The following is a 69,166-nucleotide window of genomic DNA, read 5'->3' on the forward strand; positions in this document are numbered from 1 at the left end:
GCTTGCAGGCTCTGGAGCTGTGCTCTCCAGCGGTCCTCCAAGGTGTATGGACTAGTGGCATCAAGAATTGGGGTAGGGAGAGCAAAATAAAGCTCTTCCCCCAAATTTTGGGGACTTCACAGCGCCATAGAGAAAGCAGGAGGAACATCAAAAAATGTGACTAATGAATTTCCCGCCAACACTGAACAGCGGGAGTCGAGCCAGACTTCTTTAATTAGGAAAATTAAAAGACGTGTGACGCTCCTTGCCCCGGAGTCAATTCCCTGGCTCCAGCGAACTCACTCCTGGTAGGCTTACTTCTCTTGACAGTGGGTTTGAGCAGGAAGAGAGGCACTGGGGATTGAGGAGGATGGAGAAAGGGGAGCCAGGGAGGAGAGGCGCTTAAGGAGCCCCTGTCGCTCGCTTGGGGCCCCCCAGCACAGGTTCGCAGAGGAAGTGACCCCTGACTCGAGCCGGCGGCCCGCGTGTCCGCCGGGAGCCGGAGCCAAACACACGCACGTGCGCCCCGCCCCCGCCGCGCGCACGCGCCCCGAGGCTCCGGCGGCGGCGACGGGCGCGCGCGCGGTGCTCGCTGCCCCCACGCTGCTCCCTCGGCTGGGATCGCGGCGTCTCCCGCTCGCCGCACTGCTCCACGCCTGGCCCGTGGGTCCGGAGGCGGCAGTCGTGCGTGGGCTCGGGCGGACGGGCGCGGCGGTCGAGGCGAGGCGGCGGCGGCGGCGGCGGCGCGGGTGGACAGCGCGGAACCCGGCAAGTTCCTCGCAGGCGATGTCGCCGGGCGCGGGCCCCTGCGTACGCCGGGCGCCGTGACAGGCCGGCCGGGGAGGCGCGGACGGGGGAGGCCGCGACGGAGCTCCCGGACTGGCCATGGGCTGAGACGCATCCTCGCAGAGCAGGTGCGGTGACCGGAGGTTCTGGGGAGGGAGCCCGCGCCACAGGCCCCGGAAACCTGCGGCCCTTCCTAGCCCGGTACCCTGTTGACCTTCCCCTCGACTCCTCGGGGAAAGGCCCTGATGACCCCGCCTCCAAACCTCGAGTGTGCAATCCCTGTGACACCCCACCACTACCGCCGCAGGTGACACGCTGTGCATACCCTCACTTTATACCCGCGACCCCAACCCACCGGGGCTTTGCGCCAATGCCTCTAATGCCCTAGGATTTTGAGCCCACAGTCTGCCTGCACTGAGCCCGGGAACTACCCGAGATTGCTTCCTCTTTCTACTCGATCAAAGGGGTGGGAGCAGGGGTGGGAGGGGAAAGTGGGAGTGGTGGTCCATCCTTCTGAGTCCTTGGTGACTACAAACCCATGCTCTTTCTCTCAAGCCTGTAGTGAAAGTGACCCTTCCATACTCCACCAGAACATGCCGGGGTGACTCCCTCCCAGATCGTCCTGTGGCCTTCCTCGCTCTCCCCAGTGACACTATGCAACCCCAGCGTGACCTGCCAGGCCTCTGGCTCCTGCTGCTCTCCTTGTTCCTGCTTCTCTTTGAGGTAGCCAAGGCCGGCCGAGCTGTGGTTAGCTGTCCCGCCAACTGCCTGTGCGCCAGCAACATCCTCAGCTGCTCCAAGCAGCAGCTGCCCAATGTGCCCCAATCTTTACCCAGCTACACAGCACTTCTGGACCTCAGCCACAACAACTTGAGCCGGCTCCGGGCCGAGTGGACCCCCACCCGTCTGATTAATCTGCACTCCCTGCTGCTGAGCCATAACCACCTGAACTTCATCTCCTCCGAGGCCTTTGTCCCAGTACCCAACCTGCGGTACCTGGACCTCTCCTCCAACCATCTTCACACGCTGGATGAGTTCCTGTTCAGCGATCTGCAGGCACTGGAAGTGCTTCTGCTCTACAATAACCACATCGTGGTGGTGGACCGCTATGCCTTCGAGGACATGGCCCAGTTGCAGAAACTCTACTTGAGCCAGAATCAGATCTCTCGCTTCCCTCTGGAACTGATCAAGGATGGCCACAAATTACCCAAACTTATGCTCTTGGATCTGTCGTCCAACAAGCTGAAGAAGTTGCCTCTGACCGACCTGCAGAAATTGCCAGCATGGGTCAAGAACGGGCTGTACCTGCACAACAACCCCCTGGAATGTGACTGCAAGCTCTACCAGCTCTTTTCGCACTGGCAGTACCGGCAGCTGAGTTCCGTGATGGACTTCCAGGAGGATCTCTACTGCGTGCATTCCAAGAAGCTGCACAACGTCTTCAATCTGGATTTCTTCAATTGCAGCGAGTACAAGGAAAGTGCCTGGGAGGCTCATCTGGGAGATACCTTGACCATCACGTGTGATACCAAACAGCAAGGGATGACCAAAGTGTGGGTGACACCGAGCAATGAACAGGTGCTAAATCAGGGGGCCAATGGCACAGTGACTGTGTCCAAGGATGGCAGTCTTCATTTTAAAAAGGTGCAGGTGGAGGATGGGGGGGTGTATACCTGCTACGCCATGGGGGAGACTTTCAATGAGACACTGTCTGTGGAGTTGAAAGTGTACAACTTCACCTTGCACGGACACCATGATACCCTGAACACAGCCTATACCACCCTGGTGGGCTGTATCCTCAGTGTGGTCCTGGTCCTCATATACTTGTACCTCACCCCTTGCCGCTGCTGGTGTCGGGGTGTGGAGAAGCCTTCCAGCCATCAAGGGGATAGCCTCAGCTCTTCCATGCTCAGTACCACACCCAACCATGATCCGATGGCTGGTGGGGACAAGGATGATGGTTTTGACCGGCGGGTGGCCTTCCTGGAACCTGCTGGACCCGGGCAGGGTCAAAATGGCAAACTCAAGCCAGGCAACACTCTGCCGGTGCCCGAGGCAACAGGCAAGGGCCAACGGAGGATGTCAGATCCGGAGTCTGTCAGCTCGGTCTTCTCTGATACACCCATTGTGGTGTGAGCAGGATAGGTTGGTGGGGAGGTTCTGCCCCAGGAGAGGTAGTGTACCCCTGAGGGATAGGAGGGGATGGAAGAGAGGGCTGGCTGCCCAAGGGAGTGGGTTCTTCCTGACCACCAGGGAATTGGTCATGGGCACAAGAGCAGGCAAGACCCCAGTGACGGTGTGGATGCTGTGAGTTTCACATACGGATATATTAATCCTCAGGCAGACGCCACACCCCTACCCAAAGCCTTGGCTATTCTCAGTGTGGTAGAGGAGGAGGGATGCGTCTGAGTTGGATGGGAATGAGGAAAGGGGTGAGGGGAAGAGCAGATTCCCTAAACTTTTTTGAGGTCATCCCTAGCTCCTTAAGAGAAAACCATTTGAAAAACAATTTTTTTCTGTCTCTGCCCACCCACACCTGTGAAGTTGTGTGTGTTGGGGGAGCCTCCACAGGAGCCATGCTGGGATGCTGCAGTATCTTCTCTGGTCAGGAAGTCACATCCAGAGCTAGAGGATCGGAAACCTTTGGAAAATGAGTCAGGGAAAGATGGAGGCCTGGCTCTATAGCACTGCCTAAAGCTGCCGTGAGACTTCTCACTAAAGCTGTCTTCTTTCCCCGGGAGTCCTGAGTAGGTGGATTTTTGCAGGAGTCTGGCCTTTTGCCTGTTAGTTATGGCAGCAATATAGGATGTGGTATCTGTGCCTTGTCCTGGGGCAAGTGGCACAGATAGATACAGAATGAATTAAAGGGTCCCTGTCATAGCGTAAAATTTGTAGATAGGACATAAATTCCGGGTAGGCTAATTTCCTGGCTGGGGGAAAGCTTTGGTTAGTATTTGACTCCCAGTGTATATCTGTTGGGACCACAGGAAGGGATGCTGAAGGCGGAGCATTATGGATACCTGCCATCAATGTGGCACAAGGGCCAATCTTACTGAAAGGATGAGGAAAACCAGCCTCTTTGATGTAGCAGCCAGTCAGACCTCCCTGATTTTCTGCGTGTGACCTCTCTTCAGTTAGCCTTCTAATCAACTTAGGTGGGGTTCTGAGCTCTCCACGTTATGCTGCTCTGCAGAGGGAGGAGTGCAGTAAAGTCTGGTCTTGCTCAGTTGGACTAGGTCTGGAGATAGACAGGACCCAACATTTATCTTCTCCCTGCTGACAAGGCTGCCTCACTCCTGCTGCAAAGCCAAACTGGGGGATTTTGTTATCTGCAGGGTTGGAACCTAGTGGTCTCTGTCCCAGAATGGCGCTACAGTGTGACTTAGAGTCCTGCCCTCCCCACCAGGCTCTAAGGCAGTCTTGTAACAGAGGCGTAAGGGGCACTAAGCTTTGAAAAGGAAGTTCCACCATACCATTCCTCTCAGTTGGAGGGCAGTGCAGTTGTGGCTGTCAGAGCAGAGAGACTTCAAGAAAAAGGAGAAGAAGAAACCCAGCCTTAGCTTCCATCCAGGCTTGCAAAATGTTTTGGGTACAGAGATGCTCCGCCCAGCGCCCTTTGACCATCCTGCAGGCCCAAGAGCTTTGGAAGGGGGGGTGAGCAGGGCGGAGGTGAAAGTGTTCCCCAGCGTTGGTCTTTTTTCAGTGTCTTTTCTTTCCCGTGTTTCCTGTAGTTGGAGGTTGTCCAGGTCCTCCAGTTTCCTGACCTGCTTTTTAGGTTCCAAGAGGTGTTGTTTACCTATGGTGAGGGTTGCTTAGTGCTAGGAGGGCCTGTCCGGCTGCCTCTAAGGACTGGGGAAGAGAAACTGAAGTAAACATTGTCTGCTGTCTGCTCCTGGGATCTCAAGGCTGCTGTCAATCCTTTATTAGTAACCTACTTTTGTCAAGAGAGAGGTGCAGCGATTCCCCCTAAGTAGTTGCATGCTCATTAGGTATGCATGCTCATAGGAATGCATGCACACCAGCACCTTGACCTCCACCGGGACAGTGAATCTGTGGCCCCCTCTAGAATGGCCTCCACCCACGCGCACAACTTCTCACACACAGTTTTCTCGCACTGTAGGAGAGACAGTGACCGTGCCAGGCTCCTCCAATGCACAATCTCTTGTACTTTCATTTCTGACCACCCTGGACTTTTACCCATCTCTCCGTGGTTCTGAATAACTTCTCTGCAGAGGCTGGAGTTAGGGGGGCCACACGTGGAAGTCTTTGGGAGGAGGTGTGGTGAGGTACCAGCTGCTTCGTCAGACTCCACACATTTATAAGACGGAAAGCTAGAACCAGAGCAGTCAAGGACCCCAAAGGATGCTGGTCGTGGCTAAGCAGCTCTGAGTTGGTCTTCCTGTGTTACCTGTCCTGATAGATAAGGGTTGGAGAGGAACGCTGTTGGGCTGTATTCCAAAGACTAATGGGGACTTTGTCAACAGAGGTTCAAGAGCCAGACCTCTGTCCTCAGGCTCACTAGGAAATGAGAAAATCTCTTATGTGGCAGATTCCTCTCTTGACACCATCTAGGGCTGTAAACCTCTTTAAAATGGAGGTCAAATGAAGTTTGCCTTTGGGGGCATTCTAGCTGAGCTCCTGAGGACTAGGAGGGCCATTTTCTGTATAAGTCCTACTCTGCAGCCCCAATCTCCCCACTATATCCCTAACTTGGGCCCTAGCCCCAATCTCCCCACTATATCCACTAACTTGGGCCCTAGTTCGAGACACCTGAAGGACATGTCTGGACGCCACCAGGACATTTAACTGACTGGTCTCTTGTGGTCTCAGTTCTTATAACCCAATGGTAGCTCTCTTCTTATAGGCAGGGGGATGTATGTGTATCCGTATCCCACATGTATAATCCCATTAGACCTTGGAAAGAAAGCTGCCAGGTGTAGCTCTAAGGAAGGTTGACTTTCACCCCACCTGCACCCATAAACTCTGTTTCCCAGGAAGGAGAAGCAGGTGTCTCTGGAGACAGGATGTGACAGGGCTCTACAGTCTGTGTAATTATCTGTGATCTTTTTCTTTCTGTATCTATGGGTCCTCTGAAAGAGGCCAGGAAAGGGTAGACCCATCTGGGGAGAACAAAGCCAACTTCCCGGTTTTGTGTATGTTCTTGCCTCTGTAATTCCTTTATCCTGTGTCTAGGACTCTTCCTCCCACTGTGTATACCAGGCTGGCAAACCTCAGAGCCAATGGGCTCTATAACTAGACAATGACCATTAAACCTGGCTTGAGTCTCTGCTCTGGCACAGTTTGTGGATGGTTTATTTATCTTAGCTGTGGGTGGGTTCAGCATACTTCAAAAGGGTGTGACACATCTAAAGAGAGAATCTCTTTTAAGTGTTGTTATCTTCATCGCCTAGGAATTAAGTGTAAAATATCCAGGCAATAGGATTAGACAAGAGAATGGCAAACTTTTTCTTCTAAGGCAGAGAGTAAATATTTGGGGCTGTATAGGCTTCACCATTTATTAAACTTCAGCTGCACTGATACAGTAGACAGATGTCCCCAGTGTATAGATGAATGACTGTGGTTCCGTCTCAATGTAGTAATCTGCTAGAGTCAAATGCCCAAGACAGAGTGTTTTATGAGGAAAAAAGATTGACTGAGCTTACAGTTTTGGAGGGTGAAAGTCAAAGATCCGGTGGTCGTATTTGTTGTGCATGTCGAGAGAGCCTCATGGAGTATGTCACAATAATGGAAGGGCATGCAGAAGAGATCACATGGGGAGACAGGAAGCGAGAGAGACTCAGGGGTCTGGCTTGCTCTTTGTCTAACAGCTTGCTCATATAAGAACTAACCAGGGTCCTATGAGAACTACATTAATGTCTTCTAAGGATGATGCCCCCAATGACCTAATTAGCTCTCACTAGACCTTGTCTTAAGGTTTTCACCTTTCAGCTATACCACACTGGGGTCCAAGCTTCTAGGACACGAATCTTTTAGGTACTTATTCAAATCACTGCTGAAACATAGCAAACAATGAAATTCTACTTACGGGCATTAAAATGTTAGTGTCTTTTGAATCTGTTTCAACCAGTTAAAAATGTAAAAGCCACCAATCTTACAGACCACACAAAATCAGGCAGGGGTTGGTCTGCCCAAAAGACCGTGGTTTCCCAGACTCTGAAACAGAGTCTCAAAAGCAGCATCACAGTGCCTGAGCAAGCAAGAGTCTTGATATCCTGGGCTAGGGCTTGTGATGATTTCCTGGATCCCTAAGGAGGAGGGTTGCCTCCCTATGGGCTTCTCTTAAAAGGCTAGATCAAGCTTTCTAATTGGTACAATGGGAAAATGCCTGGGTTGGGAGGTTGATTTTTTTTTAATGGTGGGAAACAGCTCACTTTCATAAAATTTTGATTATTACCAGGATATTTTCATCTTGGGCTAAAAGCATATTCATCTAATGGGTATGTTAATACTCAATGACTGCTTCATGTATAGTAAGTATTCTGCAGAACAGAAAAAAAAATGGAATTTTTACTTTTTTCTTATAGACATACCCTACCAGAAAATGGATTAGACTATACTCTGACTAGGCTCTTGGGGCTTCTGGAAGGGACTGTCCTGGTAGATCCAAAGAGGGTGAGGTCTAGGCCCATACCACCCTACATATGCCAGATCTCAGCTGATCTGAGAAGCTAAGTAGGGTCAGTCCAGGTTTGTACTTGGATGGGAGACCAAAGAGGGAGGACATTTATAATTACCCTGACCTCTTACTGCAGCCCTCTCCTGTCTGCGAAGTTATCTTTCTGATCTTGGGAGGAACAGTGGAGCCACTCCACCTCCAGTCACATCAAGTCAGTAAGGGACATACAGATGTTGAGGTCAGAGCTCTCCCATAGTCCACATCTGTGTATTTTCTCATCTTTACAAAGTTGCTTTTGCTATGGCTGTCCCCTGGTTCAGAGGGTGGTGCTGGTAGAGAACAGGCTGGGAAGACTTCTTGGAGTTCTCCCCTTTATGTTTTCTGAGCTCTCTCACCTTCCAAACCTATATCTCTTCTGCTTTTTCTGCTCATCCCACTCCTAAGCCACAAGCTCCCTGGATCGTGGTCAGGATATGCAGTTTGTCTGTCAGGTCTTGCAAGACTTTCCCCCATCCCCCTCAGGCAGCACTTCAGGGGGAACAGAGAAGGCTGATGTGACAGATTGAGAGTCCAGTGCATGGGCTAGCCTAGTCTTTCTTCACCTGGTCTCCCAGCTCCTCCCCTTGCTGTATTTGTACCACTTATCTTGTCTCCTAGGCAACCAATGGTGATGCTGCACTTTCCCCACCCACATGGCAAAAAAAGCTCGGGCCCTGCAGTAAGGACAGTTGGCTTTTTTGGTCAGGCCACGGGGAGTCTATGCTGGCTGCTTCCTCTCCCAGGGCTTTGAAAGGGAAGGCTAAGCTGCCAGTCAGGCACTTTCATCAGGCTCAGACATTGACCACTGACCGGGAGAAGGTATCAAATGGCCAGGATCCTTAGAAGTGCCCCGAGGCCTTCCCTTACGGTGTGTGCCAGCCTGGTTACTGTCCCTGGAGCACAGAGGACATAGAACTATGGCCTGAGAGCCATCCTTCAGCAGACCAGAAGATGCAGTCCGACTAGGCAGCTTCTGCCCTGGCACAGATAAGGTGCTGTGCACACAGGTTAGGCAGGACTGCTTTGCACTTCTCTGACCTCCCACTGCTCCCTCGGTTTGGTCTAAGTGTCACTGCTAGGACACACTGGAGGATAACTGAGAGCCTATCTCAAAGATAGGGTTCTGGGAGCCGCTCAGGTCACTACTGACCCAAAACCAGCCCCTCAGATTCCATAGACTAGCCTGACATGGTTCCTTCACTGGCTTCAAAGCAGGCTAAACACCTCTTTGGGAACTTCTGACAATGGCTGGCTGATTAATAACGGACTGCTGTTCTCTGACCACATCTGTGACTAGCCAAGCTTTCTGGGATAAGGTAGTCCCAGCAGAGGTAATCTGTTTGGGTTAAGCCCTGCCCAGTGCTGACCATCTACTTCCAACCCCTGTCCAAGGCGGTTCTGGGGCACTGCTCTCCCATCCTCGGCTTCTGGCAAGAGTGGCTGAGGCTAAACTAGTGTTTCATTTCTGGATCCCAGGACAGAGACAACAATTAAGATAAAAAAAAAAAGACAAATGTTCAAGTCTGAGTGCTGCTGTTGGTTCTGCTTGCCCTCTGCTCTGGTCAAATGCTCCCTGCCCTCAGACAATGGAATGGAAAGTATCCTTCCTCTTAACTGAAAGTTTACATAGAACTGCTTGAGAGAGAGAGAGAGAGAGAGAGAGGGAGAGGGAGAGGGAGAGGGAGAGGGAGAGAGTGTGTGTGTGTGTGTGTGTGTGTGTGTGTACATGAGTGCTTGTGTGGTAATTCCAGCAAAGCATTTTCAGGAGGAGAGGAGACTATGGTCTTAACTCCAAGAGCCTAAAACAGGAAAACTGTGGACCTCTGGAAGTCAGAAGACATGTACTTCACAGAGTCAGGGTGGTGCTGCAGTGATCACTCTTTTTTTTTTTTTTTTTTCTTTTTCGAGACAAGATTTCTCTGTGTAGCCTTGGCTGTCCTGGATCTCACTCTGTAGACCAGGCTGGCCTCGAACTCAGAGAGATCTGCCTGCCTCTGCCTCTGCCTCCCGAGTGCTGGGATCAAAAGCGTGCACCACCACGTCCAGCTGCAGTGATCACTACTATTGATCCTTTCTCTGTGTTGTACTCTTCTTTTAGAAGGGCAGAGTTAGGAAGGAGAGATGTAGATAAATTACGACCAAAGCTCCCGGCTGAGACCTTACCCTTCCGATTAGACCTGGAGGAAGCTGCATTGACGCAGATCTGTGATCAACCCTGTGGCTTGACCACACTGGGTAAGCAATATGTAAGACAAACCTCAGTAACCATGATCTTGGTGGCCTCCCTTGCAGGAAGAGATAGGAGATGACCTTGCATCCAAAAGTAAGAAATGTGACTGTTATATGGCCCCCAAAGTCCCTCTGAGACTTGGGTCCCCCTGAGCATCATCTCCTACAGTTTATTGCCTCCTTAAGAAGCATAAAGCCCAGAGCCAGGCTGAGGGAGAGGAAAGGACAGAACATCCCATCTGCTTTTCATTTGTTTAATGCTTTGAACCTTGTTCTCTTGTCTATAGCCCTCACAACATCCCTGTGAGGTAGGATGAGAAGCAAATGGTTTGCCTATGCCACCCAGTGTTAGGAGCTGAGACACTCCTACATCAGATTTCCCGGTGTCCACGCTGACACACCTTTCAGTTCATGACACACAGCTTCTTTGTGCCAGTCACAGACAAGGGTATGGGGGGCGGGTAACTAACCCAGAAACTTTCTCGCTCTCTAAGCTTGCTTAAGGGCATTCAGGTAGAACACCCCGCAGAGGCCAAGGCAAGCACACAGGAGTACTAGAGGTTTGGGGTTATCAACTACCACAGCCATGGTGGTCTCAGTTGAGCATACTGTATTCTCTGTGTACCTTGGCCTTACTGCTTCCTCTCAGAGAAAGTCCTCAGGCATGGTCAGGCAGCAAGAATCCTGACTCCCTCTCTCACAGTGTCTTCCCATGCTGTTACACGCCAAAGCCCAGAAAGAGGGGGAAGGTGAAGGCTGGCTGACTCAGCCTGCAAGTACTTAGAGATCTGGAGTGAAAGGCCCCAGCACCATTCAACTAATGATTATTATTAACTCTGAACAGGCCTTGGCACAGCAGCCAGCTGGCTCAGGGGGGATGCCTGGATCTCCCACAGTGAGGTTTGAAAAACAAGACCCACGGCAGCCATGCATGGGGGTGGAAAGGTGGGGACAATGAGAGACGGGGCAGGCCAGTGTCATGGAGGAAGGGTGGCCTGCCTTGGGAGGGGGAGAACATGCACAGGCTGGCAAGTGATAGCAGCCTGTCTTGGATGGGGATGACAGGCAGAGAAGGAAGCCAGAGTTCTCAGTGCCGAGCTCCTGTCATTCATTCGCTGCCACCCCCAGCCCCAATGGGACTCCAAGGAAAGGAGGGGTACAGGAACAAAGGGGCCCCTGAGAGGACTCCAAACCTGAACAGTACGCCCATTACCATTTGGATCTGATACACAACTATCTCTCTCATGCCCTCAAGGTTGAGTCTGAGTATAATCAAGCTTGGAACACAATCAAATATGGAATCAGGACTTAGCACGATATGGAAATTTGTGCAAATGATGGGCGACTTTTAAATCTTGAGCATCCTGAGTGTCATCCCCCGCCCCACTTTAAAAAGCAAAACAGGCTGACTACTAGCAGCTTCCCCTAGTCAAGGAACACTGGCAAAGGACAGCCACGTGTGTCCCCCCCCCTCCGGTCCCTGCCTCGCTGCTGAGAAGCCCAGGTAGTATCCAGACACTGGAAGATACAAAGAGGAAGGGGCAGACGGTGTGGGGAAGAGGGAGCACACAGCCAGGAGGCATATGCAGCCGGCAGCCACAGATCCCAGCTGGAGGAAGAATACCCTGGCACGGAGGTCTAATGGTTGTCCAGCTGCTGCCCCAGGATGTGAGGGCAGGTGGTGATGGAGAAATGGCAAGACAGGAGGGGAGGGAAGTCCCCCCGCCCCCAAATCTGGCCTACCAGCCATCCTGGTGACCTGCTCCCTATACTGTGGTCAGATCCCTCAGCAGGAGACCACTGCTACCTGGGTCCTCTCTGCTCTGCACCGATGCCCTCCAGCCCCACTGGTCAGAGGAAGTGACAGCTGGGTCCCTTCTTCCTGCAGAATATAAATGACTCCCCTTCCTCCCAGGGCTGGGAATAGACATCAGATGGCACTGCCCACGCAAACTGCCGGCTGTCAGCACGCCCGCCCGCCCGCCCGCCCGCCCGCCCGCGCACCACCTGGGAGGAGGCAACACCTCAGGCAGGCCCCGGCTTCCCGGCATTGCCTCTGTGCTCTGAGAACAAGCTGCTGAACCTTACCTGGCCCGCCCTAGGGAGGCCCCAGCACTGGCCTTGATGAGGGGAGGAGATGGAGCCCTGCATCAAAGTCACCCTAGTGAGAACCTCTTTCATGTGGCCCAGTAACCATTCCAAGCTCACAGCACATTGGACAGCTTGAGAGGGAGACAGGGCATTGAAAAAGACAAGAATGGTTCCCCTCCGCACTACAGGAGCCTCTGTTCAGTGAGCTGTATTTAGAGAGCTTATGAGAGATGCTATCTCCCTGAGGAAAAGCATCGTGAGGTCCACTGAGAGGACACTTCTGCCCTACAGTCCCCATTCTTGAACTATTGAATCCCACCCACCTTGTTCCTGAGCCACTTGGAGAAGAGGCCTTAAATCTTCAGAGGATCCGAGACATGAGACAGACACTTTTCCTTTGTCTCTGGACCTGGAGCTCCAGCCCCTATACTGCAGGCCTCCCAGAGTCTCTGATGGGCTCTGTCTCCCAGGTGGAAAGCTGCATGGTACCTTTCCTGGTTCAGCAGTATCCAGTCCTTATTAGGCTCTACAGAGGGCCCATCTCCTGGACAGACCCACACCATAGCTAACTAATTTGACATCTAGCCCTCACCAACAAGGATGCTCTGGGGAACTCAGCTGGACCAAGGAGGTATCTTGGCAGGGAAGAGAGCCCAGTCGGTACTGAAATCATCCCATTCTCAAGCCAAGGGGCTGGCAGGAGACAACAACTAAGGAGAAGTTAAATGACAAGGAGAGACGGGCAACCAGGGAGACACGATGTTCCTTGGATCAAGAGGGCCCCACTCCCTGGTTTTTATTTTGTTCTAAAAGCTTCAGAATAGTTCCCTGGAGCAATGTGCTAAGTAAATACTCTAAGCCCTAAGAGCAAAGTATAAGATGCCCAGAACTACTCTGCCCTGAGAATGATGTCAAGAGCACACCCAGATTCTACAATCTAGACCCAGAGGTAGCCTGAAGGAAGCCCTTAGCTGAGCTAAGGAATCCAAGAGTCCAGGGCTTGGCTAAGGCCAATGCCCTCCTGTTCCTCCCAAGAACTTCAAAGTGACTTTAGTGCCTTCACTATCTTATTGTCCAGGGGACCCTCACCTTGGCCCCTTCTTTCCACAGTTCATGGCCCTTGTTCCTTGGCTCAGGAGTCAAGTCAGCACAGATTTCTGAAGGGTACAAGGAAGAATGGATGAAAGAATTACATCCTGAGCTGTCCGCATGGTCCAGAGCTAAGAGGGTATTCAGTGACAACCATCTGCCAGACACTGAATGTTAAAGGTAAGGGACTTTCAGATGGGGAAACTGAGGTCCTGAGATATGAAACGTGTCTAAGGTTGACTGTACAACACAGCCTAAGAGACCACAGTACTGCTTTTCCAAAAGGGACCCCGATGTCTGTGACTGTCATTCATAACCAACAGGAATCCAGCTCTTCATCAGGCACATAAGTAATCACCACCATCACCATCACCATCACCACCACCACCTAATGCTTCTGTATCCCATCAAAAGTGAGGCTTCAGGTTCTCCAGAACCTTCTACTTGCACCCAGTAGTACACTTCCCCATTGGAACCCACCAGATCATCCCTCAGCAGTAGCAGCTAGGGTTTCTGCACCCTGTGGCTTAGCCATGAAGTGCAAAAATTCCATCCCTCAGCAGTAGCAGCTAGGGTTTCTGCACCCTGTCTGTGGCTTAGCCATGAAGTGCAAAAATTCGTCTGCTTCTGAAGTGGGTCCCGTGAAGATCAAGGAACTGCTGAAGTCCAAGGAGAGAATCTCACCTAGGTTCAGAGTTCTGAGGCATTCACATTTCCACTTTCTTCCTTGGCAAGTAGGCGCTGGAGATCTGGTGCATGATCACCAGGGCCGGGTACACTGGTAGTGCCAGGCACAGGTACCAGGCTGCACCTTTAATCTGGGCCTGGAACCACACTGAGTACATGCCCAAGAGCACGGTTACTGTAGCCATCAAGTAGACAACCAGGCCACATGTCAGATGGTAGAGCTTGAGGCGAGCCACCCTGGAGACCCGGGCTGCCCGTGGACAGAGGAGGCCAAGCCCACACAGTGCTTGTCCCCCAGTGGCCAGCAGTGTCAGCGCTCCTGCCCAGCTATGCCAGGATGCCAGATGGGACAGCTCACTGCGGATCTTGCTGGAGATAATGAAGCCCAAGCCCAGGAGAGCACAGAGGATGGTCATGGTCTGCCCTGCCCAGTGGAGTCGGATCCGGGTCTTTCGAGAGCAGAAGAAGAACAGGGAGTGCTCAGGCGAGAAGAGCAGGATGGCTTCAGCCATGCAGAGACAGAACTGTAAACACAGGAGAAGGCCAGTGAGCCCCTAGTCTGCATGGAGCCTGGGGAAAAGGAGGTGTTAGCATACATCCAGAAACCGTGGGGAAGCTTAACGGACTTCCAGCCTCACATACGCCCTTTCTGGACCACAGAACAGCAAACATTGAACTTTCGCCTCATTTCTGAGGACAAGGCCTTGAAAACATCCCTCTCACTTCTTCCTTTCTGCCCCTAGAGGAGAAATAACCCCCTCCCCAACCTCAACCCCCCTGACAGTTTACTCCATTTCCCCCACTCATATAGGTTTCAGGAAAAGATGAAGCTCTCTTTCCCCCATCTTTCTGATCCTTAGAAAGGCCAAAAAACGCTGGACGGCGGTGGCGCACGCCTTTAATCCCAGCACTCAGGAGGTAGAGCCAGGGAATCTCTGTGAGTTCGAGGCCAGCCTGTTCTACAGAGTGAGAGCCAGGAAAGGCACCAAAACTACACAGAGAAACCCTGTCTCGAAAAACCGGGGGACGGGGGGGGGGGGGGGGGGGGGACCAAAAACTGAATGCTTCCCCAAGGGTTAAGCTAAGTATATCCAAACTCACCGCCAAGGCCATGAACACAGGGTGCCAGGAGAAAAGACCTAAGTAAGAAAGAGAATAGGCTGACGGCTAGGCATCACTGATAACTGCAAAGACCTGGCCATAAGGGAAAGGTCAGCATACCGTCTCAAGCCTAAGCAAGAATCGGGAACTCATCACAAAGGAGTAGCGGCTAAGGGGCCCTTACACCACCTGGGCCTGGGTTCTGCATATGCTGCCAGCCCAGTCCTAGAGTAGACCTTAGTCTGCCCAGGACCCTCCTCACGCTTTTCCATATGGGGCCTCATTCTAAGAAGTGTCAGTTCTGTCTTTTGAAGTCCCACCCTCCCAGGACTTCCGGGGCCCCGCCCACTGGGCCTTTACAACCACTCTACGACCCGCCCCTCCTCCGCTGAGGGTCTAGGTTTCTCGTTTCCCAGCGCGCCCAAAGCGGCCCCCACCAGCACCGAGGCTCCGCCCCTTCCACGGCCCCACCCCTCCTCGCACACTCACTGGTTCCTGGCCGGGACAGCACAATCAGAAAGATGGTGAAGCCCAAAGCTATCAGGTGCGCCAAGATCCCACTGCCTCTCCGCAGCCAGCGGGTCAGTCTCGGCTCCCTCGCTGGAGCCGGAACCAGACCTACCTCCTCGGGCTGCATGGCAATGCCAAGCCGGCCGGTACAGTCCAGCAACCAGAGGCTTCTTCCGGGTTTGCGACCGCGGAGGCGGTGGCAGCGGCGGCGGCGGCGGCGGCTACAGGAGAGGCTCCTCCCCGGGGAGGCTGCGGGGCCGTGTGGCGGAGGCGCCCACAGCGCCCTCTGCAGGCTGGGGGGGAAGCGCCTCAGCCCCGAAGGGCGGCTCCCGGAAACCTCCATTGACCTAACCGGGCTCCCAACCCACCTTCATTTCTACCTTTGTATCCACAGGGGTATATATAGCTCAAGCAGCCTGTCAAAATTACATCCGTAGCAACTGGTATCAGCGAAACCCCAAATCACACACTTGGTTCGCTGACCCAAGAACGTGACCCACTGTTTTGAGCAGTTTTCCAGAAGTACTGGATTCCCCTGGCTGCTCACTCTCCAGACATTTCTGGCTTGTTGGAGAGACAAGATTCCTCCCTGCCTACATATAAACGAAAAGCCAAAGCCAAAACATAGTGACCCAAACCTGGTGAATTCAAGGATGAGAACCAAAAGATGTAACCTCATCCCTATTTACAGGTGTAGTTGTCTCCCATAAGATACTCCAAAGATTTAGGGCACTTCCAGTCGGCCGCCTCCACAACAGCTGCACAGCCTCGAAAAGTAAGGTGATCCAGAGGAATCAGGGCCTCCCACAACCCCAAGTTCTGCAACACTATTACCTCCAACAAGATGATCCAGCCTAGCTGAGAGAAGCTTTAACCCATTCTTCGGGGAAACTCACAGAAGAGGCCAAAACAGGCTGTCCAGGGGCTGGGGAGATGGCTCAGCGGTTAAGAACGCGTACTCCTCTTGCACAGGACCTGAACACCCACATCAGGGGGTTCACAGCTTACTGTAACTAGCTCCAGGGGGAGCCCACACTTCTGGCCTCTGCAGGCATCCCATGCACAGACCCACACACAGACACACACATATGGGGGTGGGGGGAGCTGGCCAGGATCCCTAGATCAGTGATCACCAAGCTCAACCTCTATATGGTTGAGAAACTAAGGCTGCTTTTAGAAGTGGGAAGGGCAAGGACAGCCAGAGACTGTTTGAGAGAAATAACTTGTAGAGGGATGGAAGCCCAGAGTTGCTAGAAAACCAGAAAAGGGCCAGAAGCTAACTCCCACAAACCCTCAGGACAAAAACGCCAGGGTAGAGTCAAAGTGTGACTCCCCCCCCTTCTCATTTCCTGTCCCAGTGGAACTAGAGTTGTCTCTCTTAAGACTCTGGGGTGCCTTGCTCATTCAGAGATGCCTTATCATCCTCTCTGGAAGAGGATTCCCTGTGACACCAGCTCTAGGTTTTGTGCACGTGTGCGTGTGCTCGAGTGTGTACTGCTTATCGTCAGCCTCTTGGGATGGGGCTGGGGAGAGGAAGGACACTCATTCGGCTACATCATTTTTCATCCTTTTCTATGTTTCTGTTTTTATATTTTTCTTAGCAGCAACAGAACAGGGAGACAGTCTTGAGGTATTTTAAAGAGTTGTTTTTTTTTTTCTTAAAAAAAATAATATAAAGTTATAAAAAGCGGCAGCAGCCTGGGGCCCGGATCTGGAGGGGAGGAGGTGCTGGCGGCTCCGTTGCAGTGGGCAGGCACTTTCTCGTTAATGGGCTTTTGACTGCAGGAAGACAAGAGGTAAGAGACAGGGTGAGGGTCCCGGTGAACGTCTGGGCTAACCCTTGAATTCCCTCAGCTGGCCTGATAAATACAACTGAGCGAGGGGAAAATGAATGCCAGCCTAACTGGGTCGTGAAGCTGGAGAATACACATGCACACACCTGTCCACACACAGGCAGGCCCTTCACCAACTGTCAGATTGCCCTTGTAGGTGCCAGGACAGTGGGCATGTACCTACTCCATGCCTAAATCAGGAGCCTGTTACCCTGCCTCACCTCCCAGAAGTCCCTCCTTACAGAGATCACAGGGATAGATCAAAGCGGGCTTCAAGAGAAAAGATAAATAACCTAACTGCAAGCTTTACTAGAAACCTGGAGACCCTGCTGTAAGCTGAAATGATTCTGTGGACTCTGAGTACTTGCTTTCTGTCCTAGTGCCAGAAGAACCGGAGAACCAGAGCAGCCCACCCACCCAGCTACTCAGCATGTTGGGACCAAACTCCCTTTCCCTTAAGGAAAAGTAACTCCAAGTCCTAGTGGGAGGGTCGCGGACGGTCCAAAAAGAAGTGGTCCTTAGCTTAAAGCCCAAGTAAAGGTAGAATGGGACAGCATGTCCTAAGCCCAAAGGAGAAGACTGGGCATAGGAAAGGTCCCTCAGGCAAAAGCTCCAGTCACCTTGGAAGGAGCTGACCAACTTCTCCCTAAAGTAGATGGCCCAGGAGTTCTCTCAACTTCCCCTTCATTCTCTTTTCTGGAGTCAGTTCCTCAGCACCCTCTCCACGTCACATACCTACTGTGTTCCCCAGCCTCAGCCCTCCTGACCCCTCTCTGCCCATGTTCTTCAGGCAGCTGGACTGGTACCTTCAGTGTAGAGCACTTCTCCTCAAAGGCCAGGGCTGGACCTGGCTTCTTGCGACGCACAGAGCAGGTCCCATCAGGAGGGACACCGGCCTGACAGTGCTTGGCCTTGACTGGCCGGCAGTAAGTGGCCAGGTTTTTCCGCTTCTTGGCTACCTCCTCCTCAGAGAGGCAGTTGGTTGGCAGGACCTTGGCTGGGTGTCCAGCCGCTCCCCGGTTCTCTAGCTGAGAGGCCTTGACTGGTATGGGGGATGAATGAGGGGAACCCCGACAGTCCAGGGGACCTGCTCTTTTCACTCTTGGCCCCACTGTTCCATTTAGCCCCATGCTCAGGGTTGTTTTAGTCTTGGCTGAGAGACCCCGACAGCCAGAGGGTTTGCCTTTTCCAGGAGGCTCCAGGATGCAGGTCCGTTTGAAAGTGGTAGGGCCAGGGGATAACTTCCGCTTTCGAGAAGGGGCCTCCATCTCCACCCCTTCCTTGCCTTTGGAGGACTTGCTGGCCTTGGAAGGTGGCAGCTTGCTGAAGGACGGAGATGGAGTGTTGGCAGGCAGTGGTGAGGTAATAGCCTGGCTCCCGCCCATGCACTCTGCCTGGCTGCAGGCAGCTGCGACGCTGGGGGAGCCTGCAGGGTAGCTAGGGACAAGGCTGTCCTTGATGGGGGGTATGGAGGCTGGGCAGGCAGGGCGAAGGGGCGGGCCTGGAAGTCGGGGGCAGCTGCCCATAGAGGATGGACTCAGGGGATCAGATAAGGAGGGACTGACAAGATGGGATGGAGGTTCAGCCGCTGGTGGGATCTTCCTGCAGCAAAGAGAGAGCTTCACTGTGATACTGAGCAAACTCCAGGGCCTCCCTAATATACACCAGTCTCTGCACCTTGAGATGGCCAGCAAAGCCCCAAAGCTGCTGCCCCCTGCTGGGAAACACTGGAACTGAGAGCCCAGGAAGGCACAGGAGAAGGAATAACCTATCAGTACGAGGCATATGAACTGGCATGTAGACCCATTAACAGCCTGATTTCTGGTCTCAGTTTGGGCATTCCCCCATCCTACATTACCTAAAAGGTACTGGAAGTGATGGGTAAGAGTCTGGACTCACCCCTACCACCCACCCATGCCCTCCTCCAGGCTACCAAGTCTCACCCCTTCATACCACACCCAACTTGGGTTCTTAGCAATCAGCCAAAGCACTCCAGACTGGGGCTTCTGAAGCCCAAGTATACTCAAGCCTGAGAAAGGAAGTTCCGAGTCCACAAAACTCACTTCCACATGTGTGAGCTGAGGTGCCGTTCCAGCATGGAGCTGAGTGCTGAGCAAAACCGGTCCAGCCGGCGGCTAAACACATAGCATCCTGGGCTCACCAGCCGGCTTCCAAATGTGCAAAACTAGAGGCAGAGGAAAGAGCATGGTTGACGGGGCCTGAGATACAGGAAGGCATCTGCCTACAAGACTTAACCACCCTCCGTCCCAGCTCCCTGTCCTGTGTCCTTACCGCCTGTGGCCTAGGTGGCCGGGTGGCATAATGGCAGTCAGGGGGAAGGTGGAGGTCATCAGATGTCCCCTCCTCCTCACTCTCCTCACTGGAGGCCTGGGCCCCACCCCGGGGCAGAGGGAAGGGAAATAGGCCTGGATCCCCATCACCACCACAGGGACCTTCATCATCCACCTCACTCTCAGAGGAGGCCTGGGACCTGGAAGGGCCAAAGGGATATGATGTCGGGTCAGAGTCGGGGTGTGCACGCTCAAACAGCCAGGGTAGACACACCCTCTGGGTACTCGGAGGAAGAGGAAGGGTTCGGGAAAGTACAATATAACTCTCTAAGTAAGAGACAGAACCAAGGGCTTCCAAGGGCTTCTCTCCCCAGCCTCTTCCTAGGCCTTGCCTCTTCAGGGAGAAAACCGCTTCAGACTCGCTTCCTCCAGAAAGTCTTCCCAGCTTAACTACGCCCAGCACTGCTCAGCCTAGTCAGCTCCCTCAACGCTCTTCTCCACCATCACTCCTGTGAGCTTGTCTGGGAGCTGAGCCTGTGTTTCCACTACAGGTGGAGCTGCATCTAAGTCTCCTTCAGTAAAGCAGACTCTCCCCAGAGTCCAGTGCGGCCTCCGCACACAAAGGGGCCAGTGGATGACTACACAGTCGTACTGCTTTACCCAGGACCCTGACCCGTTCAGCTCCCCGATGACAAGTGCTAACTCAAGGGAGTAGCTGAAAAGAACGTTCCTCTCCCAGGCATTGTATCTGGCACACCTCACAGAGGCTGGAGTCCTGCAGCGTGCTTGGGCAGGAATAGGGCAGTCACCTGCCTCACACCACTGGTAGGTTCTAGGTATCTTCCCGTGCTTAAGGGAAGTGAGCACATCTTCGGGATATTCCCTGGGCCTGTCTCCAGGGCTCCCTGGTATCTTAGGGGCTGAGTATCCCCAAGTTAGATGGGGTTAGGGTTCTGTACATACCTGGGAAGCGCACAGTATGGGTAGGCCTGCTTAGAACGAGCAGAGGTGGTGTTGGGGGCAGCTACTGCGGCCCCACCCTGGACAGCAGAGGGAGGCTCCTGGGCGGGGCGCTCGAGAGCTGGTTCTTTTCGTCCTGGGCTCTTCTCCTTGGGAGACTCTCCCTTGCGAGAGCTGGCTTTCAGTTCAGCCACTAGCACATCAAAGTCCTTGGTCCTGCCTGGGACCTCCCTGCGTTGGTGCACTGAGTGGATCTAGAACACAGCAGGGGAGAGGAGGAGGGAAGTGTAATTTGAGCAGGACTGAGGGGTATATGGCTTCTCTGACTCAGTGTGTGTGTGTGTGTGTGTGTGTGTGTGTGTGTATGTGTGTGTGTGTGTGTGTTGGGTGGGGGTGTTCGTGTGTCCACTTTACTCTCTGACGGGGCTAAAACTCTCGGCTGGGTAAGGAGATCGGAAGGTACTCCCTGTCTACTGCTCATACCTCGTGTCCACCACGGATAACCTCTTCTCCCTTCCCTGGTGTACGCCTAGCCCCATGCCTTGAACTGAGTTTCCAATAACCTCTGATTCTCCTTTCCAAGGTCCCGTGTCTATGCTGACCCCCATCACTGTGCAGAGGGATGGGGTTACCTTGCAGGTCAATAGGCGTGTACAGATCTTCTTGGTCTCTGGATTTATGACCCCACACTGCCTGTTGAGGTCAAACTCTTTACCTGTGGGGAAAGAGGTTCCAATGAATTCAAGTCCTTTTCTTTGTTGTTGTTGTGGTCCAAGGAAGAATCTGACCTCTTCCTGCCAAGGGTCCAAGAAACAGCAGGACTAAGGCAGAAGAGCCTCACCCTCAGGTCTTGCTACCTGCTGGGCATGAACTCCCCCAGCCCCATCCCTGGCCCAGGCACTCTTGGAAGACTAGCAGCCCAAAGCAGGGCAGCCCACACCAAGAAGCAAATGCAGCCACAGGCATCTGAGATGCCAGGAAAACCAGCAGTGGGTGTGAGGAAGGGGATGGTGGCCAACAGCCCAAGGTGAGAACGAGTGACTTTGTTGGCTTGGGCACAGGGTCTCTCAGACTAGCTCAGAGACCTAGACCAGCAAAGCTTCCTGGAACAAGCAGGACAGGCGGTAAGGGGGCTTCTGTACCCTGGAAGCTGTAATGGCCAGACCTGGCCAGGTCCACTCCTTCCTGACCTCAAACCTTTCTGGCCCCAAAACAAAGAAGCCCAGTGAAGTCTCCACTCTGCCTTTCTGAGCCCATGTCTATAACTACTCACGAGCCATCTTTCGGTGGGTTTTAGGAGGCAGCCTGGCTCCACTGGGCTCCTTCTCCGGGGGGCTGCCTTCGGCCCGGTGACTGGAGCCCTCACCAGGGATTAACTCGATGTTCTCTCTGCCAGGAGGTTCTTTAGGAGAGGGGGCCGTGGGGACTTTTCCAGGGGAGTCCTTGGGGAGGCCTCCTGGCTGACTGAGGAAAGCAGAGGGTGGAGCCACCCTGACTCCATGTCCATCAGGCTTCGGGAGACTGGACATCTTCTCCAGATTCACCACAGGCACGAAAAGGCTACACGTGGAGAGAGGGACGGGCTGGGAGGTGGGGAGGCTGGGACTGGGGTCTGGACTCTAGCCCAGAGCCATCTCCTCCCTAGCTCTGGAACTTGGGTGGGCTCCAAGAGAGGCGTGGAAAAAAAGGGGAGCCCATGTTCCCTGGAATATATGGAGAGGAGCTGCAGATGGGGTTAGCTCTTTCTTGCTATGAGCAGTATCCTGCAACCCAGGGCTGTCAACCCTTTCCTGGGTGAAGGTCAGGGCTAGTCTCTGGGGGTTTCCAGCCTCTTACCAGAGGTTGTCCTTCTGGGTCTTCTCAGGAGGCTGATGGCCACGGCTCCGGGACCCCTGGCCCTTCTCCCTGGAGGAGGTTTTGGTGGGACCTGGGGCTCTACAAGCTGGGCCCTGCCCATTCACTACATGGCATTTCTGAGAGCTGGCAGGGGCTGGAGGTGGGGGTGGGGCCCGGGCATAAAGCTTGCTGAGGGGCCCATGTCTTCTTTCTGTCACCAGGAGACAGACAGGTGGAGAGAGCAACTGAGATGAGTGGTGATGGCCGCCTCCTTCCCCAGCCTCCTGACCAGCCCGCCAGTCCTTTTACAGAATCTGAATTGCTAGAGCTTAGGTTGTGAGTCTGTCTCCTTCCCATTCAAAATCGAGCCTTTAAGATTCAAAATTCTAGACCACACTTCTGGACCCTCTTAACTCTACTGGATGTAGACGTTTGCTCAAACAACAATCCTGACACCTACAACACTCAATCTGTCCCCAGCACCGCCTTCCTTTACCCCACGTGACCTCCCAACAGACACTGTCCTAAGAGTTCCATGTTCCACCTTCGCGTCCCCTTATCACCTCCCCGGGGCGCCCCTCACCGCAATGCTTCTGGAAGGCTTGAGGCTTCACCACCTGGCTGCAGTGGTTACATACAACCAAATAGAAGTCATCATGGGCAGGGCAGTGCCCGAAGATGGACATGTCTGCAAAGACAGAAGCCTTTATCACTGGGGTGCAGGACTCAGGAGTTCTCTAGAGCAAAGAACACTCTCACCCCACTACTTAGAAGGCACTCTGCCTTCCAACTGGCATACGACAGGGTTTTCTGCTGGATGCTCCCGGCTTCCACAGTTCAATCTAACCAGACCCAAACTGTATGGGCTTTCATGTGAGCGGGCACCAACCACATATGATTGGGATCTCCAACACAGGTCACAGGAGCCAGGGCAACTGGCTGACTCAGACCTATCAAAAGGGGGCTCCCCCAGCAGTCTTGCTGCTTCAAGCCACCTCCCCCCCGGTGGAAGAGGAAAGAAAGGTGGTCCAATTTCCCCGAGTCCCAGTCCTCTACGTGTCGACCCCCACCTTCTTTAATGAGGGTCATGGCGTCCAACTTCTTCATGTTTTTGCTACTCTCCTCCAGTTCAGCCCCTGGAGGAGAAGCACAGCTCAGAAGGCCCATCCCCTTTCCCAGAACCCAGCAGGGCCTGCAGCCCAGTGGTATGAAGCCCACACTCCCTGACAAGCACTCAGAATTGCTGGAGAAACTAGCAATGGGTCATTCACAAGTGTCTGTTTTTCCTTCACCTGCCCCTCTGAGATGAGATTACCCCATCAAGAAGGATCATTAAAGACCCTTCACTCCCAGGTACAGTACAAGGTTCTCCTGCTGACTCGGTGGGTAACTGTGGGTAAATGCCTCTTTTCTGGGTCTTGCTTCCCCATCTAAAAGGGAAATGTTTCTACAGGTCCCTGAGTCCCTTTTTGAGACTGCTTACATGGGTCCTTTCTGCTACTCTGTGGCATCCCAGACAAGTACCCTCCCAGATCCCCACCCCCATAGCCTCATTTTGCTCCACCCAAGTTACCATAGTATCATCAAAGTTACACTCAGCTTCTCAGGTCCTGAACTGATAGGATGGCCATAGAGTAGAGAAACTGCTGTCTTTGGACCCTTTGGCATCTTCAAAGTCTCCTTGATCAGCTACGCAAGCCCCTCCCCTTCTTAGGGGGGCTTTGTCCAGGGGTTGCCCTTGTACCTCAGTGTCTGGGTTAATGACAAAAACATCTTAGCTGTGCAAAGCAGCTCTTTCCCCATCCCCCTACCTCATTCCTCACCCCCCTCCTCTAAGCCCCCTCCCTGTCCCTTGGGGGGAAAAAATCAATTCTGAGTCACCAAATCCGTCTGACTCCATTTCCGGTTCTCAGTGCACCTAGACCCTGACAAGGGCTCCATCTTAGCCCACTCAGCATGAGGCGGTCCAAGGGTGGCTGGCCTGTACTCCCTTCTAGGTCGGCTCTCTAAGGCTCACTAACAGAGTTGCCCCTTTCTAGGAGGAGAAGATTATTGGCAATCGTAATATCCAGACATGAGTGGTAGTGGGTTAGGCATGCAAAAGACAAGGGGCAGCTCCCACTCTTTTAAGTCCCTTAAATGCAAGTGTGGAGAATGACAGAACAGAACTGGAAGTCAGTTGTCTCAAAAGAGAACAAGTGTCATTAGAGACTGCTCCATGAGATCTCCTCCTCCACCTCTTCGCACTTGCAAACTTCTTCAGGGGTGTGATGCTTGTTGTCACCCCGAAAGGCCACGAGGCCAGGTGCTCCCTGGGGCCCAGGAGACAAAGATCAGAAGGGGCTGCAGGCCTGCTCACCAAAGGCACTCAAGGGCCTACAGAAAATAGGGGTCAAGGGAGAGAGCCAAGGGGCAGGGCAAGAGGCCCAGGAACGGATGGAGGCTTGGAGGCATGGATGGTGGATGGACTGAAGGAGGGAGGTAGGGAGGATGGATGGATGGATGGATGGAGGATGGATGAACTAAAGCAGAGGGGGGCGGGGGTTCACGAATACTGCAGCGGGCAGGGAAACGTGGAAAACAGCTAAGGTGCGGGGCAAAAGGCGAAGGATCAAGGGGGTGATCAGGGGGGCACAGAAGTGGGGTGCGTGGGAAACACGTGGAGAGGACTGTTACAGATGGGTAGAGCCGGAGCAGGTGCAGGACGGATGGAAGCTGGAGGCCAGCGCACAAGAAGAAAGATAAAGGCAAGTAAAGTGAGGGGCAGGTACTGTGCACCCGCCGAGACAGAGGTGGGCAGGGTGGGCTGCAAGCGATGGGCCGGCGCTAGGACCCGGAGGCGCGAAGGTGCCTGAGCAGGCGGGCACTAGGACCCGGCGGGTCCTTTGTTTGGGGGGCCGGGGAGCCGGACGGCGGCTCTCGTCGGCGGCTCCCCTCAGCTGGAGGGGGCCCTAAGGGGGGAGGGGAGATAGTGATGGGGTCCCCGGACTCCAGTGTGGCTGTACTCACCATCTGCCGCAGGCAGGTCGGCCCGCTCCACCCACGAGCTCCAGCTCTGTCCCGCGAAGTCATCGAGACTCGGCACTCGCCGCTCCAGAGCGGCCATTGCTGCCACCGCGCGTTCACGCACCGCCATCACCGCCGCGGACGCGCGCCCGCCCCGGCGCCGCCGCCGCGCGGCCCCCTCCCCCCCCACCCTCCCCCGACCGGGGGCACGCCTCCCCTCTCCCCCTACCTTGCCAGTTCACTCTTTGCGCAAGCGCAGTTTGGGTCTCCTGCCACCACCTCCTTACTCCCGCACAGCTTTCTGGGAAGTGTAGTTGCGGAGGGGTGGTGATGCCTACGGAGCTAGCCGAGGGATCCCTTCCAAAATGCACAATCGCACGCGGGGAAGGAGAGATCAAAACCTCGGGATACCCTCTTCCAGCCCCTCTGCACACGTTCTTTGCGCCACCAGTCCGCTCTCCCAAGCTTACTATGCACACCCGAGCCCCAAACCTCTCTCTGCCCAAGATAACCCTCTAAAGCCGTGCATCCGCCAGCTGGCTGGCGCCCCTTCCTGGGCTGGCGGCCACGAAGCGACTCTGCTCCCCTGTAGATCGAATGGGGTAGGTGCAGGGAGGTGGGCGCAGTGAATCAGAAGGGCAAGGGGAGGGAGTCTGCAGGACGTGCTGAAGGACACAGGGGTTGGAGTGGGGGAGGGCCCCAGCTCCTGTGTTGTTCCTCTGTGGGAAACCCACGCTGCCTTGATGCAGAACGGAGGGTTGGAGGTGCTGTTGTCTGGGTTTGGGAGGACCTGGCTGAGCTTGCCAAGATCACCTGTCAGTATGACAGAAGGCTATCTCGGAGCCAGAACCAGCCCCGGAACTAGGGTGGCCCCGAGGCTTCTGATGTTTGCGGTGTCTCTGCTGATCCATCTCTCTCCTCCTGGGAACTGCGATCGATAACCTGCACCGCCTCTTCCCAAATCCTGGCTGGACCCTGATTCCATCCATCATTTCTGCTTCTTTTTCTAATGAATATTTTCACCGCTGGAAAAGCTGCTACTGAAGCCTTGGCATAGGGAGGTTTCTCATCATATCTATCTTTCCCCCACCTCGCTAAGGTCCAGAAAGTACCTTAATCACCCACCTTCTCTGCCGATAATATTTCTTCCCTCACACAGGGGACAAAAGTCTGCCTCCACCTCCTTCCCCATTCTCGTTGGAAATGAAATATTAATCCTCTTTTTCTTTCAATACCTCACACCTCACGCCATATTGCATCCCTTTGCCTAAAAGAAACCAAGTTTGGGAGCAAATAAGTCAAGGTCTGTGACTTTAAGACCGCAGACTTCCTGCTTTCCATATAAGAACAGTTTAACTATATAAAGAATAATATCCGAGGGCAGAAGTTGTAAGCCAAAGACTCACCCATAGGTGATCCCTAAGAGGCTCAGGAACCTGATGAGATTAAATGTAAAACTGTGTCCAAGTACATTTCTCTGGGGAATGTAAATGTAACGCACGACTGTCTGTCTGAAGGAGATGGAGGTGCAGGTTTGTACAGCATGAACCTTCTAGTAGAGAGGGAAGCATATGGCCCTCGACTCCTCCTTTGGGTCACAGATGGTAGGAGAGCAAATGGAGACAGCACTGTGGAAGCCACTATCTTTTGCCTTTTGAGTTTGATCCAAATTTGCTAATGAGTCTCAGTTTCTTTGGACTAATTGGGTGCCACCAAAAGAGTCGATGTCACCAGACGGGCTTGCCAAGAACAATTGCTCAGCCAACAGACTCTTATTGCCTAGGGTGCAGAGTGGAGAGGAGTCGAGGGATGTCTTGGTAGAAATGCTGATATTTGTCCAAGAACATAGAACAAGGGAAAAGGAGAGGAAAGAAATTCCCAGAAGTCCTCGGGTCTTGGCTTCTTTGTGGCAAATGTTCTCAGCACTGTTTATTCAAATGTGTTATAACAAGCACCAGAAAACAGCATGCAACATTCTCCCCGCATCCTTGATTTGCAATCTCAGAGACCCGTGGTCAGGATGTTGAAGGGAACTCATGTCTAAAAAAGGTCCAGGATGGGTGTCTCCACATGGTCAGAGTCTACCAGGGGCAAAGGGCAAGTCCCCTGCTTGTTGGCCTCCTGCAACAGCTAGAGAAACCAGACACCTTCTCCTACTTCAGGCCTAACTAAGCAAAGCGGTGGTGCCAGCCCTGGATGGAGAATCCTGTGAGGACAGGCCTGCCCTTGGCACTTACCCCTGCTCAGCCCCCTAGAGGTAATGAGGTGAACTGGTCTTTCCTCTTAGGGTGCTCATGGAGAGAGGGGCCACAACCTAAACCAAGGTTCTTCTGGCCGTAAACCAGTCAGAATCTTGGTGAGGAAGAGCCTTCTCAGTCCTAGAGAGACCTCTGGGCTGAGAGTGCTCAGTGGGCATGGACATCTCCCTTCCTAAAGCAGGTGATGGGCCAGTTGCTAACTTAGGCCCCAAATGAGAACACTTTATCCATCACGTTTCAAATAAATTATAAATATAGATGCAAAATCCAAACACAGTTCGAATAGAAGCTGCTCACAGATCCCCACAGGGGCTTGCTTGAAGAAAAACGAAGGTCACCTCTTTGTCCTTTGTATCTTTAGAGCTGTAGGCAAAACTGTTCCCCTCGTCCTTAACCACGGGGACAACTTAGGATAGACAGTTTCAGATTTAGGAACATTCTCACCCTCATCAACTTTTTCCCTCCTTAAATTCTTTCCCTAAAATCTAAAACAGAAAACAAAAATTCCAAATTCTTTTAATGAAGGGCTCAGGAGCATCTAGAAGTGTGTAAATATCATACTCCCCCTCTCAAGCGGGGAATTATAACTCAGAGAAGAAATGGATGGCCCAAAGTTAAGGGTTCTAAGCCCTGGAAACCCAATTAATCCACATCTTGATGTGGGTAGCGTTGAGGAAGATGAGGAGGCTGGAAAGGGTTGGGACCTGTCTTGAGGACAGATTAGCACAGGACACATTCATCTTTGGGATACTAAGTGGGCCAGTTGGCACTAAATTGGGAAATGGCTGGATGGATTCTTTCTTCTTCATCTCTCCCTGAGCAGCCCTACTGCCAGGAGAGACCAAGGGGTTTTGATCTGGATAGGAAGCAGATGGTATTTATCCAGTTGGTGCCCTGAGACCTTGGGGCCCAAGGAGGGATGGAAGGAGGTATCAGGAAGAGGAGACCACCGAAACAAATATGGAACTGGGTCCCGAAGTGAAGAAGCACCAATAGCATCGGGCTGCCCAGGATTGGGGAAGGGGTAGAGTCTGGCTACTATATGGAAGCAAGGGAGGACTTCAAGAGATGAGGAGAGAGAACATCTCCTTGTAAAAATGAGAAAGGAAAGGTATGAAAGATCTAGAAAAGGTGCTGGTTTGCGAAAATGAGCGGACAGTAAGAGACAAGTGGGGCCGTCTATCCATGTCCTGGGACTCCTGGGCACCTCAGCCTCATGATGGTCCTTTAGGCCCTCCCAACGCCCACAGGAATGAAAGGAAGGCCTGGGCAGACTTGAAAAAAAAGATCTTAAATGCCTCATCTCCAAAAGGTTAGGGAAGGGAGATGGGCTGTCAGGTGGGGGGTGGGGTGGGGGAAGGAAGTGGAAATATTCCTGGCCTTCTCATCCTAAGTGTGAGACAAAACCAAGCCCAAGAAGGAGAAGGGAGTTGGGGGTTTCATGAGTAAGTGGAGTTTAGGGAGCTGCTGAAAGTGTTCCAGCTGAGGGAGAGGGAGAACTGAGGGCCTGGAAAACGTATTCTGCCAGCAACTTTCCTGACTCTCTTCCCTGAAGCTGCAACACAATGGCAATTCTGTCTGCTCCCACTGAGCCCCGGCCTCGTGTGGACCCTAAGAGGGCCCGTGGATAGGGTAATGGGTCTCCCTGTTTCACACATGGTGGGAGCTGTGGACAAACAGAGGCCAGAGAGGAGATTAGGGAGCACACTGGGCTCTGGGAGGACTAGAGATAAGATGCAGAGACCAGAGGACACCACTGAAGGGTGTCATCAAACCACTGCTGGGCCCTCCACATGGGAATCGGGAATCTGGGCAAGGCTGCCGGCTGACTTCCCCTCCCCCACTGCACGGAGACTAGACAAGTGATAGCAGGGCAGCTTTTAGAGACCAGTATTAGGACTCTAGTTTCCTCCCCTCACCTGCAGCAAGCAGAGGCTCTTTCTCAGAGGCTTGAGAACACAAATTAAAGCCCAGTAAGATGCCTGAGTCCAGGCAGTGGACAAGAAGTACTGAGTTCCTGCCGTTTGCAGCTCCAGCAGGGTGAGGGATTAGGAAGCCAGTGGAGGACTGCCCGGGTTACCAATAGCTGATGCCTACGCATCCAGCGTCTCAAATCTCAAAGCCCAGAATGATGGGGGAAGGGAGTTGGAGGAGAAGGAAGGTCCTGTGGAAGCCGGAGGAGATGAAGAGGTGCTGTCCAGGTCTAGCCAGCTGTTCACTGCTTCTCCAACGCTCCCTGTTCTGCGGCACTCTCCTGGCTGGGGCCCTGGCCTTGGTCCTGGCCCTGTCCATGCCACGGTGTCTCTTTGAACACAAACCAACAGTTTCCAGCCCACAGGAAGAAGTTGATAAAGCCGAAGAGCTACAAAAGAAATCGAGAGAGTTTGTAAGAATAGTCAAGGAGGAGCCGCATGAGAAACGGGGAGAGGAAGTGCACAGAGAACTAGGTATAGAGGCAGAGTTCGAGGCCACTGTCTATCAAGGGATTCTCTGGTGAAAGTGTCTAAACTCTATCCAGAGTACTCATCCGCACTGTAGCTTGGTCCCTAGCTGAATCCCGCCCCAGGAATGCTAAGTAAATCAAGGATCACGTGTCGGCCTGCTTGAGGTGAGGGAGGCTGGAGCTGTCCAAGGTACTCCTCCAGGGAGAGAGACTCGGGGAAGGCTTTGTTCAAACATCTGTTGCTTGTTTTCTCTGTGTACCCAGGCTGTTCTGGAACCTGTAACCCTCCTGCCTCTGCCTGACAGGCTGTTGGTATTACAGGTGTGTGCCACCACACCAGCTCTATTCAAATCTTTATTTTAAATGTTTTGAAAACCTTTAGTTTGTTAGTGAGCGGTATTGGCTCACACCTTTAATCCCAGTACTCCGGTGGTAGAGGCAGGTGGATCTCTGAGTTCAAGGACAGCCTGGTATATATAAGATTCCAGAGCTACACTGAGAGACCCTGCCTCAACACACACACACACACACACACACACACACACGGAAAAAAAAGAAAAACAAACAAACAAACCTAACAAAACAAAAAGCCTAACAAAAGAGTAGTTAGGGAGAAAGGAACCGATGTTTGCAATTCACTTTGAAAAGCGTTTTCACAAATGGATTGAGTTAATCATGGTGGTGCACACCTTTAGTCCTAGTACTTGTAAGGTAGAGACAGGCAGATCCCCATGAGTTGGAGACCAGTCTGTTCTATACAATGAGTTCCAGGCCAGCCAGGGTTATATAGTAAGACTCTGTCTCAAAATAATAATAATAATAATAATAATAATAATAATAATAATAATAATAATATCATCATCAATAAACAAGGCATGATGATTTACACCTGCCTAATCCTAACATTTAGGAGATTAAGGAGGGAAGATTGCAAATTTGAGACCAGTCTGAATCACACAACAGATAGAATCTCAAAACACAAATGAAAAGAAAAGCTGAGTGTAGTGGCATGAATCAGTAATCCCAGTACTTAGAAGGCTGAGGCAAGGGAATCATGAGTTCAAAGGCAGCTTGGGCTATATATGTTCAAGGACAACTTGAGTTATATAGCAAGACTCTGTCTCAAAAATTAAAACAAAAATAACAATAAGGAAAGATGGGTAAATACATATAAAACAGGTACACTGAAATGTTACATTTAGGTGGTGACTATGCGGGCCCTCCCTGTAAAGTATTTTCAATTTTGCTGGATATGTGAAAATTTTAACAATTAAAAATTGAAAGACAGACTTGGGTGTGGTTTCAGAAGGCTCCCTGATGCACTAGCCATTAAACATTTCAATTGTTGGCCTTGGGGAGGTCTGAAGCATTTTCTGAGTGGGAATGGGGTGGCTGTGAAGACAAGAGGTCATTTGAGAAGCTTAATGCTGTGGTATTTATCAGCTTATAGAGACACATCTCAACATTGCAACAACTACAATGGTTAAAACTTGGACTGCCTGCCAGCTGAACCCACCACTGCCACCCAAACCCATTCCAGTAGGGAAGGCTAAGTGACAAGGGGCAGTTTCTCTCTCACACTGGTTCACTCACAGCTCTGAGGCCAGTCCCAGCCCTAAGCTCCCTCTCATGAGACACATGGCCAAAGAGGCAAGAAAGGGTAGCCTCCAGGGCAGCTAAAAGTGGGGAGGGGAGATGGTAAAGGAGTGACTCGGATTCTTATCCAAAAGTATCTTCTCAGGTCAATATCAGATGCAGGGTTACTAGTCTAGATGCAGAGCTTATGGGCTCTGGGGACACGTTCTCTAGTCTTCCCAGAACCAGCTAGCTGGGACAGCTGGGCTAGTGTGCCTTTCCCAGACACAGGTCTCACCACAGAAATGTTAGCTAGCCCCATCGAGGGTGTGGCCCCGGCACTGCATACTGCATCCTCTCCGTGACACACGGACATGGCTGCAGTCAGGCTGGATGGCCGTGTGGCCCCTTTGACATCAGTCAAGCCCTTGCCCCAGGCAGCTGCAGCAACCAGCCAGAAGAAGGTGAAGGAGACAGTCACACAGAAATCCTAGGAGGAGCAGAGGGAAGAAGACATATTCAGAATGGCCCCATGATCACCAGTCACTGTTCTTTCCTCTTGTCACACCAGAATCCTGAGGTCCTAAGACAGCTGAGGACTCTGTTCAGTGCCACCAAAGGAATGCTGCCACTCAGACTGCCATACCCCTGCCCTTAGAACTAAGGTCAGGCGATGAGCTGCCAAGGTATCTACTGGTAACCCTCCCTCCTTGCAACCCAAGTGACTTAAACTCCCCACTCTTTCCTCCCAGCTTCCCTTTGACCACCACTGTTCAAACTATAAGTAACGAAGAAGGCAGATTCAGAAGACAATTGAGGTCTCTAAAGCCTACTTCCCATCTTGAATGTCTGAGATACAGAGGAAGTAAAGGAAATAATACTAATAATAGATAGCTCTCATTGAGAATAGCTATATGCGATATGCTGCACATATACACATATTTTACCCTCCTAAGACACTTGACACAAGTATTCATTACTTCATCTTTATTTTATAGCCAAGGAAGTTAAGGTGTCGAGAGGCTGAGTAATTTGTCTAATGTCACACAGCTACTATGAGCAAGTGCTGGGATTTGAACCCAGTTAGGTTAGCTCTAGATTCTGCTTTATAGAGATACTGCTTTGCCTCCTCTGACTGCAAACAAACCAAGAAAGGTTGGTAGGGCAGAGGTTCCACTCCACACATAGGTATCAAGGACTCAGAAGCCATCGCTTTTGACGTCCCCTCCATCTCTGACTTCAGCCTTCTAAGAAATGGCTCCTCCATTTCTTGGTCCCATCCCTCTGGGCTGTGCTCACTCACCACCAATGGGAAGCGTTTGTTCTCTGTGTAGAGGTTGTGGAAGCGCAGGTAGAGGACTAGAGCAGCCATTGTATAGAAGAAGGAAAAGATGCCAAGGGTCACAAAGAACTCAGCAGGGGCAGAGAAGTCTCCCATGAGGTGCATGGTTTTGGAGGTGGAGTCATCATCACAGAGAGGCATCTCATACTGGACCCGGTGCAACCTGCAGGTGGCAAGGAAGCCATGCTGAGTCAGGGCCCGCCTCTCTTGCCCTGCCTAAGAAGGGCCCCTGTGTTGGTTCTCACCCTGGGAAAGGAGTCATATAGGTAGGAACTTCTGAGGAAACTTGTAGTCAAGACAGGAGCTGCCTCAAGATTCTACTCTTTTTTTTTTTTTTTTTTCTGGTAGTACTGAGGGTTGAACATGGGTCTTACACATACTAGGCAAGTGCTTTACCCTAGTCCAAGATTCCATGCAAGCCCTATGTCCCCCATCAGCAGCCACTCCATACCCACCCATCCGGCCAGAAATGGTCTCCCTGAATTTCTAAGTATCTCTAGGGACCTTTAAGTCATAAGAAATACAGTCCAACTATTTCTGATAGACAAACCACTAAACAACACAGATCCATTTTGCCCTTAGAAACACACAGGCATGTATTAAGTGGTGGGCAAATTAGGGTTTGAATTACCCATTCACAGACTTGATTTAGCCCTCCCTGATTTGGCCACATTGAACAAAATAAAGTGGGAAATACAGCTCGTTGTGTACAAGAGATACTTAATCTAAGCTGGGGGCTGGAATGGTTTCAGACATTCTGAAAAGATGAGCTCTGTCTTCATCCTCTTATGAACACACATTCCCTCCTCCTTAGGCTCCCAAATACTCAGGGGTTAGTATCCACTTCCTGGTCAAGATGTACCTCCTTGTACTTGAGTGACATCACGTGAGCATTTCACATCTACTGTTTAATATCTAAACTCTAACCAGCTTCCTTCCTTCGAGCACAGAGGAATCTGCCGGGGGGGGGGGGGTTAGAGAGAGCTGTCACTGGCCCAGAATCCTACCACCCCCCCCACCCCCCACCCCCGCTGCAACAGCTGGAGTTTCTCCGTTTGAGCTGTGGTGATCTGCCATTGCCTGAGTGTGGACTGGACCATCCTAACAATGATATGTCCGTGTTTCACCCTGGTCAGAGTGTCTGAAATGGCTAGAAGACAGAATGATCCAGGTCTTGTTCTATTTTGATCTAGAGCAGCACACAGTCAATGGTCTTTGGGTTGTGTGTCCTGTGAGCAGAAATAAATGAGTGACAAGAGGCTGGTAGGAGCAGGGGAGGAAGAAAGCCCTGCTAACCTGGGGTCGGAACCAGTCCCTACTCACCTGAAGGGGTAGCCGAACAAAACAATGATGGAGCTCACGTCCTTGGCCTCGTTGTTGCAGCGAACCATGGCTCCCGTCTCCCCGCTGTAAGAGCCGCAGGACCCGAAGGCGAAAATAGCAAAGAGCTAAGAGAAAGTGAAGCCCCTTTGAGAGTCAGAAGGTCTCACCCGTCCAAGGTAAAGAACCACCCTTTGACTCCAGAGGGTGCAGGTGCTTCGTGGGCAGGGAGTAAGGATTCCTTTTCTCAAGTTCCTCCTGGTAGGGACCCTCAGCGGCCATTCTTCTCTCAACTCCAAATATTGTGTTCTCTGAACAAAGCAGTGGGCCAAGTGAGCAAATGAAGAAGACCAACCCTGAGTGTGGTCTCAAGGGAGGGGAAGTGAGCAGAAACGGTTTCCAGACCTCTCTATTGGGCACGGCACTGGGGACCACACATAGCTTCTTTAAGATAACGACTAACACCAAACCTCTGTAACTCTGGCTTTGGAAATGTCTGTTTCAAAGCTAGACTTTTTCCCCTCTGAAAACAAGAGATCAGACATAGATCAAGCCAGATCAGGCATGCCTGGAATGTTTTTCATTTAATTTCATTTTCATTCTCTCTCGACCAGCAGTCATGGACTCTTGCCCTTACTTTATTTCTAACTTCCAGTAGTCCCTTCCTTCACTGGGGGTATGGTGGAGGGAGGCTTCTACCGAGCCATTTTATGGTACTGTCAGTCTGACTTTTCTTCCCCGAAAGCGTATACCCTTTCGGCAACGGCGCCCGCTGGTGAATGTTGACAGGGCCTGGCTCAAGCCCAGAGGAAAGTATCGTCCACTTTCCTTATCAGCCTCTACTATTTCCCACTGCTGTTCCTCTTTGTAGTCTGCTGATGCTGCCATTTCCCAGTGGCCAGAAGCGGGGGTGTCTCAGACCACTCGCACTCTTTCCCTTTCCACCTTTCATCACGGCTGACTACACCTTCTGTCTTGAGTAATATGAAGTGTCCCCAACCTATGATTCTCCCGTTTCTTTCTGGAGGAACACACGCTGATTAGAACAGAAAGTAAGAAACTGCAGGCTCTTGTTCTCCCATATTGTCTGTTCAGCCCATTTCCTGTGCACCCACCTTTGGCATGATGCTAATATTCTTATTAAATGATGAATATATTCTGTTAGTTATTTGCTTCTATCTGCTTCGCTGTCACCCAGTCAGTGTTTTGGACGTTAAACAAGAAGAAGACAGAAATCTATACTCCGGGCCTACATCTAATCAAGAATAGAGTTGTGCATTATTTCTCTAATGCTGGTCGAAGTGAAAAGAGATCTAGATTAGGAGTCAGGAAACCCAGTTTGGCCTTGTAACTCATTCGCTGGGTGGCTTGGCTCTCCGAGTCCCAGTTTCTACATTTCTAAAAGGAAGGACTTGGGGTTTATTTAAAGGCTGCTTCCAGCTCTGGAATTCTTCCACCGTCTGAAGTTAATGCTATCAGCAGAGCGTGCTCTTGGCCGGGTTTACTGACAGCTGTGCTCTGCTCCTGGGTGGTATCCAGTGCTACCGCCATGCCTTGCATGGCCTGGCCTGGCCGAGCTCAGTGCTGGAGCCGTTGACCGCTCTCTAAAGGTCATGTGTGCCCCTGTTTTCAGTAGAGTTGTTCCAAAGGAGTGGGAGTTGTCCATACAGGCAGCGATACCCAGGAAAGCAGACAGTGTAGCCTGCCTGCAGTGCCTACGTAGCTCCCATATCTGAGCTAAGCTCTGAAAGCTGTGGTAGAGCACCATTAGCTCATCTTCCTGACAGAGCCAGGGACAGAGAGAAGTCACTAGACGCCTTTGTATCATCACCCTTAACATACTCAAAGCTGGCCTCTCGAGCAAAACAATGGACCTTTTCCAGCTCTTCCTCTGAGGGATTTTCTTATCTTCACTCCCTCTGTGACTCTCGGACTCCTCATAGAAGTCCTTATTCCTCTTGGTTTCTAGTGCCTAGAGCAGGACACAATCAGCGTGTCACATTTGAGGAAGGGCAGCATAGTTGGGTGGGTTTTTTTTTTATTATTATTAATTAATAATAAAAAGTCAGTGAGTATAGGGAAACATGTACAGATTCCTAGCTTGGGGCAGTGAATACCAAGTATGGAACCTTTTCTTCTCTGGGCACTGGTGAACATCTGCCAAAAGATGACATTTCTCAAGTATGTACCTGTACCAGTCACTTTAGCACAGAGAGAGAGAGAGAGAGACAGAGACAGAGACAGAGACAGAGAGACAGAGAGAGACAGAGAGACAGAGAGAGAGAGACAGAGACAGACAGACAGAGACAGACAGACAGACACAGATACAGACAGACAGACACAGACAGACAGACAGACAGACAGGGGTGCTGTCCTCATGGAGCTCATGCCTTAGAGCTATACTATTCAACAGGTAGTGTTCAGCCAACTATGGCTATTAAAATTACTTCAAGCCGGGCGGTGGTGGCGCACGCCTTTAATCCCAGCACTCGGGAGGCAGAGCCAGGCAGATCTCTGTGAGTTCAAGGCCAGCCTGGGCTACCAAGTGAGTTCCAGGAAAGGCGCAAAGCTGCTACACAGAGAAACCCTGTCTCGAAAAACTAAAAAAAAAAAAAAAAATTACTTCAAATAAAATGGAACAAAGGCTAAGATTCAGTTGCTCAGTCATACCAGCCGCATAGCAAGTGCTCAGTAGTCACATTCAGCAAACCACCACTCTACTGATCAGCATGGATTACAGAACTTTCCCATCATCAGTGAAAATTCTCAGTCTAAATGATGAGGTTCAGGTCTGAAAATTATGAGCCCTCCTCTGATTCTTCAAAAAGCAAAATATACTCGTAACCACTTTGCTGTTAATTGTTTATTCTTTTTCTACTTTGATTCTCTGAAAGCTAGGAATATCTAAACATTATCTATAGTAGTTTTTTTTTTGCTTATCAGAGTGATGTTTATTTATTCATTTTGTGGTGCCCAGTGTTAAACAAAGGGCCTTAAGTATGCTAGACAAGCACTCTACTATAAACCCATATCTCCAAACACAGAACACCACAATCTCTGTGGTGCCAGAGAGCAGAGTTAGTAGATAACAGAAAAATCTGATAGGTTCTCAGAGCAGTGGGAACAAAAGACCTCAGACATTATTAGAGCAGTGGTTTCCTTTCACTTCTGGATGGAGAAGCACTCCTTCCTCTGATTCAGTGATGTTCTCAAATCATATTTAGCTAATGTGAGAGCTGGGTTTCACATCCACAGCTCCTGATTCCTGTTCCGAGCTCCTCCTACTTCATTCATTCATCTGAAACTAGGCATCTACCTTGTGCCCTGATGCTAGAGATATGGAGATGAGTAAGACCCTGTACCACAGAGTTCCTACGGCTGAAGAGGAGGTCTCTTCTGTGTAGTGCATGTTACAAGGAGGAAGGGAGGAAGGCAGGCACTCTGCTCTGGGCTGCAGGAGCGGAGATACTAGTCCAGCCCATTCACAGCTTCAACCCCTCTACTTTTCTGTACCAGATTGCTTCCTGCCATAACCATGTAGGGAACTAAGCCCCAGGAACAAGAGAAGAAGAACTTGAAACTAATCTTCACACACACACACACACACACACACACACACACACACACACACACACAAGGCTGTGAGATAACACACTGATCACAAAGAACAAAGATGGGGTACCCGAGAGCAGGGGAGTTTCTGGAGCTCTGATGCTGCTACAAATGGTGATGGTTGAACTTTGCCCTCTACCTCCCCCTCTCCCCCCCCCACCTTTGCATCTCTTTGAAAAGATAGAATAACCTTCTCAGTTTAAGGTTAGGGCTCCACTCTGATGCTGGCTGGCTTACTGGTTGTAATGGAGTGTCAACCCAGAGAGCACTAACCCCCAGGGACCACAAGGCACAGAACATGGGGTTTTTTTCTCCCAAGTCCTGATTCACAACTATCTCTTGGTGCTATGGATTCTAACAGTGTCCATTCAAAATCTCCAATAGAAAAGAAAAGGGCACCAAACAAATAAAAATTCCACCAATGAAATAGCTTCTTCGTATTATAGATACCAAAGCCCATCCCCTCCACTCCCAAATCGTCAGCCCTCATCAGGAGGGGATATTCGGATAAAGTTAATATGATCTATTCTTTGTAAGGAAATGGAGTCCCATATGACTGAGTCACCTGGATTCTCCTGTACTTTGCATTCAAACTGAAGGTTTGGCAATGGTGTTCGAGTAATCTCACCAAAGGATGACTCTAATGGGACAGTCTGCATAAGGGAGAGAATTAGGAAAGATAGGAGGGAAGGGAACACACATTTATGGAACCTGCTCACCATGATCTTCAAGAATGTTCCATGCATTGTAGACATTACCTCCCATAGTTCTCCCAGTAAACCTAGATGATATGGTTTAGCCTCAGATGAAGAAAATGAGGCCCATAAAGATTTCATCACTTACCCAAGCTTTGAGGGATGGAAAACAAAAGAAACCGAATTTAAGTCAAAGTCCATCCAATCCTAGTCTTTTCTCTCCTCTTTCCCTTCTTTACTTTTAAAGCTAGTTTTTGGGGCCAGGGAGATGGCTCAAAGGCACTTGCCATGTAACCCTGGTGATCTGGAGTTCCATCCCCCAACTCTATGTAAAAATGAAAAGGGAAAGCCAACTCTTTTTGACATGAATGCCAGGTACTTGCACCACTTCCCCCTCTCTCTCTCTCTCTCTCTCTCTCTCTCTCTCTCTCTCTCTCTCTCTCTCTCTCTCTCTCTCACACACACACACACACACACACACACACACACACACACTAGTGATAATATGAAAGTTAAAAAACAACAACAAAACCTACTTCAGAGTTATTTGACTGCACTTGGGAGGCAGAGGCAGACAGATCTCTGTGAGTTGGAGGACAGCCTAGTCCTGTGAGTTCCAGGACAACCAGGGATGTGTAGAAAAATACTGTCTCAAAAAAAAATATAGATGGATGGATGGATGGATGGATGAATGGATGGACTGATGGATAGAATTGGCTGGCTAGCTTGATATAGACCTGATAAGATTCTTGAATTGGAACTGAGGTGAGATTAGTTTCTGAGTCTTTTTGTTTATTTAGTTTGGTTTGGTTTGGTAGATCTGCCTGTCTCTGCCTCCTAACTGCTTGGACTAAAGGTGTGTGTCAGTATGACCAGCTTAACTTCCAAGTCTTAAAGACACTCAAAGTCCTGACTCAAAAAAGAATCACATCACTTTCTTCTCACAAGGATTCCTTTGGGTAATAATAAAAAGTTTTTAATTACCATTATAATAACTAAAAGATCCATGCTTTCTGTTTCTTCCCCAGTAAGAAGTATTTCTCACACTGGTTCCTACATACTTTTCTGTTCGTCTGCAAAGACTCAAACAAGCCAAACTCACACCCCAAGCTTAAGGCTGCCTGGTAGAGCACGGAGAGCAAATCACGGCTCCTTAGGATGCTACCCTGTGAACGAAGGCCAGTTCCAAGTTACCCCCAGAGACCTGATTCACCAGCAGGAGAGGAAGAAGGTCCCTGTTTTGTACAATTCCCTTTATAAAGCTGAAGATCATAAAGTCAGAGAGGTCTTAATTATTAGGGCAGCAGTACTCAACCTGTGGGTCATGATCCCCTTGGAGGTCGCATATCAGATATCCTGCATATCAGATATTTATAGCAAAATTACAGTTACAAAATAATTTTATGTTTGGGGGGTCACCACGACATGCGGAACGGTATCAAGGGGTTGCAGCATCAGGAAGGTTGAGAACCTAAGACTTAGGGTTACAAGAAGGTTGGAGCATTGTGCTAGGCATGGCTGTGTGCAGGAATGTTGTAGGAAGCGGTGGTGAGAAAGATGGCAAGATTAAAGAAGGAAGCTTTTCAGAATCTTCCTGAGGAAAACAAATGCATGGTCTTTCCTCATTGTTTCTTCCATCCATTGACAGTCCGTCTCAACTTTCTATTAGATCCACTTGGCCAGTTTAGATAGCACTTATGTCCAGTCCCGATTCTCTGGGTTGCTCACGATGCCTCCTTATTTCTGAATGCCAGCTCCTTTGAAGCCTTACTTTTCCTATTCAGTCCCCTCTGGTGCTCAAGTCAAAACACGAAAGGGCAAGAGGTGAAAGAGTTCAGTCGACATTGGTCTCACTCTTGAGGCAGCAGAAAAAGCAGAAAGTCCCAGAGTTTATTTACACTTAGGACTCCCAGGCTGGTCTACAGCCAGTCAGGTCTCAGATACCCAGAGACAATCCCAAATGCACTATTGTCCCTGAATTCCAAATTTGATGATTCCCATCCAAACCACACTTATTTAGGATTTGGTGACATCACGCTAATCCCTGTCTCTGATGAATTCAAAGCTCTTTAGAACTCACTCCTCCCAGTTTCAATAGTAAGCTGTTTCCCTAGCTGAGGGCACATTAATAGCTTCGTATAAGGCAGGCAGTGGTGGTGAATGCTTTTAAACCCAGCACTAGGGAGGCAGAGGCAGGCGAATCTGTGTGTGCGTGTGCGTGTGCGTGTGCGTGTGTGTGCGTGCGTGCGTGTGTATGTGTGTGTGTGTGTGTGTCTACAGAGGGAGTTCCAGTACAGCCAAGACTACACAGAGAAACACCAAGGTAGTGGTAGTGGTGGGGGGAATAACTTCATATAGCATTTGGTACATGGATTGTCTAACAAAATCCTTTCTGCAAGAATGCACGAAATGTCCCCCAAGTCTTTATGATTTGAAAAACTGACTGCACCTGTCCACGTTTCTAATTTATGACAATCTTGGGCACTGGGTCTAAGAACAGAGAGCTTGCCAATGTTTTAAAGGACCAGTGGAACAAGACAATATTCCTACTAGACCAAAGCAGGTGAAACTGAGGACCTGGACAGACGAATGTTTCAAGGTCACGGGCATGCTGACAGGTTTGATCCAAGTTCGACTAAGGTTGGAAAGCCATGTCCAGAGAAGTGTCTTGTCCAAGGTCACAGAGCTGAGAAAGGTAGAAGTAGGCCTGCAACCTACCACCCCACCTTCCCAGCTCCGTGTTTTGTTATTCTAGCTGCCACGTTTGAGTCACGCTGCGATCTTCTCCTGTCTTAATTGTTTTATTTAATCGTAGGATGGGAAACTGTTCATTCATTCATCCACTTCTTTACTCAGTTACAGGTACCCAAATTACTCCAGTGACCTCAGCTGGGAGTCTGTCCCCTGAGTCCACCTCCAGGATCATCTAGGTCCTGGAGGGTTCTGGGCAGAATGGTTTCTGTAACCCGCCTCTTCCCTTCTCTCCGGTGCCCTCCGTGGCTTTGCTCTGACTGCAAAGCGGACCTTACCGCCCCCCCCCCCCCCGCCTTGTCCTCCTCACCCCGCCCGCCACTGAAGAATGGTATGTGCAGGATCAGAGTTCTGGAAAGGTTACACCCGGGTCCCCTCGCCCGAGTGAAATGTGAGCGGCCTGGGCAAAGGCGCCCTGCACATAGAAGGTCCGAATCCAGGACTCCGCAGGCCTGGCTCCTCTCCCTCCTTCCACCGACTGCTGGAGAAGCAACCCTGGTTCTCCCCTCCCCCGCCCACCTGTCGCCACCCTTCCACCCTTCCGCAGTAGCTGGGCCCGCTGCATCTCCCCAGCCTCCTCCGGGGCCACATTGCTTCGGGTCGGCGTCACGATCCAGACTCCCGAAATAGCCCGGGGCTGGGGCCGACTCACCCACTGGAGAACTTTGATGAAGCCCAGTGGCTCCTCCAGGCGCCGCCAGCGCAGCCCCACGAGCAATCGGTCCACCTGCAGAGACAGAGCCAGCCGACGGTCAAGGAGGCGGGGAAGGGGGGCGGGGGTCCCCTTCTACTCACACTGGGGTGCAGGGAAGGCGGAATCGGACTCAGGCAGGCTATCTAGGTGGACAGGGGCTGGTGAGAGTCCACGAGCCGAGCGCTTGCTCGGGGCGTACCTGCGGGCGCGGAGCCTTGTCCGACGTGCGGCCGGGGCTCTCCGTCGAGGACATGCTGGTGCAGTGGGGAGCACTGTGGGGCTTCGGCTCCCTGGCTGGGAGGCTGCGTGGCGCGCGGGGGCGCTGGGGACGGCGGGCTCGCGGCCGTGGGCAGGCCGGGCTCCAGGCTGGCGGGCGGGCTAGGTCGTGGGGGGCGCTGCTGCTCGCGCTCTCGGAGGCTGTGTCCGCCGCACTGCCCCGCCGGTTGCAGAAAGCCCCCGAGTCCGATTCAAACTTCTGTCAAACTCTCGGGCTGAGTCCGCAGCCGAGTCACGTGGCGTGCGATCGCGAACCCTGCTCCCGCCCCCTGCGCTCCCCTTTTTTCCGCGCGTAGGGCGCCTTAAAGGGACCTGTGGAGCCTGCTAGCCGTCGGGCTGCCAGAAGGCTCCCGGGCTTTGTTGGAAGCCTCCAGGAAGGGTCCCCACGGAAATAGGAAATAGCGCAGCCGCTCCAACACCAGGGCCAAGGTCAGGAACCCACCCGGGATGCGCGGACTCCTAGTGCAGCTTTCCCGGTTTTCCTGAGTTCTGTCGGAGGGTTCTTCTCCTTTTCCATACCGTAGTAACTAGAGCACACAAGATCTTCCTAAGACATCGTTAGTGCTGCTGTAACGGTGCTCCACCAGCCAGAACAGACGGGAAAGAACTGGACTATAGACTTTCACTTCGCAGTAGACATGGTTTTACTTTTTTTTTTTTTTTAACAACAAACGGCATTTAGATGTTAATGAGTTTCAAAGTTACCAAATTTTAAAAAGGAAGAACTCGATCTCCTTTTAATAGCCAACACTATTTAAATGAGAATGAATCTCTAAGGATCTGTGGGCGCGGAGACTGGAGTTTGTATTGAAAACTAAGGCAGAGTTGCATTTTGATTGACTTTGAATGGGCCTCATTTTTGAAAAGCGTTCTGTGGGAGCTGAAAGCGAGCAGTCGTGAGTATTACACATTACGTTTACAAGAAGTGGAAATCTAAATAGTAAAAGGTGACAGACACCACGTAACCAAAGACTCAGAGTGAATCAATGGGCGGAGCCAGGAGGGAGCCAGCCCCCCTCTTTTGCTCTTAACTTGTATCCATCAAAGTCATTCTTTGACGATATGCCTCCACTCCCTACTTCCAGTGTTTCAGCATTTCAAAACCAATGCTTTTAAATCAAACATTCTGTTGTTATTTATATAATTCAGCCGTTGAATAAGAGCCTTCCCAAACCTAGGCATGAGTGGGTGGGACGAGCAGCTCAGGCTGGGCTGGAAGGAAACTTCTGCTGTGGATACAAGGAACTGCTGAGTCCACAGATAGGACCTTAATAAATCATGGGGACGGGAGAGATGCGGTGGTTCAGCAGTTAGGAACGTTGCTTTCTCAGAGGACCAGGGCTTGGTTCTGGGAACTCACAACCGTCTGCAATTCCAGTTCTAGGCTATCCATTGCCCCAACTGGCCTCTGGGAGTGCTCGTACATACACACAGGCAAACACTCATACACATAAAGGATAAGTGCATCTTTAAAAATTATTCTGCTATCTTAGGTTTCCATTCTACAGTCATTTCTGTTTCATTTATTTTTATTAAGCCACCATGAAGACTGAGGTGTAATTGCCTAGCCACACAGATATGAAATGAAACGTATTATAATGCCCACTGACCAGCCTTGTTTGACTCAAGTCCATTGCTGTTCTATCCTGTGTTTATCAGCCTCAACCCCCCCCCCATTATACTATATCTAGGAACAGTGTATAGATGCTATATCATAATTTTTTCAAGTCGTTTGAAACTTTACTATTAATATTGTGGTTCTTTGACTTGCTTTTGTTTTGTGACAGTCATCTGACCCAATACATGTAGCTTTAGTTTTGTTTTTGTCTTTCATTTTAGCTGTAGGGAGTGCCACCACAAACATAGTGCAGAATATTTTCCTACTTTCATATTCAAAGTGTTTGGGTTATTTCCAGAAGTCCACTCTTCAAAAACACTGCTGTAATATGTGTATTTTCTTGTATAGGTTTCTTACATAGCACTGAGTTTTCAGTGTGTGTGTGTGTGTGTGTGTGTGTGTGTGTGTGTGTCCGTGTCCAAATGCGTACCTTGGTTGTAAATAGGTGTTTACAGCCTGACCCATTGTATAAACTGAAACACGACTGACAAGAATGGCTCAAGGGGGTAAAAGCTCTTTCCCGGCAAGCCTGATGACCTAAATTTAATCCCTGGATCCCACAGCCCAAGGAGACAACAGACTCCCACAGCAGACACACAGACCAGTAATAAATACAATTGTTTTTCTATTTTTTCTTTTTCTTTTTTCAAGACAGGGTTTCTTTGTGTAGCTTTGCTCCTTTCCTGGAACTCACTCTGTAGCCCAGGCTGGCCTCAAACTCACAGAGATCCACCTGCCTCTTCTGCCTCCCGAGTGCTGGGATTAAAGGCATGCACCACCACCGCCCGGCTACAATTTTATTTTATTTTAACATTTTATTTTATCTTATTTTAGAGACAGGATTTCTCTGTGTAACTGCCCTGGCTGTCCTGAAATTCGCTTTGTAGATCAGGCTGACCATGAACTCATGGAGATCTGCCTGGCTTTGCCTCCTAAGTGCTGGAATTAAAAGCCCATCTTATAAATACAATTTTAAAAGTAAACTGGAACAAAGATTTTGTGAAACCCATGTTTTCTATTCCATTTCATTAAGAAATTCCATGTAAAATAAATGAAAGAATTTTAATTTAAAAAAGAAAGAAATTCTGGCTACCTAGTGGCAGATTTAGGTTTAATGGATCCTAAAGTTGTTGCAATTTATTTTTTCAAAATTGTACTGATGTAAAGTTTTTTTAAAAGGTTTTTACATTCACTCATGTGTGGGTGTGTTTGTGCCATATCAAATGTATGGCAGTCAGAGGACAATCTGCTGGGAGTTAGTTCTCTGCTTCTACTGTGTGGGTCCTCAGAGTAAAACTCGGGGCATCAGGCTCAGTGGCAGGTGCCTTCACCCACTAAACCATCTGTCTATCCCACAAAATTCTATACAAAATTAGTCAAGCCTTTGAGTAAGAAACCTGGGCCTCATTACCTTCAAGATAATGATTTATTGTCCTTTAATGGCTCATTCATAGTGGGTCTCTAGCAGCAGTTTGATAAACATGGCAATACACTTAAAATTAATCTGGCTAGATAATAAGATGTGAACATTTTCAACTTCAACCTTCAACAAATGTATGCACCCATGTCCACCATCATAATCATGAAATATACCATTCATTTCAAAGAGTATGCAGTCAATCTCCAGACAGTCCTCATCCTGATTTCTATCATCAAAAAAATAAAATTGGTGCCCTTCTAACTCTTTCTGGGTGCTCCAGATGTTGAAGTGAGGACGTGGTGGGTCCTCTGAAGCAAAATTCTGGATTTCCCTGGGTCTCTCCGTAAGAACTTCAATACCTGTGCCGACAAGACAGGAGCCAAAAATGTGCCTATCATCTCTGTGAAGGGAATCAAGGGATGGCTGGACAGACTTCCTGTTGCTGGTGAGTGAACTGGTGATGGCCACAGTTAAGAAAGACAAACCAGCCTGAGGTGGCGTATGCCTTTAATCTCAGCACTCAGGAGGCAGAGGCAAGTGGATCTCTGTGAGTTCGAGACCAGCCTGGTCTACAGAGCAAGATCCAGGACAGGCACCAAAAGAAGAAGAAGAAGAAAGAAGAAGAAGAAGAAGAAGAAGAAGAAGAAGAAGAAGAAGAAGAAGAAGAAGAAGAAGAAGAAGAGAAAGAAAGGGCAAACCAGGGCTAAGCATAAGGTCCATCCAGCCATGGTAACTTGACAATGAAAGTCACATAGAAAAGATGGGGTGTTCATTTTGAAGACTATGCAGGGGTCACAGTAAACATTAAAGACAAGATGAAAGATCCAGGTGCAGAGGAGTGTGGCCCAGACTTGCATCCAATACAGGCAGCATCGCATGGGTTTTTAGCGTCTTTGTGAAATATATTCATTAAAAATACATTTGAAATGATAAAGCACTAGTCTTATTGAAATGAACTATTGAAATAAATTTCAAGTAGAACTATATAGTTTGACCCTTTTGTATCTGGTTTCTTTCATTCGACATAGTGTTTTTGTTACTCATTCACATGGTCAAATACATCAGCACTGTGGTGATCCTTTTTGTTGCTGAACAGTATTCCACGATATTTAATATGGTACATCATAGCTTGTTTATGCGTTCACCTGCGGAGAGTGCATTTGGGTTGCTTCCACGTCCTTTGTTCTTATTTGTAGAACCTCTGTAGACGTTCACGTATTCTTGTGTGAGTGCAAATCTCTATCTCTAAGGCAAATACTCAGAAATGGGATTTCTAGGTCATATGTAGTGTAAGCTTAACTTTGTGTTAAACAACCAAACCCTTCCCATGGGGACTGCATCCATTCACACTGCTAGCTAGGTACTCTCATTGCTTCATCTGCTCCAGAGCTTGGTAGGATTCATTACCTTAGGTTTTAACAATTTTCTAACCATAAAATGTATGTGGCTGTCTAGTTTCATTTGCATTTCCCTAGTAGCTAATAATGTTACGTATCCTTTAATTACTTTATTTTTTCCACTTGAATATCTTCTTTGGTGAATTCTTTTGCTCAAGATTTTTTTGCCTTTCTAAATGTTCAGGCTGTGATTCCTTATTATGGAGCTATGAAAATTTTTTATATACTCTGGATATAAGTCCTTTGAGATATATTTAGACAGGTATAGCTATATCTCATGTATATGTACATACATACAATTTGTGCCATATTTCTCCCAGTCTTTAGTTTGCCTTTTGCGTTCTCCTAATGCTATGTATGAAGAAACAAAGATTTTCAGATTTGTTACAGCAACATATAAAGTAACTATTACAACATGTAAAGTAACTATTACATACACCATGGCCAAAAACATTCAAGGAAACATCATTCTCTCAGTGGTTTTGTTTGCTTATTGAGACAGAGTCTGTCTATGCTGCTAAACTTCTAGGCTGAAGTGATCTTCCTAGCTCAGCCTCCCAGCAGCTGGTAGAACAGGTACATGTCACCAAGCTTGTTTTCTTTTCATTTGAACCTATCGAACTGCCCCCATAATAGATATTCTGGCAGATAGTTCATGCCTGCTTGTTAGGAGTAGAGGCACACAGAGGGAGAGAGGGAGAGGAAGAGAGAGAGAGAGAGAGAGAGAGAGAGAGAGAGAGAGAGAGAGAGAGAGAGACTCCCTTGTCAAATTTCTGCCTACCAGTTTCTCTCTTTTTAATTTAGGAAACCTAGAGAGCATACAGGCCTCTTGGGCTGACCACAGGACACCTGTAATTTCAGTGCTTGGGAGGTGAAGGCAAGAAAATCATGATTTGAGGTCAGTCTGGACCACACACATAGTGAGACTTTGTCTCATAATAAGGAAAAGAAGACTTACTTTGGACAAAATATCTTTTATTATTTGGAATTCTACTTCTGTAAGATTTGGACTTATGAATAATTTGTAAACAAAACAAAATAGTACATTCCAAAGGCCCTGAACCTTATACGTATTTCAGAACAAAAAGTAGTTTAAGAACAATATCTATATGAGAATGAAAATCAGTGGCACTTAATACAATGAACACCTTTAAGAGTTTTATATTATTTGTGCATGTAGGGAGGTGAGGAGGTGTGAGAGCGCATGGGTGCAACTCTCCAGGCTTGAATAAGTGCCTTTACCTACCGAGCTGTCTCCTGGGCCCCCTTATTGTAATGAAAATCATGACGATAATTGTATGAAGCAATGATTTAAATATTTCATTGTTTTCTGAAATGAGACTGAGAAAGGATTCTTATGTAAACAAGGGCGTAAAGTATGAGATAGGGGTATGCCTATGATAGACGAATACTTCCATTTACCCTGGAAATCAGATGTACCAAAGTCAAGCGGTAGGAAATAATGTTTGAATGGCACTTGAAGGTAAAGGCCCTAAATGAGAAATGCCTGGATTTTACTGACTACTCATGGCTTGGGTTGGTTCGTTTGTTTTGAGACAAAATCTTACTATGTAGCCCAGATGGGCCTCAAGTTCGTGACCCTCCGCCTCCCATTATGCGTAAGCTTTGAGCCGAACCTGTGAATTAACGTAAGACTGGGCACCAAAGCTGGTTCTAGGACGAAGTGTTCTGACTAGAGTCTCATCACTAGACAGTTCTGTTGCTCAGTAGCTGTGTTTCCTTTTCAAGATGTTTTTTCTAAGCATTTTTCTAATCTACAGAATGGGGCTGATGATAGTATCCACTACGAATGGCTATTGTGGCGGTTAAAGACCACCACACGTGGACAGCTTGGTGCCTAAAACCTAGCGTGTAACAGCAGCTCTGAGCGAGTCTGCAATGTTAATCTGGCGGCAGGGTACAAAACGAGCTAAGCAAACGGCTTTCCTTCCTAGCTCAGAGCCAGGCAGGGCCTGCCAAGGTTGAGGCCAAGGATATTTCAGAAAGCGGAATCTCTTGGTGGGAAGATGTGTCTCTGAGTGAAATTAGCAAGATTCAGAGGCCACTCTGCCTGCAGGTCAGGGATGCAGTCATGTTTCCGTGTCAGCATTTCTACATGCCAGCCCTCTGATACACTGTGCTATTTTTAAGCACTGAGGTTTGGGTATTTTGTGGTGTGATACCATCATTTGACACGTCAGCCAGCAGCTTCCTTTACTCACACTCTCTCCTCCCTCCCCCCTTTTCCACAAGAACCTTACTCTAAACCCTGTCACTCTCCCATTGCCACCAGACCCCACCTCTTCCAAATTCACCCTCCTCCACTACACTCCCCTGGCAAAAAGGCCAGCAAGGTCCTGGCTCTAGGAGGCTCCAAAGTAAGAAATCGACCCACAGGGGTTGGTGAAGAGTCAAATAGTAGTTGTGACCCTCTGTCTTAGACTCGGGAGAGATCATTTCAGCCAGAGACAGTACTCCTGAAATCCCACAGGGAGCTGGACTTGGAAGTCAGGTCTGGAAGCTCTTCCAAACAGCCATGTCCGAGATGAACCTGGTGAGGACTTCAGGAAGGGAGCTAGCTTGGGAGACAGTGACCATTCAGAGAGCAGCAGGGCCAGCAGTGGCCAGAGGACGTTTTGTACTGTGCTTTTAAAGTTTCTTTTGGTTAATGCTTTGGATTTTTGGGGGTGGGGGACAGGGTCTCATGAACGGATCGTCGTCTTGCATTCCCAACCCTCCTTTCTGTCTTCACTTGCTCAAGTGCGGGGCATATACCGCCATGCCAGGCTCACAGTGCTTACTTTCAAACGTGTTCCGTAATATTTAGTTTTTAAGTTAAAGAGCACAAATGCTGGACATGTAAAATATACCCGAATAAAGCTCGTTGCTTTAGTTTTACGGGGAATTAAAACAGAAGCATCACTAATGGCATTCCAGCTTCTTAGTGAGGGAGGACACCGAAGACGGCGTTAAGTGTGAGGGGATGCTGAGGTCAGTTACAAAAATAGGAGATGTTATTAGGGTTAGGAACACTATCCTGGGGGCCGGAAAAGCGCTTGCCGAGCAAGCCCGATGACCTGAGTTCAATCCCTGGAACCCACATAAATGTGGAAGGAGAGAACTGACTCCACAAGGTTGTCCTCTGACCGCCACATACACGCTGTGGTATGTGCACACCCACATCATATGCACACAAAAGCAATAATGAATAAAAATTACATTAACAGGAACATTGTCCTGCCCTGTAAGATATTGTGCTGTAAGGAGTCATGACCGAGAAAGCAAACTTCTCTTTTTCTTTTCTTTCTTGTTTTGCAAGAGAGATTTTTGCCTTTAATCTCATCACTTGAGAGGCAGAGCCAGGCTGATCTCTGAGTTCAAGGCCAGTCTGGTCTACAGAATGAGTCCCAGGAAAACAAGGCCTACACAGAGAAACCCTGTCTAAAAAAACTGAGAGAGAGAGAGAGAGAGAGAGAGAGAGAGAGAGAGAGAGAGAGAGAGAGAGATTTTTTTTCTGCCTACTTTTGGTGTTAGCTCCAAATAGCAAGTTACTGCATTTTATTTAGTTAATTGTTCAGGGTTTGAAACATTTTAAAAATCAGTGAACTTACTGATGACTCACATTCCTCCACAAAAAACCTTTCCTCTAGTGCCGCTTCAAATCTGCTTGAACCAGAAAACCAAGTGAATTCATTAAAATTCTATCAATACAGACTCTTAACTTACATGCGCTTCAGCAAAGAAAGCAGTTGATTGCCTCCTGTAACTAAAGAGTCCAAGAGTTTTCGTGATTCCGTAGACCAGGCTGTCTCAAAGGGCTCAGATCACACCATCAGCTCCCAGTTCTCTGTCTTTCTGTGTGGCTCTCTGCTTGTTTCTCTTTCTCTGTCTCTCTATTTTTATCTTTCTCTTTCTGCTTGGCTTTTCCCTGTGCTGGCCTCATCTCCCAGGATACCCTCCCCACGGTGGCCCACATTACTCTGGGTTTACATCTTTACATGCTGCTCCCTGCTCCAGTGTTGAGGGATAAACCCAGGACTAGTAATCGATCACTGAGCTGTATCCAAAGCCCTGTTGTCCCCCTGGAATACACTCCACCTACTTGACATGCTAGGGATCAAACCTAGGGCCTTGTATAGGTCAGCCAAACCATCTACTCCTGCTTACCTCTGACCCTAGCATGCCCATGAACGCTTTAGACGGAATTCTGGGTAGGGCCCCCAGTAGCCCACTTTGAGCCATAGGCTCACTTCAGAATCAATTACAATGAGCAAGGGCTTGTCTCCATCCTGGGGCCTGTAGGTGACACCAGTCTCTTAACCCCTGGAAAACTGAGTGTGAAAGAGAACTAGTTTTTACTGAACCTAGGGCTTCCCAGGAGGGAGTCAGGTTCAGTAAGCTGCAAGAATGAAGCACAGAACTGAGGAAGGCATGACACTTGTGATTACAGATTATAAAGGGTATCAATCAGGGCCAGTAAAAGAGATACAGTGAGCTCTGGGAGGGTCTTGAGTGCAGTGTTCACGCTCCCTCCCTGTGATGCTGGGATGCACCACTTTCCAGGTGCACTTCCTACCAGGAAACTCCTTTAAGCCTCCATGCTGGGGGGTTTTACACGGATTCTCATGTAGGAATGATCAATTAACTCGTTAGCCAGCTAACTGGACTCATTCCCTAGCTCTATTTCCTCCCTCTATTGATCTAACCTGTAGTTGCTTAGACACTAATCACTCAATCAAATACTTATATAAGTATTTTTTTCAGTTTTTCCTGACAGGGTTTCTGTCTTGGCTGTCCTGGAACTCACTCTGTAGACCAGGTTGGCCTCAAACTCAGAGATCCGCTTGCCTCTGCCTCCCGAGTGCTGGGATCAAAGGTGTGCGCCACATGACCAGCTCACTTTTACTTATTTTTCTCTTACCCATGCCACACTTTCTCCATTTTGGCCTTACTCTGCCAGATTTCCACCTTGTTTAAACTTACATGAGACTGACTTTATTTGAAAAAGCAGGGGTAGAATTTTTTTGTCTATTTAATCTGCAAAACCCAAAGACACTCTTCGAAGCTGCATTTTCTGAAACCAAGAATACAGCTAAGGAGGACTGGAGGCTCCTCCTCACTGCTCCCTCTGTCTCTGCAGAAGCCTCTGCCTCTTGAGTTTTCGGTCATTAATCCATCCAGCTCATCTCTCTTCCCAGTGTAATTATCTTCCAAACTACTGGCCTCTTTCCCCCACTCCCTGACAATCTTCAAGCACCTGGTGTCTAGCCTTTTTCTCTCTCTCTCTTCATCTTCTGTCCTTATCCTGGGGCATTTCAAAGTGTGATGGTTTTTCAGCTTCATGTTCTTGTTATCTCCAACCCAACTCTCCACATCAGACATACTCCTCTTTTTCAAGACCCTAGGCTCTCCTGTCAACTCTTAGGGTTTTACAGACAGTTATTTTTCCCAGGACAGACATCTCTTCTGCAATCTGCACTCCTGTGCTCAATGTCTTTTTGATATACCTCTTTACCTGTCGCATGTTCGAGCATCTGAAGTCTCAACCCTTAGTTGTTACCCTGTTGAGCCTCACTCTGACAAATCCATTTCAGAAACTGAGTCATTCAGTTGTGCAAATGCATCTCCCTCACCCTCGTTTACTCTGTCTTATCCTTTCACCTGTAAGATGAGCTTGAATCCATGTGCTTCTTACCATCCCCAACTAAGCCTAGCCCACCTTTACCTCTTACTGGGCCTGCCGATGAAATGCCCTTCTGGGCTCTCCATTCATGCTTATGTCCTTTCGATCCAATTTATTACTTATTTATTTTATATTTGTGGGTTGTGTGTGTGGAGGTCAGAGAACAACTTGGTGGAGTTGGTTCTCTCCTTCCACTGTGTGAATTCCAGGCACCAAATCAGGTGGTCAGGCTTCTTGGCAAATGCCCTTATCAGCTAAGCCACCTTGCTGGCCCTGTGTACAGTGTGTTTTGAGATAGGGCCTTGCCTGGCTGGCCTAGAACTTGCTTTGTAAAACATGCCTCAAACTCACAGCAATTCTGTCAGCCTCCCACCTGCTAAGATTTCCAGACACGAGTCACCAAATCCAGCTCATCACGGCCATCTGTTTGTTTTGTTTGTTTGAGACAGTCTCCAGTGGCTCCATTGGCTAGGTAGCTGAAGATGACCTTGAACACCTGATCTTCTTGCTTTTATTTACTGAGTATAGGGATTACAGATGTACACCACCGTACCAAAACCATGTTATTAAAAAAAATGTGTGTGGGCAGGTGGGTGTTTTGCCTGCAAGTATGTCTGTGCATCTGTGCATCCTGCATGCCTGGTGACCATGCAGGCCAGAAGAGGGCATCGGGTTCCCTGGGACTGGAGTTACAGATGGTTGTGAGTCATCATATGTGTTGGAAACCGAACCCACGTCATCTGGAAGAAAAGCCAGTTCTCATAACTTCAGAGCCACGGCCCCATCCCTGCTCAAACTTGTTATCTGCTAATGGCATTTCAAAGGAATTTTGATCTTGGTATTATCTTGCTTAAATTCTTCCAACCAGACTCCTGTGATTTCACCCAAGTCTGTCCAGTCATCTCCTGCTCCTTTCCTGTGTTTACCAAGCTGTAGACACCCTGAGTTTCTCCATTTCCCCAGCATGTCAAGCTTTTGTGCGTCTGTGCCTCATAGTATCCATATGTATAACTCCTTATTCTTTGAACATGCTGGACCATATTTCTATCTCCACTTACTATGTGACAAGAGCTGTTCCATGAGTAAGGCACAGCCTTCCCCTCTTCAGGAGTTTATATATTTGTAACCTCTCCCGGGGGGGGGGGGGGGGAGGTGGGGGAACAGCCGGGCGGTGGTGGCGCACGCCTTTAATCCCAGCACTCGGGAGGCAGAGGCAGGCAGATCTCTGTGAGTTCGAGGCCAGCCTGGGCTACCAAGTGAGTTCCAGGAAAGGCGCAAAGCTACACAGAGAAACCCTGTCTCGAAAAACCAAAAACAACAACAACAACAACAACAACAACAAAAATTGAGTGCAATATGAAAAATGCAAGAGAAGCATCACCAGAGGAGGAAATATCTAGCCCTCTGTGAGCCAGGAAAGGGCACAAAAGTAGAAGCAGGAGTGTGGTCCAGGATAGAAGAAAGAAACACAAATGATACTCCTGGGGGAATAGAGAGAGGAAGAGGTGGGAGATATGGTTGGAAATGGTTTGCATGCTGTGGAAAGAGGCTTATTCTGTAGAATATGCAAAGACAGGGTTCCTCACAAAACAGTTTTATGTAGAGAGCAGATATAAACAGACATCAACCAGAAGGCTATCACATTGTCACATTATAGTAGTAGGGGGTGGGGAAGAGGAATACCAAAGTAGTCCAAGCAAGTGATCACAACTGAATTGAGGTGGAGATTGTGGGGATGGAGAGAAGACAGGTGAAGAAACTTTTGAGAGGTAAACTAAGCAGAACTTGGTTACTGTGCAGCTCAATTCTAGAAGTCACATCGTATACCCAATAGGTGAATGCGTATATGAGATAATGCCTACATTGTTATAAACTTGGATAAATAGAGCAGAACATGCTGGGATGCAAGGCAGGAGGATCACGAATTCAAAGACAGTCTGGGCTACATAACAACACCTTGTCTCAAGAACAAAACAAAATATATAGAGCAAAGTGAAAGCATAGCAAATGGAATAGTTACTTTAGATAGACGGGTTCCCCAAGAGAAGGTGACGTTTCAGCAGAGGCCCGAATGAGGTAAGGAAGTAGATAGTAGGAGAAAAGGCCTTCCATCAGAGTGAAGTGTCAGTACAGAGATCCAGAGGCAGCAATGAGCCTGTCTGTCATGTGGCTCGGAAACAATGACACTATGGTAACTGAAGCCAGAGGAAAGAAAGGGGAGAAGAGGAGGAGAGAAAGTCATAATGTAGCAAGAGGCTGGGCCATGAGGGCCTTGAGGCCATGGAAAGAACTTTGAAGTGTGTGCTGGCTAGTTTCGTTTGTTTGCTTTTTTAAAAAAAGTTGATATAGTCTTGGGTGATGTGAGAAGAGCGAACTTCAACTGAAGAAATGATAATAATTTATGTAGAAGAGCCCAGACCACCAAGTACAGTGATACGCCCGTGCAGGTAGTCCTGGGTGGTCTAAGAAAGCAGGCTGAGTAAACCTTGGAGAACAAGGCAGGAAGCAGAATTCCTGCATTGTTTCTGCATTAGTTCTTGCCTTGACTTCCCTATGTGATAGACTACAACTATAAGCTAAAATAAACCCTTTCCTCCCCAAGTTGCTTTTGGTCATGATGTTTTATCACAGCTGGGACAAAGTGTGATGCAAATCACTAGAAAATTTTGAACAGAGGAATAACACCTCCTTATGTACTGTAGACTATACTGGATGAAGAGTAGAAGCAGGATGTCAATTAGAAAGAAGGGGTACAGGAGCTGGGAGATGGCTCAGTGGGTAAAGAGACTTTAGGATCCTAGAACCCACGTATAAGGCAGGTGCAGTGGTTCATGATTGTAACCCCAGACCTGAGGCCTGAGGGCCCTCTGGCCAGCCAGTCCAAAAGAAATGGCAAGCTTCAGGTTCAGTGAGAGAAATTAAAGATGACAATCTGGCTTTACATGTGCCTACACACGTCAGTGCACCCACCCTCACACACATACATTTTTTTAAAAATAAAGAATCTGACTGAAAGATGATGATGGATCAGGAGAGACGCATGGCCAAGGTGTGTGAAGTCATTAATCAGATTTGAAGTAGAAGGCAGGGCTGGCAAAATGTACTAAAGGATTCAATGAAGATATTTGGAAAAATAAAAGATTGGTAGTTCCCCCAAATTCCTGGTCTGAGTAACAAGATGAATGGAAAAACCCTTACCATATTAGATTTCTCATTGCTCTGACAGAATGCCCACCAAAAGCAACCTAAGAGAGGAAGTATTATTTCAGTTTGCAGTTTGAGGGTACTGTCCATCATAGAAGGAACGATATCGTGGCAAGAGTGGCTGTGGTTTGGGGACAGTAACGTGAGGTGGCTGGTCACATTGTGTCCGCAGTCATTTTTAAAAATGGAAGCAAAGGCAGATGAACGTTGATGCTCAGCTGGCTTCCTCCTTTTTTTTTCTCCAGTCAAGGACAGCAGTCCATGAGTCTTACCTCCTCCTTAAACAGCTGTGGGAACACCCTCATAGACACACCCAGAGGCTCTCCCCTGTCCAGTCAACTTGACAATGAGTAGTGACCATCACCGTTACTGAAATAGGGATGAGCAAGAGAATAAGGGTTGAGCAGAGAAAACTGAAGCTCGGGGTTTGAGAATATATTCTTTATTTATACATTTTTGTGTGGGTGTACATACGTGTGCACCTGCATGCAGGCAGCTAAGGTACCAGATGAGCACCGGCATTCATCTATCTCTGCCTCCTGGGAGAGAAAAGGACATTGGATCCCCTGGAGCTAGAGTTACAGGAAGCTATGAGCCACCCGGTGTGGGTGCTGGGTGCCTTTTCTCTGCATTAGCAACAAGTGTTCTTCGAGGTCTTTAGTTGACATGATCAGGACATCCATGTACGGCGGCCAGTGGAGATGAGTGGAGTTACAAGGGACAGCCCGAGGCTGGAGACACATACTTTTGGAAACAATGACACAAATGACTCTCTTTTAGGCAGGGTCTCTGTGCAGTCCTGGATAACTTGAAAACCACTATGTAGTCAGGCTGGTCTCATACTCACAGAAATCCACCTGCCTCTGCCCCCTAAGTACTGGGATTAAAGCTTTGTACCACCACACCTATCTGATTTTTATTTATTTTTGAGACAGTATCTTGATGTGTATCCTTGGCTAGTCTGGAATTTTCTATTGTATGTCAGGCTGGCCTTGAACTCACTGAGATCTACCTGTCTCTGCCTTCTAAGTGCTGGGACTAAAGGCGTGCACCACCACTGCTGGTTTTTTTTTTTTGCTATTTTTAATTATGTGTATGTGTATGTATCTGTGTGTGGCTATGTACATATGGGCGCAGGTGACCCAGCAGACAAGAAGAGGACATTGTATCCCCTGGAGCTGGAGTTCCAGGACATTGTAAGTCTCTGGACAAGGGTGCTGGAACCAGACTCAGGTCCTCTGCAAGAGCAGTGTGTGCTCTTAACTACTGAACCATCTCTCAATCACCTATAAATGGTATTTTTTCTAAGAAATGAGTATAAAAATTAAGTATTGGGGATGGAGAGATGGACAGTTCCGTGGTTAAAAGCACTGAGTGCTTTTGCAGAGAACCCAATTTCAGTTCCCAGACTGGTGGCTCACAGTCATCGGTAACTAGTTCCAAGGGATCTGATATTCTTTTCTGACCTCCAGAGGTACCAAGCATATGTGTGGTGCACATACACACATTGTAGGCAAAATCCTCACACACATAAATACAAATAAATAAATCTTTAAAAAATAGATATTAGTTCAAGAGTGGAGTACCAGAATATACCCCTCACCTGCCCCCCTTTTTTTTATGTCAGGGTTTCACTGTGTAGCCTTGGCTGTCCTGAAACTCACTCTGCAGATCAGGCTAGCCTCTAACTCACAGGGATCTGCCTGCCTTTGCCTCCTGAGTGTTGGGATTAAAGGCGTGCACCATCACTACCCAATGCAAATTCTTAAAAGTTAAGAGAAATGGGGATCTAATGAAGAGTTTGGGAAGGAGGTCTAGTGAGGTGGGAAGAATGTCAATGGACAGTGGAAGTCAAGATGTCTTTCTAGAAAGAAGTGGTCAGCAGGCTAGCTGCTGTTTGGGTCAAGTGAGTGAGAACTGGGTTAGACAGCATGCAGACTATTTGTGATGTGGATGAGAACAACCCCAGAAGAGTAATGGGGGCGAAGCTTCAGTGGACTAGAGTAGGATACCGCAGAAAGAAAGGAAGTGAGGCATCTAACCACATGAAGGGAAGCAGAGAAACAGTGTACAAACTGGAGGGCACAGGACATCGAGGGAAAACTTCGTCAAAAGGGGAGAAATATGGTGATTTTAGGAGTGGGTGTGACGGCAAAGTCCTCAAGTAGATGAGTTCTTAGATTGTGGATCTTTAAGTCAAGAGCTCTATAGAGGTGTAGAGGTTGGAGACACAGGCGTTGGGATGCTTAACTTGCATATGACAGGGACAAGTGTGAGAATGAATTAAGTCATTTAGAGAGAATGTATAAAACATGGGAACCAAGGACAAGTTTTTTTTGTTTGTTTAGTTTTTTTTTTTTTAAGGGTTATGGAATAAGGGGCAAAGATTGAGGATTAAAAAAACAAACAAACAAACTTAAAATCTATTTTCCAGATTTTGAATGCCCATACCACAAGACACATTGTGGTCCATTCTGTCCCCCCTCCACCCTGAAAAGCCTTCCCCTCCCCGGATTTCATCTCCATCTGTCATAGTACTTTATACAGATCTTTATTAGCACTTACTTCATTGCATTTACTTTATGTATTGCTTCTTCAAACAACATCTAAGTTCCTCCTCCCACCTCACCCCCCATAAACCCCTTTTATTCACCATTGTATCCAAAATATTAACATTATGCCCTGAACATAGGTGTGCTCAATAAGTGATGCAAGGGGACAGGAGATGTGAAGCCACAGATAGAATAAAACAGAAACATTAGAGAGTGTGAATATATCTTTTATGCCTTTCTAAAAGCAGTGTGTATGTTGGAAAGAATTCATCAGTGAAGCCATCTGGAGTTTTCTTTGTAGGATGGTTTAAATTATGAATTCAATTCCTTTAGAATATAAAATTTTCTGTTTGTTCTGGTGTCAGTCCTGATAAGTTTTGTTTTGTAATCTAACATTTCTCATTTCATGTGAATTGTCAAATTGGCACAGAGTTATATATAGTATCCTCTTATATTTTTAATGTCTATAGGACCCATAGTGATGTCACTTTGTTTATTGCTAATATTAGTAATGTTCTCATTTTTTCTTAGCTAGTCTTGACAGTTTATTTTATTCCTTATTATCTTAGATGATTAAGTTTTATTTCGTTGATTTTTCTCTCACCTATTTAATAAATAAATAAATATAATATTTATGTATTTTTGTTTCATTGGTCTCTGATTTTATTTTAAAATTTTCATTTATTATTACTGCTGCATGTGTTTATGTGTGGGCACATACTACAGAGCATGTGTGGAGGTCAGAGAATGACTTTTCAGAGTTGGTTTTCTTTTCCACCGTAGGTTCTGAGGATCAAATTCTGGTTGTCAGGCTTGCTTGGCAAGTGTGTTTATCCACAGAGCCATCTAGCTGACCCTACCTCTTTTATTTTATCTGCATTAAATATGCTGTTCCTAGGAGGGAGGATGGGCCCATGAGTCCTCAGCCTTAGCTGAGGAGCTACTGACAGTTGATGCTTCTGGGGTCCGGAGAGTCAGTTTTCTCTAAGGGTGTGGCCTCTGGTAGGTCGATCGTGCTCCAATAGACACCCTCCCCCCGTGAGTATATAAGTACCACAAATTGGGGGTTATTTAAAAAAAAGAGAAAAAAGAAGACATGAGGTTGGGAGAGTGGGCAAAAGGGGGTGGTGGTGGACCTGGGAGGGGTTGGAGGAGGAGTAGGGGTGAATATGATCAAAATACATTTTAGGGAATTCTCAAAGAAATAATAAAATAACACATTAAAGTTGAGAAATTTCTATTATTCTTCAAATATCCCTCTGAAATCTAAATCTTATGTGTAGTTCCTAACCAAATCAGCACATTAGTTGGGTCCTGAGTCTTGCAGGAATGAGCCTGCACTGGTACACTCTGCCATGTTAAGTCATTAGCTAGGAATGGCTCAATAGGAAGTGTGGTCTCAACTGCCAACACAGTGATGGATCCTGAAAGTCAGCATCTGGGTTAATCAATTACCTGTGACCCCGCAATAGACAATCTGAAAGGACTATTTTCATATACATCACAGTCACTACCCACAGATCTACTCCATCACGCAGGTTTTGAAAAGCTTTTCCATGTTCCCATAGGTTTATCTTCCTAAAGGGAAACTTCTAGAGCAAAGTTAGTGGTATTAACGAGAACATTTGATCTCAGACGACACAGCTGATACTGTTTTTCTCTCCTCTATGACCCTCTCTAAATTCCCCTTACCCTCAGTATCACCTTGGCTGGTCTTGGTGAACTATGTGGTGATATGATCCAAATATTAACTCATGGCAATTCAGGTCTTCTCTGGTCATATTTGTTCCATGTGCTCACTCAGTTACAATAGGCCATACAAATAATAGGAGACATCTAAATGTATCACCTGGGCTTTGACCAGGTCTCTGTCCTCCTACTGGTCAGAGCCAGTTATCTCTGTCATGATAGTGACACCTCTTTTTACTGACCGGTCTCTGGACTTGAGTCTAGGGTGTCCCTGCAGCAGTCACTGCTTGTAGATCACTAGATACTTTTTTTTTTGTTTTGTTTTTTGAGACAGGGTTTCTCTGTGTAGTTTTGGTGCCTGTCCTGGATCTTGCTCTGTAGACCAGGCTGGTCTCAAACTCACAGAGATCCGCCTGGCTCTGCCTCCCGAGTGCTGGGATTAAAGGCATGCACCACCACCAGGCAGCATCTCAGCTCTTCCATGCTAAAGTAAAAAATCTGCTTCACAGTGTTCTATGCTTGTGGATTGGGTCTACAATAAGCTTCCTGACAGTGGGAGTTACGGTAACAGTTCTACCTGAAGATTTGTGGGTAGGAAAAGAAAAACAATACCCAGAACAGGTGATTACCACTGTGAAAAGGGACCACGTCCCCTCCAGAATAAAAAGCAACCCAATGTAGTCAACCTGTCATTAATAAGGCCAAGCGATCTCCCCGAGTAATAGTGCCATACTAGGCCCAGAGGTGGTCTCCAATATTACTAAATCTTCATTACTGTAACAAATGCCTGAGAAAGAGGTTAACCCAGTAGTCAGCCATCTTAAATGTTGAGTGAAGCATACATTAATTTTCTTAAAGTCTCTTCCCTCTGTTTTTGTACCTACCAAAGATCTGACTGACTCCTAGTCCCTCAAGAGGGAAAGGGAGAGGGACAGAGATTAAGAAAATAATTGTCTCATGTGACTATGGAAGCTGACAAATCCTAAGATCTCTAGTCAACAAGATGGAGACCCAGGAGAAGCAATGTATATTTGATTCCAGTCTAAATGCACAAGACCTGGGAGGACAATGACTCAAGTCTGAGTCTGAAGGCTGGAAATCCTGAGAACTAAGAAGAACTGATGTAACTAGCTTTCTTGGATTATCTTTGGATCACCAGCTCCCAAATAATGACAGAGATTTAATATTAATTATGAAAGTTTGGCCTTTAGCTTAGGCTTTTCCCCAACTAGCTCTTTTAACTCAAATTAACCTGCTTCTATTAATCTACATTCTCCCCATGTAGCTCGGTTACCTCTCCTCTGTACCATATGTCCGACTTGCTCTGCATCTTGTTGGCATCTCTGCTGTACCTAGAATCTAACCCTGAGTTTCCCTCTGCCAGGAAGACCTGCCTAGTCTCTCTTGCCTAGCTATTGGCCATTCAGCTCTTTATTAAACCAATTAGAAAGTGCCTTAGGCAGAGACACATCTTTACAGTATACAAAAAGATTATCCCACAACAAGCTGATTTTTCTGTTCATGCCTAAAGGCCAAAAAAAAAAAAAAAAAAAGTCTCACCTTAAGCAGCCAGGCAGGTGGTACCTCTTATCAATCTTTTTGTTCTATTCAGATTTTCCACCGATGGGCTGAGGCTCAAGACAGAGGGAAGGCAAAGTGCTTTACTGAGTCTACCAATTCAAATGTTAATCTTATTCAGAAACACCCTCACAGATTTACCTAGAATAGTCTTTAATCAAAGTATCTGGGGACTCAACAGCCCAGTCAGATTAACACAAAAGTAGGCACCACAAGCCCCAAAGTGCATCTTTTCACACCTCTGACACTTTCAGTATAAAGCTCTACTGGACAATATGGCCAAAGTGGGAGTGATGGTCTCTAACAAAGACCAGGATCACTCGGACATTTCTACTGTTTCTCTTGCCACATCTTGTAGGTCTTTATGGTAATTGGACCTCATAGAATCTGGGGACTAAACAGCACCATCTGGCCTCCATTAATGGACATCGGAGTGATATCATTCCTATAACTATGAATGAGTCCCAGCTCTGTCAGGGACTCTCCAGTTGTCAGCCCCATACAACCGAGACCTTAGTGACACTGTTGCCCCTATTACCAGGGCATTTTTAGTGGCCTTTGTAACTAGTGTTTCTTTTGGACTCTTCTGTGAAACAATGATCTGGTCTCATACAAAGTACCAATTCTTGTCCCACATTTCTATTTATTCCTCTGTGAGGTATTGGGGCAACTCAAAAACATTTCTACTTTGCTCAGCATTGACCATAATTTCTCTAGGCTCCTATGACAATTCCAGCAGTGACTTTCATTCTCCTGTCCTTGTTAACAGGGTGTTAAATCCTATGTCTGAAGAAGTGCCCCCAAATCAGTGAATCTTGTCTAGTTTTATATGCCAGCCTCTTTGATCAAGCAACCTCAAAATTAAATTCTGGAACATTCCCTTGTTTTCTGCACATTAGTTAACTCATTTAGCTCTGTGATATAAAATCTCCTTTATCAGGTCCCAGCTGTGTTTTGCTTGGAGCAAAATCTGGCAGCCAGGAGAGGAGGTAAGGACAACTGCTGTGGTTCTTGTGGGAGAGTGATTCTGTAGTCACAGCTGTCTTAGAGAGGCAGACCACCTCTGCCATCTTTGAAAGTACTCGAGACCTGCAGAGCAAGCGTCCTTAAGGATGCCCACCTAGACGTCCTACCCATTGTTTCAGTGTTTCTTGGCTTTTTCAAATAGGGGTCTAACTCTGCAGCTCTGTGACTATCAAGTCTATCTGGGGCTCAACTGTGTCAGTTCTCTAATTACAAGGACAAATTTCTCGGTAAACTGCTAAAGAGATCCTCAGTGTTTCAACCTTGGTCATCCACCAAAGAAGACTCTGACTTTTCCACTATCCCTCTTTGGAGTCTGGTTAGCAGTAACCAGACAACCCCACTGTCCTTATAGGTATCATCTTCCAATGTATTTCAAATTCCTGAAGTTATACTTACAAGGGTTTTCCCTCTACTAGCCTTTCCCAGGTCAACAAGGATAGAGCCTTTAGCAAGTGGGTTACCACCTTGTGCTAGGAACTACTCATCTTCCTTAGCATGCCATCCTCTTTCGCTAGCAGGAGTGAAACAGTCATTAAACTTTTAACTTGTGTTTTCTCACATCTCTTCTACAACTTGTGTTGGTCTGAGTACACCTATGAGCAAATATCAAGTTGGAATCTGACATGTGTGCTAATTTCCAAAAGCTGCCTAAACAAAATAGTACAGGGTGGGTGACTTGGACAAAAGAAATTTGTTTCTCATAGTTGTGGAGGCTAGATGTCCAAGGTCAAGGTAGTGATGTGTTTCTTCTGAGGCTTCTCTTTGTGGTGTGCGGATAGCCATCTTCTTGGTGTATGCAGACACAGCCATTCCTCTCTGAGCGTCTATTCCTGGTAACTCTTTGTGTGTCCAAATTTCCTCTTTTTATAAGGATGTCAGTCAGAGTGTATAGGGGCCACCCTAACTGGCTCCTTTGAAAGCCATTTTAAAAGCCCTACCTATATCCAAATACAGTCACATTCTGAGGTATTGAGGGCTAGAGTTAAATTTTCAGAGCTCAGTTCAGTTCACAAGTTCTAATATATATATGGAGAGAGAGAGAGAGAGAGAGAGAGAGAGAGAGAGAGAGAGAGAGAGAGAGAGAGAGAGAGAGATCAGTATAAGATAAAAGGGAAGAGAACAGAGAATGCAAGAGCCTGCAGCCTATGATCCAAGTCTGACTCTATAAGAGATAGAGCAAAGCACCGGGCAGCATATACATTGGTTATTTGTCTTCAAGTAACAGCCTCAAAAGCATGGAGCCCCAAGTTTATAAGAGTTCTCCTGCTATGCTCAGTCATCAGCCAGGACTGTCAACTACTATTTCAGGAGATACTTGCGAGAATCAAAGCTAGATGAAACTCCCAATATCTTTGCATTAAAAATGGTTATTTTTAAATATTCCTACAAAATGATTGAGGTTAAAAAAAAATCTCATATAGGGAAGCAGCCAAATCTAAAATGTCTTTTTATGTAAATAACAAATTGTAGCTGCTAGAGATAAATGTAGACAGATGGATTTGCAGAACATAATATTTAAGAAGAGCAAAGAGACTTCAATTGATTTGAAATCACTTTAAAAATTCCCCACATATTTCCTACATTTTGCCCAGGAATGTCTGACATCAAGTAATCCTATGTTACTAGCAAATAACTCTATTTCTCTAATATTTATTGAGCAATAACTTCAGAAAAACTATTTACTCCCAGTGGGATGGCAAGGCTTCTAATCTATACTTGGGAAAGTATCATGCTTTATTGTAACACAGTTTAGATCTTGTGCTATATCTATAAAAGAATTATGAGGACATTCAATTAAGGGCCCCTTTCTTTGCAAAAATGTCCAAAAAAGTACCAAAATGTGCTGGGCAGTGGTGGCGTACACCTTTAATCCCAGCACTTGGGAGGCAGAGGCAGGTGGATCTCTGTGGGTTTGAGGCCAGCCTGGTCTACAGAGTGAGTTCCAGGACAGGAACCAAAACTATATGAAGAAACCCTGTCTGAAAAAAACAATAATAAAAAAAGTACTAAAATGTTTAAGAGCTCTCATTCTGTGGATGAACATAGAATTTTATGTCTAAATGACATTTCTCCAACAAGCAACAGTACTCAGCTCACAGCAGTTCACTTACAAAGGTTGCACCTAACCGTCCTAGTTAGGTTTCAAGTGCTGTGTTATAAAACACCATGACCAAAAGCAACTTGGGAAGAAAAGGATGTCTTTTATGAAGGGAACACAGGGTGGGAACTCAAAGCAGGAACCTGGAGGCAGAAACTGAGGCAGAAATCATGGTGAAGTGCTGCTTATTGGCTTGCTCAATTGCTTTTTTATATACCCCAGGACCACTTGACCATGGATAGCACTGCTCACAGTGGACTGGGCCCCTCTGTATCAATCATTAATCAAGAAAATGCCCCCTTTCTGCACTCTCACTGGCCCAGTGAGCAGCCACCACCTCGACATGCAGAACGGTGCTGACAAGTTCGCCGACCTGTACGTGCCCGTGAGCAACCACATCTTTAGAGCCAAGGACCACACATCCATCCAGATGAATGTGGCTGGGGCTAACAGGGTCACAGGCCGGTTTAATGGCCAGTTTAAAACCTATGCTATCTACGGGGCCATTCTCAGAATGGGTGAGTCAGATGATTTGATTCTAAGGCTAAGGCTGATGGAATTGTCTCAAAGAACTTTTGATCAGAAGAGATCAGGGAATATTCGTCATAAATAAAAGTGAAGGTTTCCTCTTCCCAGATAGTCCTACCTTGCGTCAAGTTGACAAAAAACTAGCCAGGACACTAACAAACTTCTGTACTTCCGTCTGTTTTATTTAGAAAATACTTTAAAAATTAAAACTGGCAATATGAAATGCTGTACTTTTTCACTTCAAGTCATGTGTGTAGCTTGCTGGTAGAGGACATGCTTAACATACACAGGGTCACTGGGCAGTGGTGGCGCACACCTTTAATCCCAGCACTCGGGAGGCAGAGGCAGGTGGATCTCTGTGAGTTCGAGGCCAGCCTGGGCTACAGAGTGAGTTCCAGGAAAGGCTCCAAAGCCACACAGAAAAAACCCTGTCTCAAACACACACACACACACACACACACACACACACACACACACACACAGGGCCCTGGGTTTGATACCAGCACAACAAAAGCCTTCTATTTCTCCAAGACACACATTAATCTCCATGTGATTGGAGTGTTTATTAGCTCTTGTTTGTTTTTCTCAATGGATCTATCTAGAGTCTCTGTGACATATTGGCTAGTATATGGCGTACTGATCCTCAAAAGACTCACATTTCAATCACCTTCCTTTTAAACTTTAAACTGCACATAAGATGGAATTTATCCACCTAACAAGTTTTAAACGTGTCTGTCAGTGGCACTAAGTACATTCATGTTATTGGATTACCGTCACCACTGTCTATCTCGAGAACTTTTCTTCTAGAAAAAAAAAAAAAACTGTGCCCATTCAATCATGACTCTTCATTTCTGCCTCCCTACCCTTGGTAACCACTATTCCTTCTGTGACTTTGACTATCCTAGGTATCTCATATAAGTAGAATCATATATTTGGCCTTTTGGGTCCCACTTACTACACTTAGTGCTTCTTTTTTCTTACCTCTTCCCAACCCTTTTGCACAGTGTTAGGGATCAACTTCTGAGGCCTTATATATTGTGGAATAATCTTTTTATACACTGTATAAAATATACTTTATACACAATACAAGTTGTGTTGCTCTCATTGGTTTAATAAAGAGCTAAACGTCCAACAGCTAGGCAGGAAGAGGTTAGATGGGACTTGCTGACAGGGAGAGAGATCTCTGGGATGAAGGAGGGCAGAGGTGCCAGATTCAGGGAAAAGCCAGCCAGACACGGAAAATGGGATACAATTAATAAAGCCATGAGGCAGAAAGTAAATTCATAGAAATGGGTTACTTTAAGTTATAAGAGCTAGTTAGAAACAAGCCTAAGCTATCGGCCAAGTATTTATAATTAATAAGTCTCTGTGTGGTTATTTGGGAGCTGGCTGATGGGACAGAAGTCTACCTACTCTTATGCATGCTATACCCCTAGCCTTAATATAAACATCCAAGTTGTAGCAAATATCAGAGGGTTTTTTTTAAGTAATTTATTTAAATTTATTTTATGTGCATTGATATGTCAGTGTCAGATGCCCTGGAACTGGAGTTACAGTTGTGAGCTGCCATGTGGGTACTGGGAATTGAACCTGGGTCCTCAGGAAGAGCAGCCAGTGCTCTTAATGCAGAGCCATCCCTCTGGCCCCAGTTTCATTTCTTTTAAAGGCTATGTACATATGTACATGTGATTTTCAACTTTTTTTTTTTTATACCGAGTCTCATTATATAGTTCTGATTTGCCTAGAACTCACTATGCATAGCAAGCTGGCCTTGAACTTGCAGTGATCTTCTTTTCTTGGCTTTTCTACTGATGGGATTACAGGTGACTACCCACACCAGGCTTTTAAAAAAAAAAAAAAAGACACCAGGTTTTAAAATTACTTTTAAAAGGCAGTCTCTCTATCCTCCCATTAGCTGTCCAGGTGCCCATTCTCTGCTTTTGTTAAAACCATGCAAAATTTGAGGTTAAGTTTCAGAAACATTCCCCTTTTTACTGTATGTCTTTATCAAAAGTTATTGGAATAGTAATGCACTTTCCGGAAGCTATTTGAAAGTAAAAATTTCTCAGGTTGTGGTGGTGCACATCTTTAATTCCAGTACCCTGATCTACAGAATCAATTCCGGGATAGCCAGGGCTACACAGAGAAACCTTGTCTCAAAAACAAAACAACAAAAGGAAGTAAAAATTTCTAGTTTACATATAGTCAGATAGACTTGCAAGTTGGGTAATTATAGTTTTGTATTTTTTTTGTTTTTTTGTTTTTTTGTTGTTTTTAAAAAGAATCCAAGTTCTTCCTAATGACTTCTTTGGGGGCAGAGATGGATAATGTTCAGTGGGTCTAAACTGTAATGCTGGGCACTTGAGCCTGCCTGGATTATTGTTGAGAAAAGTTGGTAGCTTTTATTTATTTTTTTAACTTAAATTGTATTTTATTTATTTTGCCTGTGTGTGGACACAAACCATGGAATGTGTTCTAGTTCACTCTCTGTTGTAGTGTTAAAACACTTTGACCAAAAGCAACTTGGGGAGAAAAGGGTCTGTCTGTCTTATACTTCCAGGTCACAGTCTATCACTGTGAGAAGTCGGGGCAGAAACTTAAGTGGGAAGTAGAAGCAGAAGCATGGAGGAATGGCTGGCTTGTCACTCACAAGCTCATGCTTAGCTAGCTCTCGCACACAGCCTAGGACCACACAGCTAAAGAAGTTGGGCCTGCCTACGTGAATTAGCAGTCAGGACAATGTCCTGCAGACATGTCTACAGGCCCGTCTGATCTAGGCAATTCTTCAGTGGAGGGTCCTCTTCCCTGGGGACTCTAGGTTGCGTCAAGGAGACAACAAGAGTAACCAGGCAGTGTGTGTGGAGATCAGAGGACAACTTGCGGGAGTTGGTTCTCTCCTTCAGCCTGGTAGGTCCTGGGGATCAAACTCAGGTTGTCAGAATTGGTGGTTGGTGACTTTTACCACTGGCCCATTTTTCTGGTCTGCAAGTTGTTAGGTTTTAGCCTATAAGAAAGTAAGAATATAAACCAAACTTCTGCATGGTTAAGGTTATTTTGCCAGGCATTCCTTGAATTCACACACATACCACCACCCCATAAAAGTTTCAGATCTGATGATCCAGGCCTCAGGACCTGGGGTTCAGACTGATCATTACTTTTTCTGTTACTTATGAAGAATAAGAGCCTTTCAGTCTGCCTTCTGGTTCCTTTATTATTTTCCTGGGAGGGACACCTGGCTTCACTGTCAATGAAAGAGTTATTTATTGAATATTCATAGGCAAGACATTCTGTGAAATGTCTTGTAAAAAAATGTGATTATGTGTGTATGTGAGCACATGTAGCCCAATAGTTAAGAGCATCTGACATCTGTGCCTTCCTCTATTACTCTCCACTTTATTTTTTGAGACAAGATCTCTCACGGTACTCTGAGGTTGAGAGAAAATAAGCTTTCTCCTTTTCCCCACAATGAGCTACCTGTGAACCCCCTGGATTGCTGGTATACATGCACAAGCGTGTTGCTCTATAGAGGTACATTTTGTGAGACAGACATGTATCACTGCATTGGCTATTAGGAGAGGCTGTAAGTGTCTTTCATCCCCACGTTTTCTCTATACTAAAAGTATTTCTAAACAGCAGGTATGGGGAATTTAGAACCAGCACTTTTCCAATAGAAAGCTACTGACAAGTTGGAAGAAAATCTTGTCAGATAGCTGACAGGAAAACTAAAAGGTTAGCAGTCTCTTTTCAGTGATCTACAAGGACTTTTTTTTAGAATTTCTCCTCAGTTTTATTAATGACAAATACCTGATTGGCTAGAACTACAAAACTAAAATTCCCACGGGGGTCGGGGATGGGGGGATGTGGCCAGTAAATAAATGGTGGGGATACAGATACCAACAACCCAAACAGACATTTCTACACTCCCCTTACTGCTGAAATGCCTTGGTGACTTATGAACCTAACACAGGGCCAAGTAGGAACTCTAAGTATGGCCAGGGCAGTTTAAGCATTTGGCCAGCGGCACATGCTCAATAAACTGCAGCTGCATTTGGGATCGCACACCTGTAATCCCAGGAAGACTGTCTTGAGTTCTAGTACAACCTGAGTTACACAGTTAATTCTAGGCAAGTGTAGGCTAAAAGTGAGTACTTGTACTAAAAACAAACAAAACTAGAGATGTCCCTTTCAGGCAAAAGAGCCTATTACACAACTTCTTTCCTCCTCCTATGCCTTCTCCTTTATTAAGGTAGAACTGACAAGCACAGTTGCTTACATTTACAATATACAAAATGATGTTTAAAAAACATTTTTTTTTTTTTGAGACAGGGTGTCTC

General features: G+C 48.0%; 4 protein-coding genes and 1 pseudogene across 6 annotated transcripts; 2 read left to right on the top strand and 3 right to left on the bottom strand.

Moving 5' to 3' along the window:
* The first annotated feature begins 826 nt into the window (after window positions 1–826).
* Amigo1 (adhesion molecule with Ig like domain 1) lies at window positions 827–8,962 on the top strand. Of its 2 annotated transcripts, none has more exons than XM_059266086.1 (2): window positions 827–2,318; window positions 5,959–8,962. In XM_059266086.1, the coding sequence occupies exons 1-2, from the start codon at window positions 1,420–1,422 to the stop codon at window positions 6,020–6,022; spliced, it is 963 nt and encodes a 320-aa protein (XP_059122069.1). In that variant the 5' UTR covers window positions 827–1,419; the 3' UTR covers window positions 6,023–8,962. The 2 variants fall into 2 exon arrangements, with proteins under 2 accessions (XP_059122069.1, XP_059122067.1); XM_059266084.1 differs by having other exon boundaries at window positions 1,253–2,827.
* A 2,710-nt stretch (window positions 8,963–11,672) lies between these two features.
* Window positions 11,673–15,360, bottom strand: LOC131912644 (probable transmembrane reductase CYB561D1). 2 transcript variants are annotated; one of them, XM_059264962.1, is made up of 3 exons: window positions 15,261–15,360; window positions 14,639–14,676; window positions 11,673–14,061 (listed from the first exon to the last, which is right to left on the bottom strand). In XM_059264962.1, exons 2-3 carry the CDS (start codon window positions 14,648–14,650, stop codon window positions 13,558–13,560), a joined length of 516 nt encoding a protein of 171 aa, XP_059120945.1. In that variant the 5' UTR covers window positions 14,651–14,676; window positions 15,261–15,360; the 3' UTR covers window positions 11,673–13,557. The 2 variants fall into 2 exon arrangements, with proteins under 2 accessions (XP_059120945.1, XP_059120944.1); XM_059264961.1 differs by having other exon boundaries at window positions 15,128–15,344.
* A 1,470-nt stretch (window positions 15,361–16,830) lies between these two features.
* Window positions 16,831–25,222, bottom strand: Atxn7l2 (ataxin 7 like 2). The gene is made up of 11 exons (XM_059266087.1): window positions 25,077–25,222; window positions 23,138–23,203; window positions 22,651–22,755; window positions 22,068–22,278; window positions 21,505–21,791; window positions 20,864–20,946; window positions 20,235–20,485; window positions 19,273–19,471; window positions 19,044–19,165; window positions 17,787–18,582; window positions 16,831–16,927 (listed from the first exon to the last, which is right to left on the bottom strand). Exons 1-11 carry the CDS (start codon window positions 25,201–25,203, stop codon window positions 16,913–16,915), a joined length of 2,262 nt encoding a protein of 753 aa, XP_059122070.1. The 5' UTR covers window positions 25,204–25,222; the 3' UTR covers window positions 16,831–16,912.
* A 4,187-nt stretch (window positions 25,223–29,409) lies between these two features.
* Window positions 29,410–42,016, bottom strand: Sypl2 (synaptophysin like 2). Its single transcript, XM_059264963.1, has 6 exons — window positions 41,963–42,016; window positions 41,722–41,796; window positions 34,015–34,139; window positions 32,653–32,854; window positions 31,648–31,839; window positions 29,410–29,693 (listed from the first exon to the last, which is right to left on the bottom strand). Exons 1-6 carry the CDS (start codon window positions 42,014–42,016, stop codon window positions 29,547–29,549), a joined length of 795 nt encoding a protein of 264 aa, XP_059120946.1. The 3' UTR covers window positions 29,410–29,546.
* A 22,631-nt stretch (window positions 42,017–64,647) lies between these two features.
* On the top strand, window positions 64,648–64,883 carry LOC131912646 (small ribosomal subunit protein eS21-like; annotated as a pseudogene).
* Window positions 64,884–69,166: the final 4,283 nt, after the last annotated feature.

The sequence above is a fragment of the Peromyscus eremicus genome, chromosome 6, assembly GCF_949786415.1.
Source record: "Peromyscus eremicus chromosome 6, PerEre_H2_v1, whole genome shotgun sequence".
Classification (NCBI taxonomy): Eukaryota; Metazoa; Chordata; class Mammalia; order Rodentia; family Cricetidae; genus Peromyscus; species Peromyscus eremicus.

Coding starts and splice junctions, on each gene's coding strand:
- LOC131912644 (XM_059264961.1), bottom strand. CDS start 15,275: ATGCAGCCCGAGGAGGTAGGTCTGGTTCCGGCTCCAGCGAGGGAGCCG. Junction 14,677..15,127: donor GCTGTCCCGGCCAGGAACCA/GTGAGTGTGCGA, acceptor TTTCTTACTTAG/GTCTTTTCTCCTGGCACCCT. Junction 14,062..14,638: donor CTGTGTTCATGGCCTTGGCG/GTGAGTTTGGAT, acceptor CTGTGTTTACAG/TTCTGTCTCTGCATGGCTGA.
- Amigo1 (XM_059266084.1), top strand. CDS start 1,420: ATGCAACCCCAGCGTGACCTGCCAGGCCTCTGGCTCCTGCTGCTCTCC. Junction 2,828..5,958: donor GCCGGTGCCCGAGGCAACAG/GCAAGGGCCAAC, acceptor TCCTGTGTCTAG/GACTCTTCCTCCCACTGTGT.
- Atxn7l2 (XM_059266087.1), bottom strand. CDS start 25,203: ATGGCGGTGCGTGAACGCGCGGTGGCAGCAATGGCCGCTCTGGAGCGG. Junction 22,279..22,650: donor AGCCTTCCAGAAGCATTGCG/GTGAGGGGCGCC, acceptor TCCTGGTGACAG/AAAGAAGACATGGGCCCCTC. Junction 19,472..20,234: donor CCATACTGTGCGCTTCCCAG/GTATGTACAGAA, acceptor TGGCCCTTCCAG/GTCCCAGGCCTCCTCTGAGA.
- Sypl2 (XM_059264963.1), bottom strand. CDS start 42,016: ATGTCCTCGACGGAGAGCCCCGGCCGCACGTCGGACAAGGCTCCGCGC. Junction 34,140..41,721: donor TCATCAAAGTTCTCCAGTGG/GTGAGTCGGCCC, acceptor ACTTTCTCTTAG/CTCTTTGCTATTTTCGCCTT. Junction 32,855..34,014: donor TTGTTCGGCTACCCCTTCAG/GTGAGTAGGGAC, acceptor TGCCACCTGCAG/GTTGCACCGGGTCCAGTATG.